Genomic DNA, 72,089 nt, shown 5'->3' with positions numbered 1-72,089 from the left:
CAGCAAGATAGAGAGAAGAAGGGCAAGTTCGAACCAAATTGGCTTGGTCCTTACATCATTACAGCAGCATATGGATCTGGGGCATATCAACTCTCAACTACAGAAGGTCAACCTTTGGAGGATCCTATCAACAACATGCACCTTCGCAAGTTTTACAGATAGCTCTTCAGAGTATCCTAATTCAAAAATACAAAAAAAAAAATTATAAAAACAAAAAAAATCGTTACTTGGTGAAAACCTAGCAAACAGGCGCCTTGTGACATAGAAAACATTGAAAAACCGAAAAAAGTAAAGAGAAATAATTTCGTCCAATGGTGAAAACCACTTCCGTGGCGCCTTGGGCAAGTACCATGGTGAAAACTGGGTCACCGGCGCCATGCGTAGAGACATTGCTCCTCCCTCCTTCAGGATCCACTTTCATCCTTTCACTTTGCACACACTCATGACCAATTGATCCATAATAAACTTACCCATTCCCATCATGGCTTGTTATTGATCTACCCAAGATTGGTTAGCCATTCGTAATAAACCTCCCTTTCCATCCATAATAAATCAAATCCTATCTGTGGCTAAGGCAAATCCTACATCTAGTGATGGGTGTGGAACTGAGAACATCACATGTTTCGAGGAGTATAGTTTCTTCCAGCTTTCTTCAGTCTATTCGCGCACAATCTGCAATAAAGCAACATTTGTATCATAGATCCGCAATAAAGTTTCATCTTCTCCACAATAAAGTATCAGTTTCATGGATTCAGTCAATTTTAGATGAGACACAACAACAACAATGGGCTTCAACAAATCAAATCTTTCAACAGACTTAGACAACATTATGGTTCAGTGCTATCTATCCTTTTGTGAAAGTAAACATTGTGACCACAATCAAATAAGACTTATACAAGTGATAAGAGACACTAAACTTGAGGGCTATAGTGGATGTTGGTGTCAAGTCTTGGTTTTCTTTTGATTTCATCTTTTTTTGGTGACATGTCTTTTATCTTTTCCGAGATGTCTCTGACTAGAGATTCTATCTCCAGGATGTCTTTGACTAGAAAGGCGAGGATGGGGTATCATCACCTATTTGTATTTGTTGTCTGTGAATTGTCTTTTAGTAATGCTATGACTTGTCCAAGGATATGAGGACACTGTGAGTCTAGTGTGAACTGGGGCATTCCTTGTTTGTGACTGTCTTATCTCCATGCAAATATGTACAATGACTTTTTGGGTCAAACATATGCCTCAATTGTCATAACCTACTTTCCATAATAAAGCTCAATGATGATAACACACAAGAAGCTCTTTCACGTTCATATCTTCTATCTTTCATCCCCCTTTCTTGATTGACTTCCATCGTCCTTCTTGAGTCCGCGTAGCCTGCTATCACATGACTGAGTATAATGACACACCAATAACATTTGCATTTCATGTAGTTTGCACCTGCATTACCACATATAAGCATTTCATACATACATATAGATATCACAATTGCATCACATCCTGCACACAACCCCTGTTAGCACAATTTACATTTGCATTATCATATTCATCTGCATTACATACATTCACATTTGCATCATGCATACACATATAAAACATAACAGAACAAAAAAATATATTGCATTGCATCATATACATATTTGTATCCATATCATAAGCATCACATAGAAACATACATCACATAGGTATGCATGCATATAGCTTCTGCAAAGATGAATCATCTCATATATATATATATATATATATATATATATATATATATATATATATATATATATATATATATAAAGTGTCATGATACAATGATGTCAAAATCATATGGCTACAATCACCTGGAGGTGTCTACATCATCATACAAAATGGTACAATATTGATACATAGGGAGCCCTCTATGGCTATGATGAACTCTCTTCCTTAGAGCCGGCTAGCCTCGACGGAGTCTGAGCCCTAGAAGGACCCACCCCAAGATCATCCCTTGTGGCCCCTGCGTCCTCTGCAGCCACCCCTCGTGTCACCCTATCCAAACAGAGGAACCCACTGATCACTCCTGCCAATACTACTGGTAGTGCTAATCTTGTTTGTGTCATCGTGTCCCATGCCACATGTCCCACCCTCATCTCTAGTCCCGGATCCCAGAACACTTGTCTTAGGGCCTCCTGGTCTCCATCTTGATCATAGGGAATCAGCTCCCCATCGATCGATATCCTCAGGATCCGGTATACATCCTCCAGGGTGACTGTCATCTCACCCATCGGCAAATGAAATGTGAAAGTCTCGGAGTGCCACCTCTCCGCCAATGCAGTTAGCAATCCCATGTTCACCCAAAACTCAAGCACATACAAAATATGTCTCAATCCCATAGCCTCAATCGCAGCTCGGTCCTCGACTGTCAACTCAAGTCGCAACCTCTGAGTCGACGGGAATCTCTCCCGTGACTCCAGCATAGGCAAATACTCTTGCAGTCAAGCAGATCAATCATGTCAGTCATCGTGGCATTCAATGTTCATCACAAAATGCTACTTTTTATCTAAGTGCATCTGGCTATCTATCCTAGTGACACTCACTGTTCATCACAAAGTGTTGCTATCTATCCTCATGACACTCACTATTCATCACAAAGTGTTGCTTTTTATCCTAGTAGTACTCCCCGTTCATCACAAAGTACTACGTGTGTGACACTCATTGTTCATCAAAAAGTGTTGCTCACATTTGCACTCACTATTCATCACAAAGTGTTGCTCATATTTTAGTACTCCCTGTTCATCACAAAGTACTATATCTTGGTGTAGACACTCAAAATTGTCATGTCTAATTAAATAAATATTTTATTTATTTAATTATCTAAGCCTAATTCTTCTATTAATTAAATAAATTTTTATTTATTTAATTAATTCATTTATCCTCTTCTAGCCTTATTTCTCATTTAAATAAATACATTTATTTATTTAAATTATCCCTTTCCTAAATTAAATAAATATTTTATTTATTTAATTATCCCACTTCTATTAATTAAATAAATCTTTATTTATTTAATTAATTCATTATCTTTTTCTACACATGACACATGTCATTCATCTCTTAATTCATACACTACCTACCTCTTTCATTATTTTGGTATTTCTTTTACCTACCCTCTAATCCTAGCCGACCTCTCTTTTTACACCTCTCAATCTTAACCCTCCATTTCTTATTATGTCTTCTATTTAAGGAGATGCTTTCTTCATTGTCAAACCCTAATGATCATTTTGACTACATTACGATCCTACTTGCAACCACATTCCGTTCTTTGTTGAGCTCTTGTGCATACAAAAATCTGAGAGCAAATATATCAAGCAAGATCAATGGAGATAGGAAGAATGGAGATCAAAACCCTATTGGACATGTAATGGTATAATCTTTGTGATTTTGAGTTATTTGCATTGTCTTAGGTAATCTTCATATGTTATGGTGGATCTTTGTTCATTGTTAGGCTAGGGTTTACTGGTTGAATTCATGTAGCCTTTCAATATTGTTATTATTGTTATCCATTTTCACCATATACATTTTGGCACGCCCGGTGGGACTCTTGTCCCTTTGCATTTAACATTTTTGTTGCAGATTTTGCATTTTTGAAGTTGCAGATCGGACAATTTTCGATGACATTTTAGGTTTTTCCGCGTCTGTGAGTGCTCGGATCGCGTTTGTGTGTTTCAGAAGCGTCTGCAATTTCGGGAATCGCGTCTGTGTTTTTGGCTTTCTTTATTTTGCAGGTTTCCGAAAGGTGCGTCTGTGATTCCGAACCGCGTCTGCGCTGCATCATATCGCGTCTGTGTCCTTTAATAGCATCTGTGTGTTTTGAACGCATCTGTGCATCACAGAACGACATCTGTGTAATACAGACGCGTCTGTGTCTGGTATAGCAGCGTCTGTGCTTTCTGTTTTGCAATTTTGCAATTTTCTTTGATTCGGGTTTTCGGACTTCGTGCTTAGAATTTCAGATCTGGTTTATTTTCGGCTAACCCTTGCAGATCTAGCTAACCTAGTTTGTGCAGCTTGCTTTGGAGGCAAAAACGTTTTTGTTGAAGGCCCCTTTTCACAAAGTCTTTTGGGTTTTCTAAAATTTACCTAACTTGTGTGCTTGCAGGAAGGGGTTATCATTTGAAACAACCCAAACTACTAACAATTTTGTTGCAGGGCCTTAGCTAGGGTTTTGTAATTTTGTTGTGTGCCTTGTTTTCATAGATTAGCAAACACTTCAATTAGTGCACTAAAATTGAATCATTGTCTTTTGTGTCTTGAGCAATAGGCTCTTTTTGTTTAATCTTTAGAGGGCCTGTCTTCCCGTGTGGTCATTAGGACTACTAGTGAGAAGAGAACGACCCAAGTGGTAGTAAAAGAAAAGCCATCTTCTTCCAAGCCACTATAAACAAATATATTCATGGTGAAAACTATGAATAATGTGTGCTGATTAGTTCATACCGACACTATGTCTCCCCATAAACCCGTTTGATCAAATTTATTTGATCATTTGTAGGGCGTAACCCCTACCGGCTGGGAGCCTTCTGTATTTACAGAGCTGAAAGTGCCGCATGTATGGCCACACGAGCGGATGCCCTTACTAGCACCTTTTTGTTTTAGATGCCCAAATCCTTCTAGTTGTTGAGGCAGGAGGTCGGACCTCTGGTAGCGGCCCACACACATACGGTTCTTAGTAGAGATACAAAGTTCGCCATGGGGAGTTTTCATGGGGACTGATGCTTGGCTGACCCGAGAAGTGAGTGCCGAGGGTGGAGCCAGTGAGGTCAAGCATCTAAGTATCCACTTTGAATAGCGTAGCCTCGGGGGTAAAACCCTATGTGGGATCAACAACTATTGTCTTGGCCAGCCCTAAGATTTGTGCTTGTCTTATGCTAAACACTCAAACATTCAAGACAAAACAACAAAACATTGTGTCTTTTGTGTCTTCAAGTGTATGCAAAACTTTTTACATCAAACAACACACTTTTGGAGTCTAAACAGTTTGCAAACATTGAGTCATCAACATTGTGTCCTCTTGTCACGAAAAGCAGTCAAACAGTCAGATTTGGTCACAACAAAACAACTTTACAGAACAGAAAAATTGCACTAAGGTTACAGAAACGTGTCTGTGTCTGTTCAAACCGCGTCTGCATCATATAATCGCGTCTGTAAAGGGCAGAATAGCGTCTGTGTTTTTAATAGCGTCTGTGTCAAACAGAGAAGCGTCTGTGTCTGGGAATCACGTCTGTGAAGTATACAAAGGCGTCTGTGTCAGGAATTGAAAACTTTAACAGTCAAGCAAACAAAAGAAATCAGTTTCAGAATACTTAAGCTTCTTAGGTTGTCTCTTCAGGTTTCATTTAGCATTCAGCCTGTTCTAAGGTTTCATACAGTCCATCATTGCTTCACATCTTATTTTACATTCATACTTGTCAAAAACTTGAGTCAAAAAGGTCACTTGCTTGTCCTCACTATACTTTTTCAACACACTACATACTACTACACTTTGCTAAGTGGTCCCTCATCAAGGTTTCTTACCTTTGGGTCTCATTTGGTCTTACTTAGAGTCAAGGTCAGCTTACCTCATCAAGAGAAACGATCCTCTCTTTGGAAGTCACACCTACTCTACTACTTACATACTTGGTCTTACACTTTGGACATTGCAAGTACACCCCAAGATTCATTTACACTCCATACAACTCTTGGTCTTCCACACTCTTTTCATTTCTCATCTAGTCTCTCACATATTGGTCAAACACCTAGTTCATGGTTGAAACCCGCCTTCAAAAATCTAGGAGAATAGCTAAAGAAGCTCAAGAATCTGCAAACATGAGTTCTTATGAGTATGACAATGACTTATTCTACAATCCTGAACACACTACATTACCAGACATGAATGTTTATAGAAACAATCCAAATGTGGAAAGCGCAAATGCTATAAACAACAATGCTACACACAATGACAACGTGGACAACTCTTCAATACTATCAGCAGACATAGAAGAATCCATACTGAATCCTCATTTCAATAGATTGGTTGAAGAGATAATGAGGAGAGATCGACAATACTTTTTACACATGATGGCACAAAGTGGAGCTAAAATACCGCATGATTTTGACTTATCTCAACTTATGGAAAGTCGACCCTCACAACAAACTCAATCCAACATGGATCAAAGGAGACCAAATAGTGGAGGAAATAGAGGACCGAATATGATGCCTGAGTCACCATCAGTTTTGCTTCAAAAACCAGCAATCCCACATACACAAGCTCAAACATATGATACTTACACTCAAAGACCATCATGGAGGCCTTATGCTCAAACACATGCTCAAGGTATGGATCAATCAAAACAAGTAGATACTCAAAGGCATCCTCAAAATTTTGACACAAGGAGACCTCATGTCAAAATTGGGGGCAACACAATGGAAAATGAAAGGCCTATTGAATATGGTATATATGCACAAAATAGATATGGGGTCCCTCAACAAGAAGTTATGCCAAGTGCTCCATATATGTCGCAACAATATAGACCTCCATATGGACATGTCTACGATCAGTATCATCCATACATGCAACAAGTTCCTCCTCAAATGGGTGTTTCAAACATGGGGTATGCTACAAGAAATCAATCTCCTCCCAAAAATAATTTGGAGCAACAAATTAGAGATCTACAAAAGAAAGTGGAGGACATGAGTACATCAAAACCTACATACACTATGAGAGATATATGCCCTTATCCCTTCGATAAGAGCATTCCAATGCCTCCATTTCCTCCACACTTTGTGACACCAAAATTTGACAAATATAGAGGGAGAGGAGACCCCAAGGCACATATAAGACAATTCTTCACAGCTTGCATTGAGGTAGCGGCAGAAGAAACATACTTGATGAGGTTGTTCCCACAGAGCTTAGGCGATCAAGCTATGGAATGGTTTTCTCAATTACCTCCTGGTATTAAGTCATGGGGTGACTTAGCAGAGGCATTCATTCAGCATTTCTCTTACAACATTGAAACAGATGTCTCAGTTACTACCTTGTGCAATACGAAACAAAAGGAAGGAGAATCTTTCGCAACATTTTTACAAAGATGGAGAAACTTGGCTAGCAGATGTTCTTGCGAAATCCCGCAGAAACAGATGGTAGAAATGTTCACACAAAATGTTAACAAGGCTATTGGCTATGATCTCAGAAAAGCTTGTTTGTCTACATTCAAGGATGTCATTGAAAAAGGCCTAGCAACAGAAAAGGTCTTAATTGAACAAGGAGTTATTAAGCTATTCAAAGAAAACAAAGAGGACTTCAAAGGAAAGGACAAACCAAAATTTTGGAACAAGAACAAGAATACAGTTAATGATGGTGTTGTTGATGCCAACACAGTGAGACCAAAGTTCGTCTTTTCTGGATCAAGTTCTACAAACAATCAAGTGAACAATCAAACAACTTCTAAACCATGAAGGAAGTACACTCCATTGGGAGAACCACTTGAATCAGTATTCAAAAAGCTTGTAGCAAACAAAGTGATCACAGTTCCAGACTTTCCTCCATATGAACCAAAGGTCAAACCAAATTGGTGGAATGATGATGAGTATTGCGAGTTCCATAAGAGCAAGGGTCATAAGACAAGTAATTGCCATCGATTGAAAAACATTGTGCAAGATCTCATTGACAGAGGTGATATTGAGATTGAGGGACATTCATCTAACCAAGAGCATGAGGTGTTTAAGGAACCATTCCCAAAACATGACAAAGGAAAAGGCAAAGTCACAGATGATCAAGCCAATTACACTAGAGCACCTTACAATTATGATTCTACTATCAATCACATCTCGATGGACAATCATATCTCTACTATTACTATCAAAAACAAAAATCCTGAGAATCCTCCTCAGCGACCTAAGATTGTCCTAAAGGGTGTGGGATCTTCTTCCGAATCTACCTCTGAATGTCATGTTACAACCCGTCGAGGTAAGATTACATTGCCAGGTGCCTCCACTAAGAATACCAATCCTTCATCAATCAAGCCTGAGTACGACCTTGTAGAACAATTAGGGAAGACACCCGCGCTCATCTCCATTCTTGAGCTCTTACGTATATCCCCTACACATAAAGCCATCCTTGACAAAATCTTGAGAGACACTACTGTCCCTACTGATCTAAACATGGACTAGTTTCAAGCCATGGTGGGATACCTATCCGTTCCACACTCCCTCACATTCACAGAAGCCGATGACGCCTCCATAAGTCAGCCTCATAATGCACCTTTACACGTTGAAGCCTTCATACATAAACATCGAATAAAGCGAGTCCTGATAGATGGAGGAGCAGGTCTAAACATTTGTACCTTGAGTACCATTAGACAATTGGGATATTCTGACAAGGCTGTGAATTCTACAAACCAAATCACCATCAAGGCCTATGATGATGAAGAGCGCTCGTCTAAGGGCACAGTCACCTTACCGCTAAGAATAGGGCCAGTCACAAAGGATGTGGTTTGTCAAGTCCTAGATCTAGATCTCACGTATAACATATTGCTAGGACGTCCATGGATTCATGAAATGAGGGCAGTCCCATCAACATATCATCAATGCATTAAGTTTCCTCATAATGGAGTCGAGGTAACGGTCAATGGTGATCCAAATCCATTCATATATTGCAATAACTTGAGATCACATACTGAGACTATCATTCCCAGTAACCGTGAGGCTACTCCTTCTTCGGCATACATTGACCCTGAGTCATTAAAACCCTTGACATCCAAACAAGGTGAACTTAGAGGAAAGTTTCAAGACAAAGGCATGGGAGAATATACTTTGAATCAAACAATGTTTTTACGACAAGTCATGAGCTCTCCAAAAGAATATGGGAGGCCACATCCTAACAAGCAAATCTCCATCATGATACTCAAATGGGATCCTACTATCTTTCAAAGATGGGGTGAACTAGAAGAAGAAAATTTATATAAAATGCTCTATAAAGACATTGAAGAGAACACACAAGATCAAATTATTATACCCTGTGAGAACTATGGCAAAGGTTTCAAAATTCTGCAAAGATTCGGGTATGATGGAAAAAGCCATCTCGGGTTACGCAAAGAAGGTGTCATGGAGCCCTTACAACCTGAGCTAACTACAAGAAGGGAACGCTCAAAGGGACTTGGTTTTCTGAATTCCAAGATTCACAATAAAAGAACAGAAAGAACCTCACAAATCAAAGTTGTTGAAGTTCAACAAGAGGATGACTATTCTACAGATTCCAACGAATGGGAATGGGGTTCAGACAAATCCTCCAGTGACTATGAGCTCACCGAGACATTCAAAGAGCTAGATGAACCTATAGAGGAGGAAGAATTTTACAAAAAATTCAGAGTTGGTCAAGAACCAACCCATAAGGATCCCACACATTCTTCGTTTCAAGGCCCTAGGTTGAAATCACATAGGATGAGGACACCTGTCCCAGAAGGTGCTACTAGTGATGACAATTTGGATTCGCTCACGATCGAAACTGATGAGGAGAGTGCCATCGATGACCTTGACGATTACCTTGACATACCTGAATATAACCACATCTTCACTCTTCGTCCAGCAAATTCTGAAAACATTAAAGACCTTCCCCTTGTCCACCCCCAACTCATTGACTGGGATCATGAAGGACCAGCACAATTTGATACATTTCAAAATGATGAAGCTATTATCGACTATCTTGGCATACGAGATGATCTTCCCCCTGGAGACCACAAAGTAGGATACGCCATAGAGCTCAACAACATGGCATACTTTGGTGAGGGTGTCGGGCCTTCTAGTCGCAAAAATGTGAAAATAAAAACAAAACAAGGGTCTTATGGCGAAAACCACATTGTGGCGCTATCTGACTCCAAAAAAGTAAAAAGAAAGGATGTATCTGAGGGCGAAAACCTCTCTGAGGCACCCGAAGATGGAAGGCTCGACATTCTCCTAGCATCATATGAGGAAAAATCATCCATGTTGGTAGAGGAGACTATAAAGACAAACATTGGTACAGAAGAGGTTCCACAACATATTTTTGGCTCAATCATTGACAGAGGCCAAGAGAGCAAAATTCATAAGCTTCTTTAAGGAACGACAAATCAACTTTGCATGGTCATACGCTGATATGCCTGGATTGGATCCGGATCTGGTAATGCATCATTTGACAGTCAAACCGGGGGCAAAGCCAGTAAAGCAGAAATTAAGGAAAATGCATCCACAAGTGGCATTACTAGTCAAGGCAGAACTGGAGAAATTATTGGATGTCGGATTCATACGCCCAATTGATTATCCCGAATGGATTTCCAATTTAGTAACTGTCAGCAAACCCGATCGCAGCATCCGAATATGTACAGACTTCAGAGATATCAACAAGGCTTGTCCAAAGGATGATTTCCCATTACCAAACATTGACTTGATTGTTGATCTCACAACAGGCCATGAAATGTTATCTTTAATGGACGAATTTTCTGGATATAATCAAATCAGGATCGCACCTAAAGATCAACATAAAACATCATTCACTTGTCCATGGGGAACTTTCTGTTGGAATGTTATGCCCTTTGGGCTAAAAAATGCAGGTGCCACGTATCAAAGAGCGATGACTACTATCTTTCATGATCTCATGCACATAACCGTGGAAGATTATGTTGACGATCTTTTGGGGAAATCAATAGACAGAGACACACACTTGGACATACTTTCAGTTGTCTTTGATCGGCTGGAAAAATACAAGGTAAGGTTAAATCCTAAGAAATGTGTCTTTGGAGTAACCTCCGGGAAGCTCCTAGGATTCATTGTGTCTAAAAGAGGAATAGAAGCCGATCTAGCAAAGGTCAAGGCTATCTTGGACATGTCGCCACCCAAGAATATCAGTCAACTTTGATCTTTATAAGGGAGACTCCAGTCCATACGAAGATTCATAGCACAACTCGCAGATAAGTGTAATCCTTTCCAGCACCTGCTACACAAAAACATCAAGTTCAAATGGGATGAGAACTATCAACAGGCTTTTCAGGCACTCAAAGACTATCTTCTAAATCCGCCAGTTTTGATGCCACCAATTCCAGATCAACCGTTGTTACTTTACATATCAGCTACTCCAACAGCACTAGGGGCACTCCTAGCACAACAAGTTGATGACGGCAAGGAAAAGGCAATATACTATATCAGTCGCACATTGGTAGGATATGAGCTAAATTATACACCAATCGAGCGTGCATGTCTTGTTGTGGTCTTTGCTTCACAAAAATTATGACATTATATGCTTACTCACAAGACTAAGTTGATTGCTAGAATTGATCCACTAAAATATCTTCTCAACAAAGCTACACTTACTGGACGACTGGCCAAGTGGGTAATGATTTTGAGTGAATTCGACATTGAATATGTAGATAGAAAAGTAATCAAAGGACAAGCAATTGCAGATCAACTAGCAGATGCTCCCATGATGGATGATGTTCCTCTACAGTCAGATTTTCCAAATGAGTCCATTCTAACGATATCACATGCAAAGCCATGGCAACTATATTTTGACGGCTCATATACACAGCATGGGGCAGGAGCGGGTATACTCTTTATAACTCCTCAGGGCGATTCTATACCAAAATCATACCGCTTATTATTTCCTTGTACCAACAATATAACGGAATATGAGGCATTAACAACTAGATTAAGAATTGCAGTTCAGTGGAAGATCCAAGAACTTCATGTTTTTGGGGATTCTCAACTTGTCATCCGTCAAGAAACTGATGATTATCAAACAAAAGATGAAAAACTAATGCCTTACAAACAATTGGTCGATGATTTAAAACAGCACTTCACAAAGATAGAGTTTGAGCAGATACCAAGAGAACAGAATTGTGCTGCAGATGCCATGGCTACAATTGCTTCGCTCATTGATCTACCACAAAATGAGACCTGCTATGAGTTCCTGGTAGACAACTTGCTGATTCCTTCATACGAGATCACTCCTACGGAAATGATATGTGTTGTTGGTCCTGAATCCCAGTTATATGGTTCCATATTCACATACCTTCGCGACAATATCTTACCTCCCGATCTATCAAACAATCAACGCCGCACTTTCATTTGCCAATCCTCTCGATACGTCATTTTAGCTGATATCCTATACCGACGAGGTCTAGATGGCACCCTTCTTAGATGCTTAGAGAGTGACGAAGCTCAGATTGCGTTATGAGAAGTGCATGAAGGGATATGTGGTCCGCATACTAGTGGTCCTACCTTGGCCAAGAAACTCATCAGGACTGGATACTACTGGCCTACTATGGAAAAAGACTCATATCAGTTTGTCAAGAAGTGTAAGCAGTGTCAAATTCATGGAGACCTCATACATGCACCAGCATAGGAACTACAACCACTTGCATCTCCTTAGCCCTTTTGTCAGTGGGGACTCGATCTCATAGGCAAGATTCACCCTCCTTCTTCCAATGGTCATAAATTCATTATCACAGCCACTGAGTATTTCACAAAATGGATTGAAGCTGTGCCTCTCACACAAGTTACTGGGAAACAAATCGCTACCTTCATCTTGAACTACATCATTTGCCGATACGGGATTCCTACTTCCATTATTACTGATAACGGGCGTCCCTTCAAAAATCAGGATGTTCGTGAACTCTGTGAGCGCTTCCATATCTCTCATCGTTTCTCCACACCATATTACCCTCAAGGTAATGGCCAAGCTGAGGCGTCTAACAAAACAATTCTTAAAATCCTTAAAAAGACAGTCGACGACGCTGGCCGTAACTGGCATATCCAACTCAATCCTGCACTTTGGGCCTACCGCACAAGTGTCCGCACACCTACAGGAGCTACACCCTACTCACTTGTCTACGGCGCTGAAGCCATCTTGCCTATTGAGGTCGAGTTACCTTCTTTACGGGTCTCTTTAAGAAACATAATCAACGATGAAGACTACAGGGTCTCTCACTTACAAGAACTAGAACTGCTGGAGGAATGAAGACACACTACTTTTAATCATCTCAAGGCTTACCAACAAAGAATGAGTCGCAGCTACAATCACAAGGTCAAGCCTCGCACATTTGAGATAGGTGACTTAGTCCTCAGAGAGAACCCCAAGAATCAGCAAGACAGAGATAAGAAGGGCAAGTTCGAACCAAACTGGCTTGGTCCTTACATCATCATAGCGGTATATGGATCTGGGGCATATCAGCTCTCAACTATAGAAGGTGAACCCTTGGAGGATCCTATCAAACAGCATGCACCTTCGCAGGTTCTACACATAAGCTCTTCGGAACATCCTAATTCAAAAATACAAAAAAATTATAAAACAAAAAAATCGTTACTTGGTGAAAACTTGGCAAACAGGCGCCTTGTGACAACAAAAAAATTGAAAAATCGAAAAAAAGTAAAGAAAAATAATTTCATCCAATGTTGAAAACCACTTCGGTGGTGCCCTGGGCAAGTACCATGGTGAAAACTGGGTCACCAGCGCCATGTGTAGAGACTTTGCTCCTCTCTCTTTCAGGATTCTCTTTCATCTTTCACTTTGCACACACTCACAACCTATTCACTCACAATAAACTTACCCATTCCCATCATGGCTTGTTATTGATCTACCTAAGATTGGTTAGCCATCCATAACCCTCCCTTTTCACTCCCTTTCCATCCATAATAAATCAGATCCTATCTGTGGCTAAGGCAAATCCTACGTCTAGTGATGGGTGTGGAACTGAGAACATCACATGTTTCGAGGAGTACAGTTTCTTCCAGCTTCCTTCAAGTCTATCCGCGCACAATCCGCAATAAAGCAACATCTGCACCGCCAGTCCACAATAAAGTCCCATCTTCTCCACAATAAAGTATCAGTTTCATGGATTCAGTCAGTTTCAAATGAGACACAGCAGCAACAATGAGCTTCAACAAAATTAAATCTTTCAACAGACTCAGACAACATATGGTTCAGTGCTATCTATCCTTTTTGTGAAAGTGAACATTGTGACCACAATCGAATAAGACTTAAACAAGTGACAAGAGACACTAAACTTGAGGACTACAGTGGATGTTGGTGTCGAGTCTTGGTTTTCTTTTTATTTTATCTTTTTGGTGACATGTCTTTTACCTTTTCCAGGATGTCTTTGACTAGAGATTCTATCTCCAGGATGTCTTTGACTAGAAAGGCGAGGATGGGGTATCGTCACCTATTTGCATTTGCTATCTGTGGATTGTCTTTTAGTAATGTTATGACTTGTCCAAGGATATGAGGACACTATGAGTCTAGTATGAACTGGGGCATTCCTTGTTTGTGACTGTCTTATCTCCATGCAAACAGGTACAATGACTTTCTGGGCCGAACAAATGCCTCGATTGTCATAACCTATTTTTCCATAATAAAGCTCAATGATGATAACGCACAAGAAGCTCTTTCACGTTCATATCTTCTGTCTTCCATCCCCCTTTCTTGATTGAATTCCATTGTCCTTCTCGAGTCCGCGTAGCCCGCTATCACATGACTGAGTATAATGACACACCAAAAACATTTGCATTTCATATAGTTACACCTCCATTACCACATATAAGCATTTCATAAATACATATAGATATCACAATTGCATCACATCCTGCATACAACACATGTTAGCACATCTCACATTTTCATTATGTAAATAATCATTTGCATTATCATATTCATTTGCATTACATACATTCACATTTGCATCATGCATCACATATACAACATAAAAGAACAAAAATATATTGCATTGCATCATATAAGCATCCATATCATAAAACATGTATCACATAAGAACATTTCATCACATAAGGTACACATGCATATAGCTGTCGCAAAAATGGATCATCTCTCATATATAATCAAAATGTGTCATGATACAATGATGTCAAGAATCATATGGCTACAAAATCACTTGCAGGTGTCTACAATACAAAAATGGTACATATACTGATACAAAGGGGAGCCCTCTATGGCTATGATGAACTCCCTCCCTCGGAGCCGCCTGGCCTCGATGGACGCTGAGCTGTAGATGGACCTGCTCCGGGATCACCCTGCCTGTCTGGTGGTGGTGGAGGACCTATGACCCCACCGCTGGATGCTTGCCTCCTACGACTCCCTCCCGTAGCCGTCGCTGTACGCGATGGTCTATGGAAGCTCCTCACCCGCTGATCCGCTGGCACTGCACCATAGTATAGGTCCCTCCAATAACCAATCTCCTCTCCGGCTCGCAGCACATATGCATAGCCTACCCCTGCATCCTTTGCTGCCTGCCTCCCTACCCTCAGAGCTGTCTCGGCCTCAGTATATCACTGGATGGCCTGGTCCCTCTCTCGCTCTGTATCTCGGAGCCTGATCCTGAGACGATCCCTCTCCCGCTCCAACTCCGCAATCTCATCTGCCTGGCCCTAGCAGATCTCTCTCAGGTCTAGCAGCTCATCCTCCTCAGGATCACCACCCTCAGCCTCTGCCTGTGGCTCCTCCTCTGCAAGTGCCTGCACCTGTGCCTCCCCCTGTACCTGTCTAGGTGCCTGAACTGGTGCCTGTCTCTGTACATGACGGGGAACCTGTACCTGTCTCTGCACCTGCTCCTGTCCCTATCCCTGCACCTGTCTAGGTCCCTATGCTCTAGGACCCTGTGCTGCTGGTACCTGTAGGGGCAATCCACCTCGACCCCTCACTACCTGGGCTGCTCCCTCCTGTCCTCCCTCCCTCCGAGGTGCTACCCGCCTCTCCCCCACTACTCCCCTCCGCCTCCGTCGGCCCCTACCTCCATCCCCTCCACCATCATCATCATCATCCCCTCCAACCTCTCCCTCCAACAGCTCTCCCGGATCTGTCAACCTCGAAAACGGATGCTCTGCCCAATATGCAGAGTACTCTGCATCCATCCCTGCATCCTCTACCTCCGGCCACATATCCCAGGGTAGTGGCATCATCTCTGTCATCTGTGTGACGGCCTGATCATATGATAGCAAGGGCCCGAACTGTGCCTGATCCCTGACTGTATGGGCATACATGCCCGAGCCTCGCGGCATCCTCCAATAACAGCTGGTAACGCTAAACCTGTCGCGGTCATGGTATCCCATGCCACGTGACCTGCTCTCATCTCCAATCCGGGATCCTGGAATACCCGTCTCAGTGCCTCCCTATCTCCATCTCGATCATATGGAATCAGCTCTCCATCGATCGGTATATGTAGAATCCTATAGACATCCTCCAGCGTCACTGTCATCTCCCCCATAGGCAAGTGAAACGTGCAAGTCTCGGAGTGCCATCTCTCCGCTAGTGCAGTCAGCAAACCCATGTTTGCCCGAAACTCAGGCACATACAGAATGTGTCCCAACCCCATATCTTCAATAGCAATCCTGTCCTGAATCGACAACTCTGGTCGCAATCTCTGTGTAGATGGGAATCTCTCCCGTGACTCCAACATAGGCAGATACTCCTACAGTCAACCAATCAATCATGTCAGTTATCGTGGCATTCACTGTTTATCACAAAATGCTACTTGCTATCTAAATGCATCTGGTTATCTATCCTAGTGACACTCACTGTTCATCACAAAGTGTTGCTATCTACCCTAGTAGTGCTCCCTGTTCATCACAAAGTACTACGTGTGTGACATTCCCTATTCATCACAAAGTGTTACTCACATTCGCACTCTCTGTTCATCACAAAGTGCTACCTATCTTGGTGCTCCCTGTTCATCACAAAGTGCCTTGACCTATTCTAGTCTTCCTAGAGGACCTGCTTGAGTGTATCCTCTCAGCAGCTTATCCAATCGACAACGTATGTTCATCACAGAATTGTCGATTTGACCTCGAAGACCAAAACCATGCATTTTTGACACACAAACGCGCTTTAAACTCATAAACGCGCTTATAGACTGCACAAACGCGCTTCTGTAACATAGACGCGCTTTCTGAACACAAACGTGCCTAAATCCTTCACAAACGCGGGTAGGGAACATAAACGCCCCTAAAGGACACAAACGCGTCTGGAATTCGCAAATGCGTCCGCATTCATCACAAATGCGGTCCCAGGCATAGACGCGCCTGGACCCAACACAGACGCGCCTGTTGGACACAGACGCGCCTGGCACAGACATAGACGCGGTTGCGCATTTTTGCATTTTTTTAACTGCCCTATTCCTAGCGCATTTATTGCTACCTATTGAACATTAATGACAAAAATTGAAATGCGTGAAAGTACAAGGAGGTTTTCGGGTACTTACCGGCTCTCCTGCATCTGCTGGTCGCTGGAATCGGCGAACACGGTTGAATTTGTGAATGAAGGCCATCACTGCTGACTGCTGCTGCTCTTTTCTCGCTCTGCACTGTGATCTTGTAAGGGTGTGGATGACAATGAGGATGTCTTTTGCCCATGGTCTATCTTATAGCCTACCCTAGCCCTCACCCTCATTTCCTGAGTCTGTATTCTTCGTCCTGTGACTTTGTCACTTTATCTGATTAGTCCATTCTATCCCGTCTTTCTTATCGAGAGATTGTCTGCAATCTTTTCAGATATTTTCATCCAATCTCTCAAGGGGGCATATTATTCCCATCTTGGGGCAACTCTATATCAATTCATCTTATCTTCTTTGAAACAACGCGACAAGCCGCATTGTCTCAAAGAGGGGCAAAATGTAGACACTCAAAATTGTCATGTCTAATTAAATAAATATTTTATTTATTTAATTATCTAAGTCTAATTCTTCTATTAATTAAATAAATTTTTATTTATTTAATTAATTCATTTATCCTCTTCTAGCCTTATTTCTCATTTAAATAAATACATTTATTTATTTAAATTATCCCTTTCCTAAATTAAATAAATATTTTATTTATTTAATTATCCCACTTCTTCTATTAATTAAATAAATCTTTATTTATTTAATTAATTCATTATCTTTTTCTACACATGACACATGTCATTCATCTCTTAATTCATACACTACCTACCTCTTTCATTATTTTGGTATTTCTTTTACCTACCCTCTAATCCTAGCCGACCTCTCTTTTTACACCTATCAATCTTAACCCTCCATTTCTTATTATGTCTTCTATTTAAGGAGATGCTTTCTTCATTGTCAAACCCTAATGATCATTTTGACTACATTACGATCCTACTTGCAACCACATTCCGTTCTTTGTTGAGCTCTTGTGCATACAAAAATCTGAGAGCAAATATATCAAGCAAGATCAATGGAGATAGGAAGAATGGAGATCAAAACCCTATTGGACATGTGATGGTATAATCTTTGTGATTTTGAGTTATTTGCATTGTCTTAGGTAATCTTCATATGTTATGGTGGATCTTTGTTCATTGTTAGGCTAGGGTTTAGTGGTTGAATTCATGTAGCCTTTCAATATTGTTATTATTGTTATCCATTTTCACCATATACACTTGGTACTCACTGTTCATCACAAAGTGCCTTGATCTATCCTATCCTAGGGCCTCTGCTTGAGTGAATCCTCTTGACTAGTTTCCAAATTGGCAATGTATGTTCTATCACAAAATTGTCAATCCTAGCCCTATTTGCTATCCTAGTCTTCCCTAGAGGACCTGCTTGAGTGTATCCTCTCAGTAGCTTATCCAATCAACAGTGTATGTTCATCACAGAACTGTCGATTTGACCTAGAAGACACAAATTCACATTTTTTGGACACAAACGCGTTTTCCTGACACAAACATGCATTTATTACATTACCTAGCATGCATTAATGACAACAATAAATGCATCAAAGTACAAGGAGGTTTTGTGGTACTTACTGGCTCTCCTACCTCTGCTGGCCTCTGGAATCGGCAAACGCGATCGAATCTATGAACCAATGCCATCGTTGCTGACTGTTGCTGCTTTATTCTCTCTCTGCACTCTAATCTCTTGGAGGTGTAGATGATAATGAGGATGTATTTCCCTCGTGGTCTATCTTATAGACTACCCTAGCCCTAGTCTCTTGTGTCAATCTTCATTATCCTGTGACTTTGCCACTTTATCTGGTCAGTCCATTCTAGCCTCTCTTTCTTATCGAGAGATTGTCTGCAGTCTTTTCACACATTTTCATCCAATCTCTCGAGGGGGCATATCATTCCCATCTTGGGGCAACTCTGTATCAGTTCATATTATCTTCTTTGAAACAACGCGACAAGTCGCATTGTCTCAAAGAGGGGAAAAATGTAGACACCCAAAATTGTCATGTCTAATTAAATAAATATTTTATTTATTTAATTATCTAAGCCTAATTCTTCTATTAATTAAATAAATCTTTATTTATTTAATTAATTAATTTATCCTCTTCTAGCCTTATTTCTCATTTGAATAAATACATTTATTTATTTAAATTGTCCTTTTCCTAAATTAAATAAATATTTATTTATTTAATTGATCTCATTTTTTCTATTAATTAAATAAATCTTTATTTATTTAATTAATTCATTAGCCTTTTTCTACCCATGACACATGTCATTCATCTCTTAATTCCTACACTACCTACCTCTTTTATTATTTTATTATTTCTTCTACCTACCCTCTAATCATAGCCGACCTCCTTTTACACCTCTCAATCTTATCCCTCCATTTCATATTTGTGTCTTCTATATAAGGAGATGCTTCCTTCATTATCAAACCCTAATCAACCTAGCTAATCATTTTATGCACTTGACTACACTATGATCCTACTTGCAACCACATTCGGTTCTTTGTTGAGCTCTTGTGCACATAAAATCTAAGAGCAAATATATCAACCAAGATCAATGGAGATAGGAAGAATGGAGATCAAAACCCTATTGGACATGTACTGGTATAATCTTTGTGATTTCATTTGATTTTTATTGTCTTAGGTAATCTCCATATGTTATGGTGGATCTTTGTTGTTGTTAGGCTAGGGTTTGGTGGTTGAATTCATTTAGCCTTTCAATTTTGTTATTATTGTTATCCATTTTCACCATAAACAGAAGCTATATAAACAGCCCTCTTCCTAGTGGGCATCTATTTTGTCTACAAAATATTTGAAAAACTGTTCTAGGGAGGCCATTTTTATTACTTCTTCGCTCCCTAAAGGGTTTGTAATCTGGAATTTCATGGTTGAGTGCAGACCTATCATTTTTCCAAGGTTGTCCTAGCTTATTCATAATGGTCGAAAAGCTATATTTTGGGAGGAAGTCTGGAATGCTTTACCTGCACTTTTTAGCCTTAGGGATTGGTCACCTCTTATGTCTTCCCTAAAATCTTCTTGGAGTATATTTATGGCTGATTATTTTTATGTGGATTCCTCGGGCCTCTTACCTGTAGCTAGATGGAAATAAATTGATTCTCTTCTAGTGGACCAAGATATTAAGTCCTCTTTTGTGGATGAGCTAAAGAAATGCCCATTTCTCTTTTCAGAGGAGGAAGATGAGCTTATTTGGACCTATTCAAAATCAGGAGAATATTCAGTTAAAGAAGGGTATAATTATCTGTCTGCAGGTATTAAGGGAGAGGATTTGCCATATAAGTTATTTTGGCATGTTGTCTATCTTTTGAAAGTAGGGGCTTTTGCTTGGCTGGCCATTCAGGATAGAATTCTAATTGGCATGAGATTGGATAGGCTTGGCATTACTGTTTTCTTTCCTTGTGTTATGTGCAGAGGGTCTCTTGAATCAGTCGATCATCTCTTTCTTCATTGCCCCTTTGCTTCTCATTATTGGTATTGGCTATCTAATAAGTTAAATTGGAGTTCTACTCAAGGCACTGACCTTAGGTCTCATTTCATGAGTTGGCCTATGTTATATCCATCTTCATTCTATGCTTGTCTTTGGATAATTGCTCCTTCTATTTTGATCTAGAATATTTGTCTTGAGAGGAATAATAGGATTTTTAGGAAACACTCTTCCACTTTGCAAGATGTGCTCTTCTGTATTGAAAAATTGATCTCTAAGACTATCTTGGCCTTCATTTACAAGGGCATTAGTCTGCACAATACTTTTACACCATGGGACAATTGGATTACCAAGCATTGACCATCTTTACAATCACTCCCTTTGGTTGGGGCCATTTCTAAAACAAGGTCTTCATTAATGAATAGGAAAGAGGTGGTCTAGCTGTCTCCCCCAGCTTCTAAGTACAAATTAAACTTTGATGGAGCATCCCATGGTAACCCTAGGAAATCTGCCATTGTTATTGTGGTTTCTGATAATAGGGCTTGTATTATTAAAGCATAATGTCAATGTATTGCTAGCGGGACTAATAATGTGGCTGAGCTTCATGCTCTTTCTACTAGGCTTGATTTTCTCCTTTCATTGCACCTGTTAGATATCGTTATAGAAGGTGACTCTCAGGTTGTGTTTTATATGATCACTAATCGCTCATCGCATTCTTGGCATCTCAAATATTGGTTGGATAAGATACTTGCTCAACTTGAGTTTTTTAATTCCTTCTCTATAGTCCATTGCTACAGGGAAGCCAACAAAGTGGCGGACTTCTTGGCCAATAAAGCATTAGATGAAGATATCCACTCTTTGGTTGATGTGGATTCTAGTGTTTTACCCCCTCATCCAGTTTAATCGATCCTAACCTATTGGCTGAGTAACGATCTCGTATCTTGTTGGTGATTATATTCAGGTATGCATTTTAATTTGGTGGTGTTTGTGGCCTTCTTGGTCTTTAATATCTCCTCATTAAGTCTGCATTGTTGTTTGTAATTCCAGCCAGGGTACAGGTTGGGGTTGTTCTTTTAATAGGTTGGGATTTTTTGGTTCGAGGATGCCTTGCAATCTTGCTTTTCATAGTATCATGTGCATGTTGTCTGGGTTTTTTTTTTGGTTTGAAGTATGATTTCTTGTACAACTTTCACGTGGTTTTAATCATGATTATCTTTGAATCTTTGTAGTTATTGTCTGAGTGTCTCTCTTGAAGTTTTATTCATTACTTCCTTTGCGGTGGCAAGCTTGGAATTACTTCTTTTGCATTTGGGGGATCTCATTCATGTGATAATCTTGTATTATTATTTGTTACGATTGTGTGTATTTATGGTCATTCTTTTTGAGAAGAAGTTATCATCATTCTTTGTTGAGGTGGGGGTCTATGGTTGTTTCTTCGCACGTTTGTCGTGGGCTTGCTTGTGCCGAAATATTTGTCATGTCCTTTGGTGGCTGAGCTTGTTCTTCTATGATGGCATTTTCTATCTTTATAATCCTGATTTCTCTTTTTTTTTGCATTATCTCTTTTATGGAGTCTGTGGAATATAGAGTATTGATGCCTATTAAGAAGCATGACTTCCAGGACTCTCATGATTTTGATGATGAAAAGCTTGGTCGTCTGTTTCAAATTTTTTCTCTGGATTTCTCTCTGGCTTTTCACAAGGTTTTGGGCAAACGATGGCTGGTGGAAAATGCAAGTTGTTTTCTTGTTGAGTTTGCATCTTGTTTTTTAACTATCTATATGGACTTTCTCTTGGATTCTTCTATGGTCAGGGCACTTTTTGATGCATACTTCCATCCCTATTTCTATTCTACTGCTGATTTGGATAATTCATTGTCTCTCTATCATTTTGAATTTGGCAATTTTGCTTATGGTGGTTTCCTACCTCATTCTCAATTACTATCTTCTGGCTGGCACGGGGAACTTCTTTCAATTATAAGAAATGGCTTGATTTCTAACCTTTATGGTGATACTATGTTTGCCTTGGTAGCTTTGTTAGATTATGTCTCGCCAAATTTTTTGGCTGTAGCTGTCAATATATTTTCAGGTATTCACTTTCTTCTGGACTCGATGAAAGCGGTAATGTCTTCTTCAACTTTAGTTTTGCCTCTTCAAATGGTGCCTCCTACAACTCTCAATGATGATGGTATCCCCCCTTCTTCTCCTCCATTGGAACGCACTAGTTCTTGGTTTCTGCATTCTTAATGTAATTCTCTCATTCAAAGAAATTTTGTACTCATTCTAGGGGGCTGGGTTTTTTGTTACCCATTATGGCGATTGTGTAATCTTTGGGTTGGCCTCTTATTTGGTTTTATTATGTATGAGAAAGACCGGAGGTTTTCTTTACTTGGTTCTTTTCTACCGGTTCTCTTTGAACTAGGCTATAAAAATTAGAAAAAATTAATAAAATTTAGTGGTTCTCCAACTTTATCAAAAAAATAAATAAATTAACAATTCAACTAACTAATTGATTTAATAATTCATTGAATTAGTTTGAATTGATTTGATTAATTGATTTGATGAATTGATTGAATTGAATTGACTTGATAATTTGATTAATTGATTTGAATCACTTTTTGATTTCAATTGATTTGATTAATTTAATAATTAAATCAACAATAAAACTAATTAATTGATTTAATAATTCAATTTATTAAATCAACAATTCAATTAACTAAATATCAAGATTTATCATCTAAAATAACATGATCAATTCTATGTAACTTGAACTAATTATAAAAATATAACATAGACACATAGACACGTGTAATAAACAAACAATTAATCTCACCAAACAAGTTTGTCCAATACATATATAATGTCATCAAACATGTACAATTGTCTGATATGTACAAGTGTCAGATACATAAACAAACATGTACAAGTGTCGGATATGTATATAATCTCATCAAACAAGTGTTAGATACATATATGAAGAAAAAAAGTATAGGCACTACATACATATAATTTCATCAAATGATGACAATGTATAAACTAAGTTAGTAGACCCTCCACTGATACATGTCCTGAATGTTGTCCCTACACAAGAAAGTACACATAAGAACACATATATATAAGCACATGCAAATATTATCTAACTATAAGTATGCAAAATTTACTTCAACATAAGCACATGAAAATTTTACCTAGTCTGATCCATCATCTGCACCACCAGAGTGTGCATGGGCCATAGGTATCCGAGATGAAGAACTCAAATGTGGTCCATGAACTTGGATCATATATAATTCAAAATTAAAATTGTGTTAACTAAACATTTTGAATTTGAAATCTACTATTTAAAATTAAATAAATAATATGACCTTACAAAAAAAAAGAAATGTGTACCTGACTGTAACCATGTACAGAAGCAGAAGGATGTTGCAAATCTCCTAATGTCTCCAATGTAATAGGAAATTGCATATAATTTAAAATTAAGATTGTGTCAATAATTTTGAAGTTGAAATCTACTTTTTAAAATCAAATAAATAATATGACCTTACAGAAAAAACAATGTGTACCTCACGAGACTTGAAGGCTCTCCTAATCCTGCTGACCTCAAATGAATGGAAGGACACATGGTCAATGTCTATATCCAATGATGCATCCTCTAAAACATCAATAAGTAGACTGGTATAGTGACCGTAAGGTCGAGCAAGAGGTGTAAAAGTAATAGGCGGTAGCGATGTAGGACGTGGTAGCTCAAGTATCAGATCGCCTGGTGTAGGCTGAGGATGAGATGTGGGATAAAATAATGTATGTGATGGAGGGACTGTAGGATACACTAAAATTCCCTCCTCTCTCCCCATATCACACATAGATGTTCTACCTTTGTGTACATGTTGTATCACCTGTGCTGGTACATACTCAAGTGGGATCCCAAGAATCGAAGAAAGAAGTGTATACGAATCCAACAAATCACAAGACAACAATGTTCTCATCCACTGCAATGGATCAATCTCTGTCAAATGTGCAGTTTCAAGTGGAGATGGTATGTCTACACGGTCATAAGGATTAGTGTCACTGCTAGATGTTGCATTTGTAGCTTGTGTAATGATACCCTGTGATCGCAAAAAATATCTCTAAACATGATCAAATTTCATCTAATTGACCTGAGTGGCAATTTGTGCAATGTTAGAGTAGATATGTCGCATGGCATCATCAATTGTTGCATCTGTTGCCTATGATAACACCAAACATTCTGATAGAACCAAAAGGTCATCTAAATTTATCACCAAGCCTCCCTTTCCCCTTGTCTAGCATTCATTAGTATATATGTATAATCAACGTCTAAGCCCATATGAAGCTCTACAAACAATTATTTGCAGAAATAAAGTGGCAACTCATCCTTATGTGGCCACATATGATGAGTTGCCAACCATCTGGGATATAAGAATGGTTCCACAAGTGGATTAGTGCATCTCATAACTAAATATCTTCTAATATTATGTGGTCTTAGACCCTGATAATGGGGGAACATAGTATGGACCTATGTAGAAGTGACATCCCTACTCATGGTTTCCCATTTCACCATGCTAGTGACACTCCGAGAAAGGGAGATATAGAAAGAATCTACGGACATATTATCATAAGGATTATATGTCTGAATAGTTTCAATCATATGTAGTAACTCATCCCTAATAGTCTCTTCCCTTTCCTTATTAGGTCAGGCAGTGGCAGAATCTAATGTGGATGCAAGATGGTCTAGAGAATATTGTAGGGCCTGAGTTGTTGGTATTGTATTGTTATTGATGTCAACCAGTATGTAGGCAAGTAAGGCATATTACCGGTATGCAGATAGAAGTATTATCTACCAGTAAGCAAGCAAGGAACAACAGAAAGGAACATGATCACTGGTATGTATGTCAACCAGGATGCATGAGGAGATTGATGTATAAAAGTTGGAGACAGTCGAAGACTACAAACTACTGGTATGCAAGCAAAAGCAGTGTCAACCAGTAAACAGGGCTACCAGTATGCAACAAGGTGCAAAAGAGATGGAAACAATGACTTGCCTTGGTTACTCAGTGTGGGTTGGCAAGTTTGATGACTAAGCTAATGTGATCCAACCGATAGAATTGAGAAAAATCTAGTACAAAGGTTAACCGCGTAAAGCATCACCATCAGGGTAAGATAACTAGTAGTGTAAGGGATACACCGGTTGCATGAATGGTCAGTGACTAAGTCTGAATTGACATAGTTAGCTGAGTTGGATACCGATGGAGAACAAGTGGACTCTAGGTGGCAAACGTGAAGTTGCAAATGAACCATGCATTTTCGGTGAGGTAGTTGGTCATTGGTTAAACATTTAATGTTGACTATGAGAATCACGGGTAGGGTGCAAGGGTTTGCGGCTTGAAGAAAACCTAATGGCAAAGATCTGTGATGCAATGATCATTACAGGTTCTCCAGGTGTAGATCAGATTTGGTGAGGGGGACCACAAATTCATTTATGGTGATTGATCAAAAAGAAAAGTCGACATATAGGTCATATGTTGCTAAGTATAGAAAACATGTTCTAGAAGGAATGAAAATGGTTGTGAGACTTGATTTTTTGCAGGTTGTCAAATCTTGGAGAGGAGATTTGATGTGATCTAATACAATTTGTGGTTGGTAGAAGAAGCCCTAGCGCGCTAGGTTTGAATTCATGGTTTGGCGGGAGAACTTAAATATAAATATTTAGATTGAAGACCTACAAGAGTGATGCCAGTTGCTAGAGAGGAGTGTGCTTGAGCAAATAGAGTGCTGATCAGACTGTGAAGAGTGTTGGAACTAAGTATCTGAAGGAGAACCAGTAGCAAAGGTGTAATCAGTAAGAGGGTTTAGCAGAGGTTCAACTGGTAAGGTTCAAGTAGCCAGTAAGTTGCAAAAGAGTATAACAGTGTGTGAACCAGCAAGGGAGAAATGCTAAGAAGATAGTAGAGAGTCAAGGAGAGAAGGGTGAGTACTGATGGGGATTGGGCAAGGCAGAAGTAGAGAAAAAGGAGAATAAAAAAGAAAGAGTAAGCAGAGAAACCGGTAGAAAAGAGAGCAGAGGTGAACCGGTAGAGAATAATTGAACTGGTAGAGTGATTTGATTACAGGTGTTACAAAACTCAATTGTAACAAGGTGCCTTGATTGTAATAAGTTTTATTTCACTGAGTTGGTGCTTGATGTAGGGGTTGGTTCTCCTTGGGTTGGTGCCTTAAATCAGTAGGGGTTGGTGCCCTAAGTCTTTGTAATAAAATTGTTTTCATTGTGAGGCTAGATTGGAGCAGTAGACTCTAGCAACATTTCTCACTGAGGTTTTTCCCATATTGGGTTTTCCTTGTATAACCGATGTTGTGCGGTGTGCCTTATGTGTATGCTTGCATTTTTCTCTTCTCTTGATCTTGCTAGTATATTCACTTAGTGTTTGATCTTCTAATTGCTACACCCATTTAGGAATAAAAGGTCTAATATTGGAATTCACTTATTCATGCCACCCCCTCTCAGTGACACATTGTGTTCAACATGAGTGGTTTCGTTAATAAGTCAAGCTCTAACTTCACTATCACTAGAATACATTTGACTAGACTATCTAGATATCTGGTCAGTGCCCTCACGATGAACACTACCATCTGATGCCTGATCAAGCTTGTGGAAAATATTTGTATGTACATAATTATAAAAGCAAATAATTTTAAATATTATTATTCAAAACTATTTTAAACAATTCAAACTAATTCCGAAAACTATTTTAAACTAATTCAAACATATTTCAAAATGATATACAATTGTAATTTAAAGTGTAATTCAAAGTAATTGAAACATTTGATACAAATTACTTTAATGAAACATCAAAATTAAATACATATGTACATACACATACACATACACATACACATACACATACACATACACGTACACATACACATACACATACACACAGACACATACACATACACATACACATACACATGCACATGCACATGCACATGCACATGCACATACACATACACATACACACATACACATACACACATGCATGTGCATACACACACATATTGTACCTACATACATACATACACACATGCAGACATAAGCACACATATGTATATACCTATATACATGTACACACATACACATACACACATACACATATACACACATACACATATATACATGCATGCATGAATACATACACATACACACATACATGCACATGTACACACCCATACACACATACATACACCCGTACATGTATGCATGTTGGTGTGTATGTATGTGTGTAAATATGTGTATGCGTGTGTATATGGGTGTATGTGTGTTTATGTGTGTATGTGGGTGTATGTGTGTTTTTGTGTGTATGTGGGTGTATGTGGGTGTGTTTGTGTGTATGTATGTATGTATATATGTATATGTATGTGTGTTTTTGTGTGTGTGTGTATGTATGTATATATGTATATGTATGTGTGTTTATGTGTATATGTATATGAATGTGTGTGTGTATTTGTGTGTGTGTGTATGTATGTATGTGTATATGTATATATATGCATCTTTATGAGAAAATGATTTTTTTTAAAATTATTTAATAGGTATATGTGCATATTTTTTTAATAGTTTTCTATTGAACTTTTTAAATTTTGCTAGGTTTAATTTTTTTTAATAATTTTCTAATATTTTTATTCTAAAAATTTTGAAAAAAATGATAAACTATTCAATAAAAATAATTATATTAATAAATATATAATGTTTTTAAATTACAAATACAAAACAACAAAAAAGTGAAAAAATAAACCTACCTAAAAAATTGGGGGCTGGAAATAAGCTCCTTGTGAGTCCCGCCGAACTCCCAAAGTTCCTTAGGGTGCAAATGGGGGTTGGTGGGGAAAAATTCGGTTTATATAACCGATAGTCTAGCTGGACCAGGTCCGGCCAGAACAAGTCCAACCAGACTCCTGGCACCATTTCAACACCACATAAGCACTACGCGACATCATGTGGCCCGCTTGTAGTTCGACCAGACTACCCATAGTTGGTTGAAAGTGTGACATAGGTTCATGCATTCACCCTATAGTAATATAAATTTATTCTAGTTATTATATAATAACCACTTTTGCTAACTACTAAATTATTTAATTATTTTTAATCAATTTCATTACACCTACAATACCCTATTAATTTACAAGCAACTTATTTCCAATAATATGTGCTACCTTCATAACCTTACTCAATCATAACAAGGATAGTCACTGTTTACCACAAATGCATAATCTTGCAACACAATTGAAAGAATGGGAAATCATAACCAATACCCAAACCCTTGTGCATTCCACAAGGTTTCATTTCAAATGGTCATGCTTATGTATCCCTTTTGAGGAATCATATAGGCACCATAATTGACATACCAAAATAGAAAGAGTTCACCCATATATCTAAGATGAGATCTATAACCTCTTTTCTTAACCCATAATAATTATTCAAGCTTATTCTTCTAATTTGATCCAAATTAATTAATAGGAGATACAATGCATTCTATTCAAATGTTAGCTCAATGTCAACATCAATATATAAACATGCACATAAAACTACTTTAGCATCATAAATTGTATTTGTCTAATCATGTAGTTCAATTTCACACTCTCCTGACACTCATTTTAGTATTTCCCATTCCTCCATGCATTATAGGACCTTTTATTGCTTTAAATTAATATTTAAATTAATATTATAAGTCATTTTTCTCTTTATTACATTAACACTATATTATTTGGTCCCTTATCTTAATTGCACCCTTTAATATCTTATTTTATTTTATGCTTATGTGAAACCTATATCATCACAAAGTACAATGCACTTTTTCCCACACTTGAACATAATAACTTTTCATATAAATTACATTTATGGTACCAGGACCCTATTATCTCATGATGCTAAAAATCTAGGTCTATTTTCTTGGGTCAATTCTACCTAGCATCATTAATCGATGCTTTTTGGCTAAAATGTTGAGAGGATAAAGTGTTGGCCTTGCAATTTCTAGAACCATCCCCAATGCCAAAAATAAAAATTAAGCTAGCCAATAGGTTATTTTACTTTGAGATCGCTATATAAGGCAAAACTCTTAATTCATTTCATCATCTCCTATTATCTCATTGTTTTATTCCAAGACCAATTATTATTCTCCAAAAGTAGATATGACTCTAACATCAACAAGTTATAACAAGGCATCTTCTATTATGTTTTCATGATTACTTTATGATGGATTTTATGATGATTTTCATGTTATTTCATCAACGAATGGAGGACTTATCCCAAGAGTATTGCATTATCAATTAAATTTATAATCATTTGAATCAAGAATTTCCATTAAGATATTTAATTTTAGATTTCTATTTCCTATTCATCATTGTTGTATGTTTGAGTCCCAACTTGGGATTTGACTAAAGAAAACCCATATATAGCTCCACACACCATTTCTCCTTTTATGTATAGATATAGGATCAAAAATAAGTTACATTTTAGAGTACATAAAAGTACAATTTAGACTGAGACAGGGTCAAATAGACTCAATTTAGCAGAAAAAGATAGGTCAATGGTTCCTAGTGCAACTATCCCCTAGGATAAGGGTGCCTAGCATCACTATCCAAGTGTTTTAGTCTAAAATGTAACTAGGTAGAAGATGAGGAGCTCCTAAAATTCATTTAATACTTGTTCTACATATAGACAACTATTTGGAAAAGGGAACCTAGCATCAGTGACCACTCAAAGTTTGGTGACAAACTCCTCTCTACATCTCCTTTTCAGATCTAGGTTTGTTCTCTGATTATCTATTTTTTATTTTGTCTACTTATGTTACTAATTGTCAATTTTGCACCTTCTAGCCTAGTTCTTTACATTCATCTCATCTAATTCAATTCAAATCAAATCAATAAAAGATAAATTTAATCAAGTGCTTAGCTCTCACCAATAGGTCTAAAGTTGAGGCCTAATTGGTTTTTCTCTAATGTAATTGGTGGAATTGGGTTTGATTCCTAGTTTGCATGTTTCCACTAGTGAACCCCATTTCCCTACATTGCTTTTTGGTAAACCCAATTTTTTTTACACTTGGAATATTTTTTATTTTCAATTATATATCTCATTTTTGGCATGCACTGATCAGATTTAGATGCATTCATTCATTTCTTATGTACTTACATGAGGTAAAACATCATAAAAATTGCATATTATTATCTATTTATCATGCATTTTGCATATATTATCCTTTGAGAAAATAAATAGTTGTGTTTTTATTTAGTTTGTTTCATGATGGATGTATTTCATAGATGTGATAGTAGATTTATTGAGCACTACCAGTTGTTGAGAGGGTGGGTGAATTAACATATACAAAAAGAAACAAAATTAACCTTTTTACTTGTCATTCATTCCATATACTCTATGCATGAAATCAAATAAATCAAACCACAAAATAAAACACCCAATGACACATCGTTTGCATCATATACTTAACATAGAGAGCTCTAAAAGTTTGATCTTCTCACCTATTCCTTCTTGCACTAGTGTTGTTTGCGATGAATGTTGCAGAGGGGGGCCTCTTCAGACTTCCCAGTCTCTGGGGACTTGAAATCACAAGTCACTTGTTTGTCCTATGCGTTCTATTGACCCCCTAGTGGTGGAATATTTCAGGTGCCCTCCTTCACCTTAGTACTTCTTTGACTCCCTTTTTGTAGATGTGGAACCTTCCACATTCGTTGACAAGCTCTGCAGTGGGAATCCTGATCAAATGGGGAAAGTGTCTAACATTCCTGTATCCTAGACAAAATGTATGGTCAAAGAATACCAAGTAGAGATACCTAATGTGTTGTTGAATTCGACGATAGTAGAGTTGAGGCTTTCTCTGGTCGGTAAGTTCCTTGCATTTTTCCCTTCCTTGGATCAAGTAAGAAAGTGGGTAGTAGCTAAATGGAAACTGAAAGGAAGCATTTCTATTAATGCTATATCAAATAGACTTTTCCTTTTTAGTTTTATTAATCAAGAGGATTGGGCTTGCATCCTTACAAATGGGCCCTAGGCTTATGGAAGCAACAAATTCCTTTCCTTGTGCAAATGGAAACCAAATATTGACCCATGGAAGGATTTAGGAGATATGGCTCCAACATGGATTCATCTACTTGGTCTTTCCCTAGAGTTTTGGAACTTGGGAGTTTTTAAGGGAATTGCCAACTCATTTGATAAATTCCTTTCTATTGACTTCATCACTCAAACTAAATCTAGATTGTTGTTTTCTATAATATGTATGAATATAGCTATTGACTCTGTGCTACCGACCAAGGTAACTCTCCTTTCTATATTGGGCTCTTAGATCCAACCGATTGAGTATGACAATGCTAAGGATTTTTGTCAAAACTTTAATAGATATGGGTACCTTAGAACAACCTATAACAAAATTTTAGAGATGAAATAATAACCCCGTAGGGTCATGGATAAGTCGGAGGAAGAGCTAGGTTTGACCCCTAATGGTGACCAGATGTAGTGTTTGCCTACTAGTTAGGGCCTCTCTAATATGGAGATTGGGAAAATTTTGGCTTAAGAGAAGAAAAATAAAATTGATGACCTCACAACCTATTCATCAAATAGCACCAAGTAGGGTGGCGAGATTCCATTTCCAACAAATAAAAATCCTTGAAGACCAAATGCAAAATACTACCCCAAAGGTAGGTGAGATGGTGATTGATCTGAGTCCGAACCTAGTTCAATGGAAGATTGCAACTAGAGAAGATGAGCCGAAGACAAAAAAGAAAAGCGAGTCAAAGGAATATACCCATGATAAGGAAAATATAAATTTAGAAAACTAGATGAAGACCTCAAAGAAGAAAAGAAATGGAGGTTTTGTGAACCTTAAGGAAAACTTGCAGATCTTGAGACTCTCTTCAACCCCTCCGACTACCAAGTCAAAATTTTGGCTTATAGATGATGAGAGTGATGACAAAGAATGGACCTAGGTTACAACTAAGAATAAAAAGAAGAAAAAAGAGGATGTGGGTGGAGAGGATAAATTAGGGAGACCTTTAGAGAAGGATTCTAGGATGAAGGATGCGGCCTGAGAAGTTGCAAAGGGAAGATAGAGAACCTTGGATGGTTCCTCTTAGAATAAAAATAAGAAAAATCAACCTATCCTGCAGTTGGGATACTACTTCTACTCAGGTGAGTAGAGATCTTTATGTTGTGTTCAAATGAATATTTTATCATGGAATGTGAGGGGCTTGAATAGTCCCCTAAAACAACATATGCTTAGATGTACATGGATGAAACAAAAAGTGGATATTCTTTTGATTTAGGAGATCAAAATGAAAGTGAACATTTTCAAGAAGGCTATTAACTCCTTTTGGGCCTTTGCTACTTTCCTTTCCAATGATGCAGAGGGTGCATCTAGAGGCATTGCTACTCTTTGGAACCCATCTTTCATTAAAGGCAGTCTAATTCATTCCAAAAAAAAATTCCTAATAGATAAGAAGCAAGACTTGAGAACTCAGCTTCAATGGCTCCTAATTAATGTCTATGCTCCCAATGCGAGATCTCCACGTGTTTCCCTTTGGTCATGTCTATCCAAACTTATTCTAAATTGGGTGATTGATCTTTGGATGGTGGTTGGAGATTTCAACTCACCACTTTATCCCACAGAAAAATTAGGAGGCATAGAGGACTACTTTGAGAGTATGAAGTTGATTTAGTTCATTTTATTTTGACTATGGGTCTAATGGACATCATCCTCAGTGGTTTCATATTCACTTGGTCAAATAGAAGGCAAGGATAGAATATGATCCAAGTTAGTTTAGATAGGTTCTTGGTATCTAGTAACTAGGAAAACTTTGATTCCTTCTCACTTTGCTCCTTCCCAAGAATTGGATCTGATCACAATGTGATTCATTTATCCACTGAAGATTCCAGGGAGAAAAAATGTTACCCCTTCAAATATGAGATTATGTGGTCACATCACCCTGACTTCAAATATCTAGTTGAATAATAGTGGAATGTTCCTGTCAATGGTACCCCTATGTACTAAGTTGCTCAAAAACTCAAAATCCTACAAGAAAAAGTCAAAGGATGGAATTGGTACTCATTTGGGAATATCTTTGAACAAAAAAAGGATATCATTTCAAACCTTGAGAAGCTACAAAAAAAGGTGGAAGAAAGAAGAGACTCAAAGGAAGAAAAAAGGGAGGAAATTGAATTAAGAGATCAATGTGTCAAGCTAAGTAAGAAAGATGAGGTGGTTTGGAAACAAAAATCAAGAATATAATGGCTCAACGAGGGGGATAGAGACACCAAATTATTGCATTGGTCAACCTTGAAACATAGAAGCGGGAATAGAATAAGAAAGCTAACTAAGAAGGATGGCTCCTCTATTGAGAATGAGGAAGAGACAACTGAGATGTTTATTAAATTCCTTAGTCTAAATAACCCAAATAACTAGGACAACTTTCAAGACCCTAATAGCCTGCTTGATGTGATCCTAGAAGTCATTACTGATGAAAACCTATCTCATTTGATTGAGAAGGTGACATTCCAAGAGGTAAAGGATCCTATGTTTTCATTTGGAATCTTTAAATCCCTAGGCCTTGATGATTTTCCCTCGGCCTTCATTCAAGATCATTGGGAAATTGTGGGAGAGGACATATACCATGCATTGAAAAACTTCTTCAAGTCAGGTAAAATTATTAATCAAATCAATGCCACTTTCATTGTGTTGGTTCCTAAGAAAGACATTGTCATTTCCACTAAAGATTTTAGGCCAATCAACTTATGTAATACTTTGTATAAGATCCTCTCTAAATTTATGGTCAATAGATTAAAACTGATGCTAGATAAGATGATTTATGTTAATAAAAAAGGATTTGTCAAAGGTAGACATATTTTAGATGTTGTAATAGTTTCTCATGAACTTGTCCACTCAATGGAAAACAACAAAAACTATTTTTGGCCTTTAAATTAAACATTTCTAAAGCCTATGACAAAAACTTCCTCTTTGAGGTCCTAAAAAAGTGTGGCATAAAGGGTAAATTTATAAACATGATTGAGAAATGTGTTACTACTCCAAAAAATTTAGTTCTTTTAAATGGATCACCAAGGGGTTATTTTTCCAATGAAAAAAGGCTTTGATAGGGTGGCCCTCTCTCTCCCTACCTGTTCATCATAGTTGCTAAAGTGTTAGGGAGAAATATTGAGAAACTCAAAAGAAGAGGAAGGCTAAAAGGGGTTAGAGATGCTTCCATGCTTGATCCTATCTCTCATCAACAATTAATCGATGACACCATCATTTTTGGAGAAGCTTATGTCTCAGAAGTGAGGTATTGGAAGAGGAGGCTGGATAATTATGCTAAGATATCAGGGCAACATATTAATTACAAGAAAAGTAAGATTTTCTTTATGAGTGCCCATTACATCCTTAAATAAAAAATCACTAATGCCCTAGCTTGCTAGACTACTAATCTTCCTAATTATTATTTGGGGTTACCTCTCATGTTTTAATCCCTCACTTTGACCTTCTGGAACAAGTTTATTGAGAGGTTATAGAAGAAATTGGATGGATGGAAAGGTAAGTTGCTCAATATGGATGGGAAAATTTAGTTGGTTAAATCTTGTCTCTAGAGCATTCCCATTTATTACCTCTCCCTCTTCGACATATTGGGGAAGGTGGAAGAGAAGAATAAGAAAATCCAAAAAAATATTTTTATGGACTGGCACTAAGGGAAAAAAATAGATTGTCCTTACTCACCTAGGATAGGGTTTGCTGCTCCATCAAATCGGGGGACCTTGGGATTAAAAAAATCAAATCTTTCAACAAACCACTATTATCTAAAGTTGGATGGCAATTAACTGAAGGTAAAAAGGAATAGGTGGGCATATTGAAAGCCAAATACCTCAGCAATGAAAAACACAACAAATTCCTAAATCATTCTAAGTTATCTTTTGGGCCCTTCAACTAGAATAATGTGGCAAAAACTAAGACTTTCATTAAAAAGAATAGAATAATGACAATAGGGAATGAAAAAAAAAATCTTTTGAGATGATGTTTGGATTCATGGACAAGCCCTTTCAAATCTACCTCAATTCAGGAAAGTGAGACCAATCTTAATCAGGAGATGTAGGAAGTTGGTTCAGGATTACATAGTTTGGCAAAGAGAAAAGGTCTAGTGGAAGAATCTTGAAGAGGTGGTGATTCAACAAGATGATAACCCGACCCATCTTCAAGATTAATTTTTTAGGGAAGATGAATCTCTCTCCTCTCTCTTACCTGATTTTTCCTTCCCTCCCCTCATTTAGGATGAGTGGATATGAAAACATAACTCCTTGAGTAAATTCTCAGTCAAATCTGCCTATCATAGTTTGGAGGAGGAACTGGTGGAGGATTTCAACTAGGAAAACATATGGATAAAGGGCCTAATCCTGAAAAATTAATTGCTTCTGGTGGGCAACAGCACATGGTAGAATTCTTGCAGGTGATAATCTTAAAAAAATAGGATTCTCCTTAGTTAATAGATGTGTGTTATGTTACAAAGAAATGGAGAGTATCGATCATTAATTGTTCTTGCATTGCCAATATACCAAGGAAGTTTGGGGTGCACAGTTAGAAGACTTGAAAATCTATTAGATCCTCCCAGATAAAATGAAATATTTCATGAGGTAATGGCCCTTAACCCCATATTGTCACCTTATTTTTAAAAACTTCTAGCCTCAAACTCTCCCAGTATTGGCATGGAATATATATAGAAAGAGAAAAATAACAATGTTTAGGGATGAAGCTAGGAGCAACAACGTGTTGTTTAATATTATAAAACAACAAATTAAATAAAGCATCAATGCAGGGAAGTCAAGTACTTCTAAAGTTATTCCTTTCTTGCTAGACCTTAGACTAAAATCAAAATGAGGGATTGATCATAATCTCCTAAGGATAAATTAGCATACTATGATTCTAAGGAAGAGTTGTATTTGGATCCTGCCTAAGGAGGGCTGGCTCAAGTGCAAATTTGATAGCTATTCAAATAGGAACCCAAGAGCTTCAAGAGCTGGAGGTCTAATAAGATATTGTAGAGGTTATTTGATAGAAGGTTTTTGTGCTAATTTGGGAAGAGGCAGGAACAATAAAGTTGAAGCTATGGCGGCTATGATGGGACTTACTCGGCTATATCATCATAAAGGAAGAAATGTGATCCTAGAGGGTGACTCAAAACTTATTGTAGATTATCTGAATGATATTATCAATTCTCTTTGGGAGATAAGAGGAAATATCTAAAAATGTAAAAATTTATTTAAGGATTTTAACAAAATAAAAGTTTAACACTAGTACAGGGAAGGTAATGCAGCTACAGATTATATTGCAACTCAAGCGTTAATGAAGATAAGATGGTATTATTTTAATTTTGATGAGAGCTCAAGGGGATTAAAATAGATTTTAGCCAAGGAAAGGGTAACCCCCTCACGGGATGACATGGAAACTACTCAATGAGGATGGGAGTTGATAGGTTTTTAAATTTTGGATGAGTGCCAAGAATTTTAATATTCAAAATTTCCACCTATTTTCCTACAATTTGCTGAGTAGGATGATGATTAATTGGACACTTGGGATGATGTGTAACTTTTAAAGCTGGTAGAAGGATTATGTGGAGGTCATAAAATCAAAGGATCTCAAGGAATGCATGAGACAATTCTTTCCTTACTTCACGGGGTTTTCGAAACATAATGAAATTATTTGTGGGAAAGGTGGTGGTCTTGATTCTGAATTGCCTTAAATTATAATAATGAGAAAAGAGAGCTCGCATGTGTAGAAAATGAAGCTCATCAAGACAAAAAGGAATTTTTTATAAAGTATTATTTGAGGAAAAAATTGACTTTAGAAAATCTAAACAACTTTATCAATCATTTTTGTATCTGTTTGTTGTGTTCTACAAAGATAGAGATCAATATGGGGGGCCCTCTCAAAAGGATAGAACTGAAAAACTATGTTGGCTTGTAGAATAATGAAGAAATTTGGGAGCTCTTCCTCAATGTGGGTTTAATCCTTATGTTCTTGCTATGAAGGGGTATAACAAAGCTTTTTCTGCGAGATTCTGCAACTCATGGCAAGATTGTGTTGTTATTGTGGGGAGCATTACCTTTGTGGTTTCTCTGAAGTTTAGTGCAGAAGTCACTGGGTTAAAGATGAAGGAAAAAAAGTGGAGAGGTGAAGCAATGGTGACTAAAAATAATATATGAATAAGTTCTTTGAAAAAGGGAGAATGACCAGTTGCAATCCAAAATGGGCATGGTCGCTTTGCACTTCCAAAACCCTACCCAATTGTTAGCTATTTTGTCATGAAATACTTTACATTAGAGGGGCATTACACAACTATACATGGGTACCACTTCCCAATTCTCAATCATATTATGCATGGTGAAAAGGTTAACATTCCATATTTTCTATTTTCATCCTTAGTGCCTTGCATTGCTAATGGAGCCAATCTATTGTTTCACCAAGGCTTAATTTACCTCATATGTAAATTTCCCTTTGACCACTCTATGAATCACAGTTGTTCGCTATCCTTACCTAGAAATGTGGAGAAAAATAAGAAAAAATAGGGGTCCTCTATTAATATTGAATTAATAGAATCCAAACCCCTCTATTCTCTGGATTCTACTCCCCTAGGTAATACCAATGGTAAAAAAACCCTAATGTTGTAGGAAATTGAACCCCTAGAGGTTGACCTTCTAAACACCAACCCAAATAAAAGGAAAATGGAAACTGATAACTCAATGATGAATGAATAGTACCAAACCAGTACTAAGAGGGGGGGGTGAATCAGTACAGGCAAAATACTATTTCTAAAACTGGTTTGTCAGCAAATACACCAAGTGACTGGCAAGCAGTGACACTGGTTGAAATAGAGTGCAACCGATAAGACCCAGAACAACTAAAACAATCATAAACTAGTTACTCACTAAGATTTGCTTTTAGCTTAATACTATAGTACCATTACACCTTCATGCATGAACAGGTAAGCTATCATCAGATCTTCACAATAGTTAGTTCAATATGTTTTATAGATAGGCATAAAACACAGAACCATCATATGCTCAACTAGTAATAACAAAGCATCACAAGATAAAAGCATCACACATGACACACATATTTTTCACGTGGAAACCCAACTGGGAAAAACCACAGTGGGGATGAATACCCACAAGCTGCTTTTTGAACTCTTTAGAAGTCTGCTCTATTAAGAGCCTTGTCCAGTTAAAGATATTACAATAGGTTCTGCTAGGAACCGATCCTATTAGGGATCACCCAGTTAAGGGATGGATATAATACCTGGTTAAGGGTAAAACCTGGTTAGGGTTACCTTGTTAGAGGATTTCAAGAACTCAATAGCTCAAGGATCTCTAGAGCTCTATAGCTTCCCATAACTCAATAACTTTGAGTTACCCTGTTAAAGGATTTGAATCAAGCTGATTAAGGCTACACTGTTAAGGGATTTCACAACTATTGAAGTGGTTAAAGATCAATAGGAATTACAATGATCTGGTAACATCACTCGATGCTAATGCAGATTCATTTTGGCTCCTCTCCACCTTCTGCACATTCACTTTGTAGGTATCTCTTCCCTCCTTTGGTTTGGCAAGAATTACATATCACTTCCCTACGATACACACATACAACTTTTTCCAACAACTTTGGAAAGAAACACAACATCGACCTTATAGGAAACAAATAGGTCAGTAGCAAAAACCCTAAACCCTAAACCTGTTAGGTTAAGCAATTCAAACGGTTCAATCTTGACCATTGAATCATACTACATTAAATGCAACAATCTTGAATTGATCTCAAGACATTCTCCATCATCCATTATCCACCAATTTCATGGCGGCTGATAACCCATCACGCCTTATCACCGTTTGACAAACTTCGCACATTCCCAAGGTGGATAGGGATAGTCTTCTTCATGCAAGATCCTTCACGTGCACAGGGCTTATGTGGCAACATGATCTACTTTCCATTATACTGCTAACTCATCACACAAAGATCACCGATTGAGTCACACAAGCTTAAGGTACTCCAACCGGAAATCCTGAAGTGGAAACTACCTACCAACCGGTAGTCATACAATGCTTCCATGTGCTGGTTCCCATAACTACATGTTAGTTCACCTTGACATGCCGGTTCATCTTGAACAAATATACCACTTCACTTTGGCATATATATTGGTTCATACATATGTCGGTTCTCTCTTGTCACATATCACATGTGCCAGTTCAGATCATGTCACATATTGACATCAATGACAACATACAATATCATGATGTCTTCATACTGGTTCACATAATGCCAACAATCTCCCCCTTTGGCATTGATGGTAATATACAAAGATATCTCTCCGCTTCACATCTTCTCCCCCTTTGACAATAATGCCAAAGTGGAGGCATAAGCATCCTTGTTCCATTATACTGCTCCCCCTAAGGAGTAACATCCTTCAACACATCAATCAATAAAAAATTGACTATGCAATACCTGACTAATGTGGAACAAATACTTTTAGTTCACCTCCTTAAGGGGCAGTACCCCCAATTCACCTCTTAAATGCACAAATGTAGTCTTTGGGAGACGCTTGGTGAATATGTCTACTAATTGCTCCTTACTGGAAACATGTTCTAGTGCAATCTCTTTATTTTGAACCTTTTCAGTCAAGAAATGATACTTAAGCTCAAAATGCTTGGTTCTAGAATGTAAAACCAAGTTCTTTGAAATATTGATAGCACTTGTCTTATCACAGAATATACTTACTGGTTTAGATATAGGGATTTTGAAGCCATTTAAAACATGCTTCATCCAGATTGTCTGAGTGCAGTTCATGAAGGTTGCAACATACTCTGCTTCCACTATAGACTGAGAGATACAACTCTGCTTTTTACTCATCCATGAGACCAGTCTACAGCCGAGAAAGAATGCACCACCAGTTGTGCTTTTCTGGTCATCCACATTACCTGCCCAATCAACATCTATGAATACTTTCAAAATGAAATCATTGTTGTATGGGTACCACAATCCATAGTCAACTGTTCCCTTCAGATACCTAAGAATCTACTTGACTACAACCAAGTGGGATTCTCTTGGACTTTTCTGGAGCCTTGCGGTAATGCCAACTACATGTGCAATATCCGGTCTGCTATGCACTACATAATGCAACTTACCAACCATTGATCGGTATTCTTTCTCATCAACCAGTACGGAATCATCCTCTTTTGACAATTTGCAACCGGTCACCATCGATGTACCAACCGGTTTTCTATCTTCCATGCCAAAGGTCTTCAGCACCTCTTTGACATATTTGGACTGAGTGATAAAGATTCCATCTTTCATCTGTTGGATCTGCAGTCCAATGAAGAACTTAATCTCCCCTATGAGTGACATCTCAAACTCTTTCTTCATCTCATCAACAAACTCATGACTCATCTTGTCATCTCCACCAAAGATAATGTCATCAACAAAAACCTCATAGATCAGGATCTGATCTCTTTCAGACTTCAAGTAGATATTACTATCTTCACTTGTTCTCTCAAATCCAATTATCACAAGATGGGAATGTAGACATTCATTCCATGCTCTAGGTGCCTGCTTTAGACCATATAAGGCTTTATGTACCCTGCACACCATATCACTATCTTCAGATAGGGAAAACCCATCTGGTTGCTCTATATACACCTCCTCTTCAAGTACACCATTTAGGAATGCAGATTTTACATCCATTTGATATACCTTGAATCCTTTAAAAGTTGCATATGCAAGAAGCATACAAACTCCTTCCAATCTGGCTACAGGAGCAAAGGTTTCTCCATAGTCTTCTCCTTCTTCTTGAGCATATCCTTTGCACACCAATCTGGCTTTATTCCTAATCATCGTGCCATCCTCATTTAGCCTATTTTTGAACACCAATTTGGTGCCAATGACATTTTTATGCTTCGGTTTGGGTACCAAGGACCATGTACCATTTTTTTCTATCTGATCAAGTTCCTCTTCCATTGCCTTGATCCAGTCTTCATTTTTATGAGCCTCTTTGAATGATTTAGGCTCAAATTCAGAGATCATACATGAGTTTTCTCTGATATTTCTTCTTGTGAGGATTCTTGCATCCTTATCTCCTATGATCTACTTAGGATCATGATTCAACTTGACATACCGAGGAATGGTCTTGACTGGTTCTTCTCACTTTTCCTCTTCATCCTCATCTTCATCAGTATCAGCATTCACCGGTTCAGGAACACTGTTACTAGTACTTGGTTGACTGACAACTAGTTCCCAGAAGGTTGCAACCGGTTCATTTACAGCTTGTGCACTACCAGTTTCCTTAGTTTTCTTGAGGATTCATCAACTCTTACATTGATACTTTCCATAATTCTCTAGTCCTATTGTTGTAGCACTTGAGAGCTTTACTCTTGGTGGAATATCTTAAGAATATTCCCTCATCACATTTAGCTTCAAATTTGCCTTGATGTTCACTCCTCTTGATGTAACATTTGCTACCAAATACCCTAAAGTAGCTAACCACATGTGTCTTACCGGTCCAATACTCATAAGGAGTTTTGTCCTTACCTTTCTTGATGAGTACCCAGTTCATTGTGTAGACTGCAGTGCTCACTGCTTCTCTCCAAAAGGTGTGAGCTACCTTTCCTTGAATCAACATGGTTCTACCTGCTTCAACCACAGTACGGTTATTCCTTTCTACTAAGCCATTCTGTTGTGGAGTCTTGGGGGAAGACAATTGCCTCTTGATGCTAAATTCTTCACAATACTTGTTGAATTCATCGGAAGTGAATTCCCCTCCTTGATCAGTTCTGAGACACTTGATCCTTTTACCACTTTCCTTCTCCACTAATACTCTGAAAGCTTTGAATTTCACAAAGGCTTCAGACTTGTCTTTCAAGAATGTGACCCACATCATTCTTGAGTAGTCATCAGTGAGAATCATGAAGTACCTATCACCCTGCACACTTCTAGTTTTCATAGGACTGCACAAATTAGTATGCACAAGATCAAGCAAGTCGTCAGCAGTGAAAGATTTACATTTAAAGGTCGAGGAAGACATTTTCCCCAATTGACACTCTCTGCACAAGGTATTGTCCAGTTTGCTTAGCACTGGCAACCCTCTAACTACCTTGATCTTACTAGCCTTCACAATGTTATCAATGTTTACATGGCAGAGTGTCCTATGCCATATCCAGCTATCCTCAAACTTGGCCATAAGACATGTACTTTATTTGCATTCAGATGAAATAGGTTACCTTTGGTCTGCATGTCGGTGACCACCAATTCACCATCTTTTCCTTTGATTCTATAGACTCCATTCTTGAATTCTAGAGTGAGGCCACTATCATTCAGCTGGGCAACACTCAGAAGGTTATGTCTGAGACCATCAACCCAGTACACATTGTCAGCACTACTCTTTCCATTCAGAGAGATGGACCCTTTTCCTTTGACCATGCATGGTGCATCATTGCCAAAGTGAACCACACCACCATCATACTCCTCCAAGGATAGAAACTTGCTCCGGTCACCTATCATATGGTGAGAACAACCACTGTCAATGATCCACTCATTGGAATTATCAAACCGGGAGACAAGAGCTTCCTTTTCTAACACATCTTCTTTCACAGCAACAAACACAATATCTTCCTTTTCTTCATCCTCTGATTCTTCATCTATGACACCTTCATCAACTGCCACAAAACAATTTCTCTGATTTCCTCCTTTGAATTTCCCGAACCTTTCTGGTTTGTCCTTGTTATCCCCATTAGGACAGTTTATAGCAGTATGTCCTGTCTGGTTACAAGAAAAGAATTTCAAAGGTAGCTTACCTTTGTATTTACCAGTTCCTTTAGGAAGCTTCCTGGCAAGGAGAGCTTCAAATGCCATCAGAATCTCCTCATCATTCATTTCTGCTCTATCTAGGTTCACCACTAGTGCTAGCTTCTTTTCCTTTTCTAGATGGTATAGCAGAGGCTTTAAATGCTGATTCAGTCTTTTGAACACTACCATCAAAACTATTTAGCTCATAAGCTATCAACTTGGCTATGATGGAGTCCAAGGATACCTTAGTCTTGTCTATTGATCTCAGAACCTGAATAGCAGCAACCCTTATTGCATAGACCGGCAACAGGAATCTCAGGACTTTGCTTACCACAATGGAATCTTCTAATTTACCACCTGCACTCTTGATTTCTCCAACAACTATTTTGATTCTTATTCCATACTGCTGAATGGTCTCACCTTCAACCATCTGCATATCTTCAAACTTCCCTCTCAGGCTTTCTTCCTTAGCCTGTTTTACATGTTCATCACCACCATAGATATTTTCAAGAGCATCCCATACCTCTTTGGGATTTACCTTGTCCTGGACATCAATAAACTCAATGTCAGATAGACTACTAATAAGGCTTCCATGACTTGCCCATTTTCTTGTATCTCTCTCTTTTGGTCATCGGTGAGAGCACCGGTAGGGACAACATAGACATTCTCAACATAACTCCAGTCTTGAGCACCCATGCTTCTGATGAATATCTTCATCCTATCTTTCCATATACCGAAATTTTCCCTATTAAACTTTGGACCTTCCCTCTTCATCATTTGACTGGGATCTTTACCTCAAGCGATTAAGCTTAAAACACAGAGGACCTGGAGGATGCTCTGATACCAATTGATAACTCAATGATGAATGAATAGTACCAAACCGGTACTGAGAGGGGGGGTGAATCAGTATAGGCAAAATACTATTTCTAAAACCAGTTTGTCAGCAAATACTCCAAGTGACTGGCAAGAAGTGACACTGGTTGAAATAGAGTGCAACCGGTAAGACCCAGAACAACTAAAACAATCATAAACCGGTTACTCACTAAACTTTCCTTTTGGCTCAATACTATAGTACCATTACACCCTCATGCATGAACAGGTAAACTATCATCAGATCTTCACAATAGTTAGTTCAATATGTTTTATAGACAGGCATAAAACACAGAACCATCATATGGTCAATAGGTAATAACAAAGCATCACAAGATAAAAGCATCACACATGACACACATATTTTTCATGTGGAAACCCAACTGGGAAAAACCACGGTGGGGATGAATACCCACAAGCTGCTTTTTGAACTCTTTAGAAGTCCACTTTGTTAGGAGCCTTGTCCGGTTAAAGACATTACAATAGGTTCTGCTATGAACCGATCCTGTTAGGGATCACCTAGTTAAGGGATGGCTATAATACCTAGTTAAGGCACTAATACATTTGGACTAGATTTCCGACTGAGGTTTCTGACAGAGAAGGTATATTGTGGCCAAATTTGATTTTTTTTTGAAAAAATACCCGCATTCGTCGTAATTCTGATGGCAATTACCCATTTGGTTTCGACAAAGAAGGCATTAGCAATGAGAATTTTCTTTTTTTCAAAAAAGTACTCGAGTTCATCGTAATTTCGACGACAGTAGCCATTACAAAATTAAAAAAGAGGTGGGGAATTCATTTGTGAATTGCAATCCTGCGTAGGCGTCCGGGGTGACTTCAACCCCCAAGAACATCAAACCCACATCGAAGGCAATCCCACGCAGGAGGTAGATTCAAATTGCCCTAGTTTTTAATTTCATGTTGCAAAAAATATACATGTGGTGGTTAATTGTCCTAGTTTAATCTCGTAAAACCATAGAACTGTGATTGAGGAGTGAGTTTTCAATTTTGTATCAGCAATCCCTTCCTCTTGTATATGCGTGTGTTGATTGTTCACATGAGATCACATCTCTTTGTGGCATTGTATCAAACAATTCACGAGCCTTGTCCATGTTTCCACATGTTGCATTCATGTCAAGAAGGGCATTTGCAAGTACAACACCTAACAAAATTCCTCCATCCATTATGCTTTGGTGGATGTCCATACCCTGTTCCAAAGCTCCCATTTTTGCATAGGCAGGGAGGATGCTGGCAAAGGTTGTGGAATTTGGCTTTATGCCTTCCAATTTCATTTGCTTGAAAGTGTCTAAAGCCTTTTTGACAAATCCATTTTGTGCATATCCAGCAATCGTTGTAGTCCACAAGACAACATTTCTTTCAAGCATTCAAGCATTCTATCAAATAGTTCACGTGCCTTGTCTATGCTTCCACATTTTGCATACATGTCTACCAAGGCAGTTACAACTACAACATCTGACAAAATTTCTCTATCCTTTATGCTTCGATGAATGTCCATACCCTATTCCAAATTTCCCATTTTGGCACAGGCAAGGAGGATAGTAGTAATGGTCATGGAATTTGGCTTTACCCTTGCCGATTGCATTTGCTTGAAAGTTTCTAAAGCCTTCTCAACAAATCCATTTTGTGCAGTTGCAACTACATCTGACAAAATTCCCCTATCTTTTATGCTTTGATGGATGTCCATACCCTGTTCCAAAGCTCCCATTTTGGCACAGGCTGGGAGTAGGCTGGCAAACATAACTAAAGAAATGCAATGATCAGCTCCAAAGACATCAAACCACTACTAACAAAAACTGAGAGTCTAAAATATGATAGGGTAATAGTGTGAGCTGTCTTGAAATAAAATATTTTATTTTCAATTTCAACTAAAACATAATTACTCAGCCATTTCATGTTATTAATAAGTGTTTAATTTATGAAAGAGATAAATGGTTGGCCACAAGTACATGAGTTACTAAATGTACACAAATAAGTGAATTTGATATTCAAAACTATCTACGATGAATTCAATTCTTGTCCATTAGTCATTAATGTTTGAAATAAGCATCTTTCTTTGTTTTTCTTAATCTTTATTCATAGTTATGTGCATATTTCACATTCTATAATTAGGATATCAATTGCTATGGCTGAACACTAGCATGATGTTTGTGTTGTGGTATAGATGCGTGGAAACATAATTATGGGATTTTTATATTATAGAGATCATAAATCTAGATATCACATATTAGTTATAGCTCTTCTTTGATTGAGTCGAAAGTTGACATACAGTCATAAAGCCATTATTAGCAGATCTATCCATTTCTAGTAAAGACAATTGAGAAAGTCATTTTGATATTGAGAGTTTCTTATCTGTTTACCTATTGATCATTATTAAGCCATAATATTTAGGTCTATTTATCTCTCTTGCAAAACCTCTGTAAGTGTCCTAGATTGTCCCTACTACTCAGTCTTCAATTCGAAAAAATGGAGTTCTAAAGATTTGTTGCACAAGATGGTGTTGAATGTATCAACAAGGCTAGCATGGAAGGCATGTTCAAGCTTCCACTTGTACAACTTACAACAAATGATTTGTTGATAGAATAAATTCTTGAAATAGGGATACAATCGAAAGACAAGTAAGTACATACAAACCTCCTTAGTTGAAAGTAAAATTTGTGTATAAAAAGAGTACATTGAATCCCAATCCATAAACACAATAGAGATACCGATGGAGACTTAATTGGATGTAGCATGTCACACCAAAGTTGTTAGAGTATGCTAAGCTAGTAGATAATGTTTTGTAAAGCCACATTAGTATTTTACCCAAATCATTATCTACCAAAACTAACTATAGTAATCCTTTTGAGGATTAATTTCATGGTGCTAGATCTTCATTTAGTTCCACTTCTTGTTGGAGAAAAGAACAGTTATTTCTTGAGGTAGATGAATATCCCATCAACAAAGGACAAGACCCTTTCTAGAATTTAACAAATTCTACTCCAACAAAAGATCATGGGGGTTTCACTAGAGACATTGAATAAGAGATAGACTTCTACTGCTGCATTAAAAGCATTGGCATGTTCTTCATTTATTGATGTAACTCTCTGTGATGCCACCACAACCAACAAAGGTGTAAAAAGTTGTTTGCAATGCATGGATTTTTAGGATTGTCCTTTGAGAAAATAGAATTAAAGTATGGAAGCAGGATCTGCCAGCTCCTAAGGGAAAGACCATGTTAGATAATAATTTCTATTTTCTTGCCTGTGAAGAAAGACCATGCCAGACAATATCAATGAACAACAAAATAAGGAGACAATTGCTAGATTGTGGTCTAACTTGAAAAGAAAAGGTGATGGAAAATGTTATTGTCCGTGCAAAATTTGTAAGGGGTTAAAGACTAGAAGACTTCTAATCAAAATAGTGAAGAAACATTGTAGGCTGCATGGTCACATTGAAGGTGGACATGATTATCATCCATTGGTAATTTTTTAATTATATCATTTTGACAATTTATATACATAATAAATCATGTGATGATGAGATCATGATCACGGTTTATTTATGTATATCAATTTTATATAGGTCAAGCACCCCGGAGCACATGGTATGGATCAACACAACCTTGAGAATATGGTTTTCAAAGTGGATGAACATGGAGGTGTGAATATCAAAGCTGAAGATAATGATCCCATGGAAGATGACAATCATGAGCCAGAAAACACAAAGATGATGGTACAAATACATTGATCCATGACTCATTTAGTACTCGTGTAGCTGATCATGATGATGAAGATGACCTTGATGTTGTTCATGATGTCCCTCTACTTGAGAAGGCATCTGAGGCCCTTTATGAAGGCTCGCAGGCAACTCTTCTCTCTGTTGTATTGTTGTTGGTGAACTTGAAGGTTATGAATGGTTTATCCAACATAACAATGTCACGTATGTTAAGGCATGTCATATATGTCATAATAAATTGTGAATCATGTTGTACCATTAATATTCTTTATTATAACAAATTATATTTTGTTGTTGTAGATTGATAGGTGAGTTTTTGTTACCACCATCAAATATTCTACCTCGCTCATACCGAGAATTATCTGCTGTTATGAAAGATATTGGAATGGAGTATCAAGCAATAGATGCTTGTCCCAATGATCATATTATATATCACAAACAACATGAATTTCAAACTGAATGCCTTGAATGTCATATCAGTAGATATCGAACAGATCAAATAACAAAAAGGGTTCCTCGCAAGGTTCTTCGCTATATTCCCATTATTCCATGTATACAACAATTATTCAAGTGCACTAGCTTGGCACAATTTATGGATTACCATGCACACAATAGAAGTCGAGATGACATTATTTGAATGCCTATGGATGGTTCAACATTTATGGACATAGAGGGAAAGTGGCCACACTTTAAAGAAGAACCTCGTAATCTCAAGCTTTCATTGGCAGTGGACGGTGTCAATCCATTTGGAGAGATGAGATCTGTTTACTCAGTGTGGCCTATTTTTGTTATGAACAATAACATTCCTCCATGGATGTCAATAAAGAGGCAGCACATAGTGTTGGCAATGATTGTTCCAAGTATTTTATCATTTAAATATAGTCGTCTAAATTTAATTATAAATATTGCAATAAAATGGTCATAATAATTATGTAATGTTTTTGTTCATTCGATTAGGTAAGTACCAAGTTAAAGATATGAATGTATATATCAAGCCTCTTATCAACAAGTTGTTGGAGTTATGGAATGGTGTCACTATGTATGACGTCTCTAGACCAATAGGACAAAGACAATTTCAATTCCGTGCGATGCTTCTATGGACAATACACGATGCCCTGGGGCTAACACATTTTTGTGGTATGTTATAGTGTTTAAGTTGTGCATGAACATTATAATTCAAATAATTTATTTAATCCAATTATACATTATCTTGTAGGTCTTCAAACAAAGGGAAAATTTGCATGTCCTATTTGTGGTCCAAAGATGAAATCTCGTCATTCAAAAAGTTTAGGAAAGCAGGTGTTTGATGAGTATAGGCACTTTCTCCACAAAAATCATAAGTATTGAAATACTGAAAAACATCTTTTCAAAGGGAAAGAAGAGAATACATCAAAGCCACAAAGAATGACACCTCACCTGTGGAAGTTGGAATATAATAGAATTAATCATCAAGGTAATGCCACTCCATCTATTGGTTTGTCATAAAACATCTTTTCTATTTTGTTTTGTTTACTGATGATGTGATTGATGATCATGAAGGTTGTGAAGGCATAAATGACCACCTTCCTAAGGAATAAAAAGTTATCCCTGACAATTTAGTAGGTTGCCCTACTACGAGCAGTTACAAATTGTTCATTTGTTTGATAGAATGCATATTGGAAAGAATATAACAGAGACATTATGGAAAATATTGGATGGAAGGCGTGACAAAGAAAAAATTGTCAAAATATGTAGTGACATTCAGGATTCCAATCATGCAATGATAAATGTCATTCAATCAAATAGCCATGGAGACTAGATTAATATAAGTGAGCTTCCTTGGTTATTAACAGAACATCAAAGCAATGCTATAAAAGAAGTCATACGAAAAATTTGATTTCCCACAGGATTTGCTGCGAACATAAACAATCTCATATCAAAGAAAAGTGAATTTGGGCCAGGGACGAAAATGCATGATTGGCATACCTTCATTAAGGTAATTCATGTTCTTGTGTTTTTAGTATGTATTTAAGTACTAAGCGTACGTGTACTTTTCATTATGTTACAAAAAAATGAAAATATAATTTTATAATTGTTGCAGTACGTTCTACCTCTATCTCTCCTAGACGACTTCGACAATAATGTCAAGCAAGTCATATATGATCTTGGAAAATACATAAGGTAAGTAGTGATATTTGTTTAGTTCGTTGTATAGATATTATATTTGCAATTTGTTTTGCTTCTTATGTAATATATTTTTTTGCGTCTTGAATACCTTGTAGGTGGTTGTCATGTAAAGAAATCCATAAAGACGATATAAAATATTGGAAGAGAAAAATTCCTCATTTAATGTGTGAAATGCAAAAGTGTCTACCTCCAGCTTTTTTCAATGCACAAGAACACTACCTCATACACCAAGTTGAGGAGATTGAATTGTGTGGACTTGTACACACTAGGTCAATGTGGATGGTTGAGAGGCACTTGAAATTTTTGAAGGCTTTGGTTCGACAAAGAGAACATCCTGAGGGTTCTATGGTGGAGGGATATATGGTATACCAGACTATGGTGTACATTTCTGAATATCTTCCTAAGTTTGCAGCAAAGATCCACGTGGATCGCATTTGGGATCCTAACACCATTAACAAATTCGAAGGGGAGTACTTGACGGGGAAAGGTAGATTAAGGAAAGTGAGAGGTAATTATAAGATGTTATTGTAGTTAATTAATTCTTAATCTTCAAAATAAATCGATTGTAAGACGTCTATTTATTTTTTGTACAGTTGGTCGAGAGTGGGATGTACTACATTTGTATATTGCAAACAATCTTGATTGGATGATGGTATGGATTGAATGTTTTCAACATTCTGGACGCATGTTAACATGGGAAGGTGTGGCTTCATCAGTTAAAGAAGCACATCGTAATGGAGATTCCAATGTTATGCAAAGGGAAATTGATTTAGCATATGGTTTAAGAGATAAACAGGTACGTATAAATTTATTAATCACCCATATGTTTATGAACTCACAATGCAATAAATTTTACATGTTTGACATATCGCAGGTCAAACACCACAACGCTATGTGCTGCAATGGTCATAAATTTCACATAAAAAAGTTGGATGACACAGAAAACTTGTGATTCTGGCATCACTACAGTCTTTTAGGTGACAAATATTTCATCGAGAAATGATATTCATCCTCAATAGTCTCGAAGAAGAAGAAGAAGAAGAAGAAGAAGAAGAAGAAGAAGAAGAAGAAGAAGAAGAAGAAGAAGAAGAGATGATGGCGATGATGACCTTGATGTTCATGATGATGAGGAATGAAATGTATGAGGAATGCGATTAGTATATTATCTATTGAATATTGACTTCTTGATAGAATTTTTTTTACATAATTAATTCATTCTGTTTTGAATTCTAATGCCATTACATAATTAATTCATGATACACCTTTTAATATGGAGATGGAGATAGGGGGTGTGACTATTTATGTGACAATTTTTAAACTGTGTTTATTTATGGAAATTGGATTGTTTATTACCTATGTGACTATTTATGTGCCCATTTAGTTGAGGATCTTCCATAGTCTACATAAATTAAAGGTAAGGAATTACAACATTTACAATGATTTTGATGACAACATCTTTTTATTATTTAATACTCTTTTTGTCTACAAAGTTCATGTTGTTCATGTTGTGTATGATGTAATTTCACTAACATTTTTTATATTTTTTCTTTGTCACAGGCTGACATGGATCCATCACATATCACAGATAGAGATGTACCTTGCGACACTTCTACCAAGCAGGTAAACCTCATTAATTGTACAAATTAGGTAGAAGTAAACTGTTACATTATTATTTTCTTTTTTTTAGTGATTTATACTAATTTTGTAATTGTTAATGATATTCTTGACACAGACGGATGTTCGGGGAAAGGGAAAGGGAGTTGCAGTACCTGAGCACCTTTCTATGGATGTGGAATCATTAGGGTGAAGCAATGATGACCCTAAAGATCCCACAGACCTTGTGAAATTATTTAAAATGCCTCTTATAAAAATTAGAAAAGAGATTGTTGCTTTGGCAGCCATGCATCCTACCATTGATGAGATACGATAGAGGGTGGAATTATTGTATAAGACATCAGAAAACTTGTAAGTAAGAAGTAATGAAAGCTTTAATTATAACAAAAGTTCAATAATGGTTTATATTTTATTCTCTTTTTTATGTCATTAACTAAAATATGTACGTTTTTTTTTTACAACAATTTATCCGCCCTCATGAAAGTCGTTCCTACGATTAGGGTGTTGCAGGATCAAGTGATGACGATTTTCTTGTATTATCACTTGCTTTGCTTATCACTCTGAGTACCCAAAACACATCATACTTGATACTATCAATTTTCAAAATAAAGGTTCATCTTTGTTTACAATTCTTGCACTTTTCATATATTCAATGTTTGATATATTTAATGTATTATTCTTTAGGTGTTGTCAATGTTACTGTCCAAATGTCGATGCCGCCTCATCAGAGCTCACCCTCACCTATATTGCTAACTACAATGCTAGCAACACGTAGCATGCAGACATCCTCTAGTGCACGTCATATTGGCCCACCCACTATTGGTAGATCCCTCTTTTACTCTATCTTTTGTCATGTGTTTATTTCCCTTCAAGCGTTCTTTCTTGAATTCTAATGCCATTTCATAGTGGATTAATTTTTTGCAGGAGGAGATGCACGTGAGGATGTGCCAAAGGTGACTACTGCTGATAACATAGCATCGTTTCCTGGATCTTCTCGTATTGGTAGTAGGGGAACATTGCAGGCCACATTCGTGGTGAGTGACGAAGAAATGCTTCCCTTAAAGATACAAAAGGTTCCAGGTACTTTAAAATTATTATTATATATACTCTAATTGTAATTTACTTTATGATCACTCGTTTTGGACTAATATTGATCCCATGAATTTTTTGCAGGCAATGATATTTTCTATAAACATCTTAGTGACATTGCATTGTAGATATTTGGGCCCACCATACGTAAAAGGTGGTACATCATATGTGAACTAACCCTTATCCACTTTTGATTTCATATCATTGCTAGAATACTTTTCCTTTGATCCATTTCTTGAAGTGTAATAAATGTAGCTTCAGTTCATTTCTGAATCTAACAGGTTTGTTTTTGCCTTAAAAGGTGGAATGACCAAGAAAAAAGGTTGAAAGATGAATTAACAAACCAAATGGTTGAGTGGTTTGGAAATGACACCTTTGACAAAACCAAACTCCTTGAAAAAGCTGGCACATATCTAAAGTATGTGAGGACCAATATAGGACCCATTTGGAGAGGAACCTAAAGTACGAGCTTCCCCCCATGATTCCAGAGAGGGAGTGGAAGGACCTGATTTTGGATGCCAAGGAGAGAATTGAAAGGAAAAAAGGAAATACACCAGTAGATGCCAGAAGAAGGTACGAGATACTATTAAGAATGTAATTATGTACTAATTAATTACTCTTTATATTTATATGATCTAACATATTTCAAACTTTTTATAGACCGAGTGACACGTCAAAGGCAACCAAGGCAAGGCAAGAAAAGCACGGGCAACACAAATTGAGCTCTGGTGGTTACATGAAACTTGCTGCATGAATTATAAGTATCTCATGTAAACTCCCATATTGTCTCAAAATATTAATAAATTGCAAACATTTTTTTTTTATCAAATAATGCAAGCAAAATTCAAGGTACCAAGCAAAAATGCAGGGCTCTGAATTTAATAGAGCACCCATAGAAGATGAAGAGAGAATTTCCTACCAGCAAGGCTATTCAGCCGTGGCTGATCAGCTACGAGAATTGAGTGGGCATACATAACATTCGAGTGCATCCGTCACAAAGGTAAATATGGTAAATGGAAGTTGTTTCAAATTGAATACTTTACCAATAATCCAATTGATGTTGAGTTCCAACATAAAGTGACTATATTTGTTTTAAATAAGCAAGCAATGATAACAATGTGCATGTCATTGGAATGCAGCCTGCTAATTGTGAAACAACACCTGCACATGAAGGTCTGGATGTGCATCCCAGTAGTGGAGGTATTCATTTGCTATTCAAATTTATTTATTTAGCTATTAATACAATTAAACATCTTAATTTGTAATTAGAGTAGTAATTAATGTAACCTTTCTTGTTAATATTTTAGAGCATGTAGTCAGTGGTGAGCAAGTGGAGCATGATCTAGGTACACAACCTGAAGAACATGATGTTCCCCACTCAGGTGAAGAGGACCGTGGTGTTCAACATGTTGAGGTTGAGGCTACAAAAAATGATGTGGCCCCATTAGGTAAAGATCACAATAATTATGTTATCTAAATTAATGAAATACTTGTAACAATAATATTTTTTTTGTTTTGAATTTAACCCATTTCTTTGCTATTGCAGAGGACCCCCCTTCGCTTCAGTGTCCTCATCCTTAGTATAGGACTAGGCATACATTGAGATCACGAGCAGTCGGCGGAACATCTGCAGAGGGGGGAAATGATGAAGACACCGATGTTCCACTTAGTCTTTTCATAGCTTCAAAGAAAAAACAAAGAAATAAATGATTGTAATCTAACTTATTTGGTAATGACTAATTTTTATGTGTTAGTGAATGTAATTATGTGCTAATTAATGGTTATGGATGATATGTGTTAATTAATATTGATGAATGTTGTGTGTTAATTAATGTTAATCAATGTTATGTGTTAATGAACATTATGTTATATTAATGAATGAATGTTATAAGATGTTAACGGGGAATTTAGAGTGATGTTAGGGGGGGGGAGGGGCCAAATGAGCTTCCACCTTCATGTGGTTGGCCCTGTTAAGTAGAGAATATTAAGCTATTCTCAAAACCAAGCAAAGCTCAACAAGGTAACACACTTTTCAATATTTCATTATGTTGCATAGTTAATCTTATTGAATAATGTATATTGAATCTTAATTGCAGGGTCCAATAGAGCCAACATGAACAACAACACCACGAGTTGTTGGGTATAATGAACTCCCATATTGTCTTGTCTGTACACGAACAATATGAGTTGCTTCTGGTGTTGATATCCAAGGTGGGACTGCAAAAGTTATGAATATGCCTCATCCTTGTAAGTTTTTTTATTACAACTCCTAATTCTTGAGACTAAACTTTTTGTTCTTGATGTTTTTCACTAGTTGTCATAACCTCTGACTTTGATGCTTCTGCCTTAATAGAACTAGATGTTTCTTGTATGCATACTTGGTCAAGGATTGCATTATGATGCTATAGGGCTACAAACTAAGATTATTTATTGTATTGAGTTGCACATTTGACATGACTTGCCCTATGACTGCTATGCGCATTTATGTATATACACTATTTCTAGTCTATATATTGATATTAATTTTGAGAAAATATTACTAAACTCAGAGTATTCTTCATAAGACTAGAAAAAAGCTCAGATAAATTTCTGCAGCGTTTTCTTACAATTACTTGCGATCATTTTTTTAGGAGTCCTGGTATCCATTTATAATAGTATGGATGCATACAAGCTTTGGACCCTTCAAAAGAAAGTTTGTTACAAACAACCGGTCATTTTCAAGAAGCGGTTATAAGTCCTTTTTCGCATCTGCAGCTTCCTCTGCTTGTTGTTCTATTGCAACCTCCTATAACTACTCCCGAGCATCTTCTTTCTATCCCATATACTTATCTTTCCACTCCTGATACACATCATCACTAGGCCAAGTAAAACTAGAAATCTTCTGTTTCATATCTTCTAGGCACTTCCAAGTGACTCGTACATGCCCAATCTCTGTTTCTATGAAACCATAATGAGATTTCACTTTTTCAATTTCCTCAATTGTTTGGACAAATAAGGATGTGTCATCAGTACTAATAATCTGATTGATCCTTAGGGACAAATTGTGGTCCACCTCCTTTAACCGAGTCTTCTCTTCCTTTAGCTGGACAGGACCAATGAAACCTCTTGGAAACATTTCAAATTTATGATTTGAATATTCTTTCCTATAAAGTTGGGCTTTTCTTTCTATACCTGCTCCTTCCACTGAAAGAATATTCATCTCTTTTATAAACTCACATGTGGACCTTAGATTGTCATTCTCTTCTGCATCTGCATGGGAAGAACACATGAGCTCTAACTCTTTACCTCTAGGCACCCACTTATTCAGGACTAGTTCCAAAGTGGCTTCTTCTTCTCTCAATTTGATCAAAATATCAAGAATCCTCTTCATATTTATGTATACATTGGAGGTTTTGACCGAGTCAGCAAACTTCAAGATGGTTGCTTTCACCTTCTCCTCATATTTGTTTGCATACAATGTCCGAGCTTGTTTCAATTTTCCAACTCATGTTCAACATTTTCAGGTAATTGGGAACTAGAAGGCATAGGAGAAGGGGGATATTCAATGATGAGACTAGTAGGAGGGGGTCTTGCTGGAGAGGAGGCTATCATGAGTGTAGAAGATTCACTGGGATGATATTGACCTGCCAGTTGACTCTGGAGTCTAGCAATTATGTTGTCTCTGTTGGCTATTCCTTCTTTAGCATCATTGTAAGCTTTCAAAATAGTCTCCAACTTCAATTGGAGATTAGCCTTTTCTTGTGCCTCTTTCTCTGCCACCGCAACACTGAATTTTGTAGTCTCTAAGACTGTGCTTGCAGCTTCCACTACCCCTGTGTCTTGGACTCTTTTAACTATCATGCCTCCTAAGAGGCTAGAATCTAATGCATCCTTCCTTCTTTTGTTTTCATCCTTCTTTAAAGACCACATGATAAGAGCAACATTATCTTTGCTGAATGTCACTCCTTCCATAGGCTTTGTTTCTTTCCTCACTGCATCAAGCACTAAGGCATCAGCTATATCCCATTCAAGGAGAATCAACACACCAGCCTTTGCTACCATTTGTCTCCCTAATTGTGAGCAATCTTGATATCCTCTGCAAACTCCTTTGGTCTGAGAAACTCCAAAAGAGCCTTAGGAATTCTAGGGTTTTCTCTGCATAGAAGAATCCTAATTTTAGATGCAAAGCATCTATCAAACTTTAAATAACTTGCATCTTCTCTATCCCAAGATAGAACAGTACTCCACAATTCCACTGGCATCTCCTCTTTATCCTTGACCTTAATCAGGTCCATCTCCTTTCCAAAATAATCAACCCCTTTAAACAGAAACATACGCATTAACATGGAGTACCATCCAAATGGCCTATCCACCTTACCATTTTTGATTCCTACTAGCCCTTTATGAATTGCATCAGCAAGGTATGAGGCATAATCAAATGTTATTGCTAGGGAGGGGTTTAGAATTTGTGCAATCATTAACATATAATGGGTTGGCATATTCTTTTCAGCATCCTCTCCAAAAATCTGGCATAATGCCCAATACATACCCTTAGCTCTTAGAGTGAATAGGTTGAGAGAGAATGGTTCCATTGTGCTGGGGCCTACAACTATTAACCCCCCTATCTTTAGAAAGAATTCTTTCAATGGGACACTTCTAAGATGATCCCTTCATGTGTTGTAAACCTGGGCTAATGACTCAAAGTCAATAGGTTCTAACAAATTGGAGGAGTCACTGAGTTTAAACACTTTCCTGAATTCATCTTCATTTATCTCAATCAAGAATGATCCCTTTATGTTCCTGATGCATCTTGCCACAGAGTCATAATTCTGTGCAATCAGGGCTAACAGATCTACATCTATAAAAACACCTGGGACCACAAGCTTTCCTACATCCTGCTCCCACATGCCATTCAAAGGAGTTGGGGAATTCCTCTGCCCAAAACCGACTTTGAAGAGTCCTAAGCCTGACAATCCTATTTCAGGGTCCATCAACCAATTACCCTTATCATAAAGGCCATCTCCAAATTTTAGACGAGGGTTCTTAGGTACTAGCACTTTGGCCTTAGCCCCAACATTGGTGGACATGGTTAATTGCTCTAAAAAATCATCACCAATATTTCAGTCCTCGTAATTCACTTTGCCTGTAAATTCTCTTCTGGGTGCCATTCTGGTCAAACAATTATACCACTAGAAGCTAGCACAGATCTCTAATGAAGTAATTCACACAGCAGTATTTGAGAACAAACCAAGAGTTATCAAGAAAAGCACAAGAAACCTAATTATTCGCCTGAAGAAAATCGCTTTACAATAATTCACTCTACAACAATTCGCTCTGCAACAAACTTCAATGAAATAATACTTAGCAATCAAGTTGATGCGAACTGAAAAGGGCAAGTTGGCATTTAAGTTTTTAGAAATTAACTCTGCATGCTTCAGCTCTTTTCAGAATTAAATTCACCAAATCGAATTCAAAACTAGCTCCAACGGGTCATAATTTCTCTAAGTCTTTCCTCTGTTTCGCTCTTTCGCTACTTCACAGAACATAAAACCCGTGCTCTTTTCTTTCACGAAACAACGCTGGCTTTTGGATCTCCAGAACTTACATCACCTTTATCTCTGTTTAATCTCTTTGCTTTAGTGTCGGGCCCTACATCCTTTTCACCACTTCACGGAGTTTAATAGTCGTGCACTTTTCCTTCGTGAGGCCACGCCAAGCATTAGATCAAACTCAAATCACCCAGCCTTTAACTCCAATCGGGACCGTCAATCTGTTTAACTAACCGCGCCTCATCTTGATGGCTAATGGTTTTCACCATTTCATTGAGGTTAAGCTGCGGGCATCTTTAGGTCACGAAACAACGAGAAGCGTTGGATCAATCTTGAGATGAATGCCTTTTAAGTGGGCCCTTTATTCGGGAATTACTTACCCCACTTGTTATCTGGTTAATAAATGCCACATGGCAGTTGGCCATTAGCCCTGGAAACTCCTTTTGGTTCCACCCTTAATCTGCCACGTGTTCCCTTTTACTATTCCCACATAACTGCCGGTTACACCTAGGCGAGCCCTCAACCACTTTTTAAAACCACGTGTCATGTCACTCCTCCGTGTGATTTCCACCTGTCTTTCATGACTTCGTGAACATTATTCTTTGTTTGGCTTGTAGCTACGAAACCACGAGAACCGTTAGATCAAAATAGACCTGATCTGCTTTTAACTTCATGCCATGCCTGTCCCTTGGGCCCATTGGCCTTTTTGCTACTTTGCAATGACTAACTTGCTAGCATCTTATCTTTGCAAATTCATGCGAGCCGTTAGATCTCAAGAACTTGCTCGTTGTTTACTGTTTTTATGACAACCTTGCCCGGACCCACTGCATACCGCCAACTCAGTGCCTTGTCACTGCCATGTCATCGCCAACTGGGGTTACCATATTTACTACCACTCTTAGTGGGACCCTCCACCTTTTCGCTATTTCACTGAAGGTATAGCTCATGCATCTCCTAGCCATGAAACAACGAGAAGCCATTCATCTTTTTCCAAGCTCTACAAAAAGCGGCACCTGTTATGCCATGTCACTCCTCCATGTGATTTCCACCTGTCTTTCGCGACTTCACGAACATTATTCTTTGTTTGGCTTGCAACCACAAAACCATGAAAACTGTTAGATCAAAATAGACCTGATCTGCTTTTAACTTCATGTCATGCCTGTCCCTTGGGCCCATTGGCCTTTTTGCTACTTCGCAATGACTAACTTGCTAGCATCTTATCTTCATGAATTCACGCGAGCCGTTAGATCTCAAGAACTTGCTCATTGTTTACTCTTTTTATGACAACCTTGCCCGGACCCACTGCATACCGCCAACTTAGTGCCTTGTCACCGCCATGTCATCACCAACTAGGGTTACCACATTTACTACCACTCTTAGTGGGACCCTCCACCTTTTTGCTATTTCGCTGAAGGTATAGCTCATGCATCTCCCGACCATGAAACAATGAGAAGCCATTGATCTTTTTCCAACCCGATCATTCTTTAACCAAAGAAAACCGCTTATCTCTGGGACCCGCCAAACCCTTTCACCACTTCGTGAAGGTTAAAACACGTTCAGCTTGATCTCACGAAACCACGCTGTCCGTCGGATCAGATGAAACTTGATCGGTGTTTAGCTTTGGTCCAAACCTATATGCCGGGTCCACCTTCACCTTTCGCTACTTCGTGGAAACTAAGTTTTGAGCACCTTTTGGTCACGAATCAACGCAGGTCGTCAGATCAATAGAAAATTGCATGATACTTATAAGGCCCGACGGACATTAGAAAAGGTAGATTAAAAGCGAACAAGAATAAAATATTTAAAGGGACTGACTAGGTAAATGACAAGGGGAGAACACTTTTATGATAAATGGTCCTATCGCTTAAGTGAATAAAGTAACGCCAAATTAGAAATCAAAAGGGCTTTTCTTAGGTATTGAAGCGACTTAAAACCTAAACCCTCAACCCCTTAGGATTTAAAACAAATTGAAAGAACGAACTTCCTTCGATGACTCTTATATATTTTTTTTTTTAATAAAAATGATCATCATTGGAATTACGACGAATACCAAGCTTTTGACCGATGACTTCTTTGACCGTCGGTAGAGTCCATTGGATTGTCGAATTTCCGACGGGCATGGCATTGTCGACCAATCCGACATCGAGTTTTCGATGGTGGATTTTGTCAACACTCCGATGAAAATTTGTCGAAAATCCGACAAATGGTCGTCGAAAATCAGCTTCGAATGTACTAGTGAGGGTAAAACCCGGTTAGGGTTACCTTGTTAGAGGATTTCAAGAACACAATAGCTAAAGGATCTCCAGAGCTCTATAGCTTCCCAGAACTCAATAACTTCGAGTTACCCTGTTAAAGGATTTGAATCAAGCCGATTAAGGCTACCCTGTTAAGGGATTTCACAACTATTGAAGTGGTTAAAGATCAACAGGAATTACAATGATCTGGTAACAACACTCAATGCTAATGCAGATCCATTTTGGCTCCTCTTCACCTTCTGCACATTCACTTTATAGGTATCTCTTCTCTCCTTTGGTCTTGCAAGAACTACGTATCACTTCCCTAGGATACACACATACAACTTTTGCCAACAACTTTGGAAAGAAACACAACATCGACCTTATAGGAAACAGACAGGTTAGTAGCAAAAACCCTAAACCCTAAACCTGTTAGGTTAAGAAATTCAAACGATTCAATCCTAACCGTTGAATCATACTACATTAAATGTAACAATCTTGAATCGATCTCAAGACATTCTCCATCGTCCATTATCCATCAATTTCATGGCGGCTGATAACTCATCACACATTATCACCATTTGACAAACTTCGCACATTCCCAAGGTGGATAGGGATAGTCTTCTTCATGCAAGATCCTTCACGCGCACAGGGCTTACATGGCAACATGATCTGCTTTCTGTTATACTGTTAACTCATCACACAAAGATCACCGATTGAGTCACACAAGCTTAATGTACTCCAACCGGAAATCCTGAAGTGGAAACTACCTACCAATTGGTAGTCATACAATGCTTCGATTTTCTGGTTCCCATATCTACATGTCGGTTCATCTTGAACAAATATACCACTTCACTTTGGCATATATACCGGTTCATACATATGTCGGTTCTCTCTTCTCACATATCACATGTGCCGGTTCACATCATGTCACATATTGACATCAATGACAACATATAATATCATTATGTCTTCATATTGGTTCACATAATGCCAACAAAAACCCCTAAGAACAGCCTAATGAAAGCCAAAAAGATAGAAAAATATTCAATGAGGAAGAATATTACAATTAATGTGGACCTACACGACTTTGATAATGATGAGGAAAAGGAATTGGAGAAAGAAAGAAAAGATGGGAGTTCGGGATAGAGAAGATCGACTAGGCTCCATGTAAAGGAGAAGAAAAGAAAGACTAAAACTAAAGAGATGGTGACAAACATTGAGAAGCATTTAATTTCGAAGAGACTGAGGAGATATCCATTGATAATTTGAGGGATAAAGATTTTCAAGCTGAAGAAGAAGACCAAGAGGAACAGTTTAAGAAAGAAATGGAGGACAATAGTGAAATGGAGGAAGACTTTGAAGACTCTGACCAGAGCCCACTACCCCCAAAAAACATAGAAGAAGATGATATGGTCCCATGTTCTCAGGAAATACCATTGGATACAAAAAACAACAATAATGTAGAGGATGAGATAAAATAGCTGAAAGTATGGGTTCTCACCTAGGAAGAAAAAAATGAAGGTTATAGACAAAAAATTGATAATATATGTGAGGCTTTTATCTCTCTCTATGAAATTACTAACGAGGTGATCAACAAGGTGGTTAGGGGAGTGGTGTCTGGACAAGGAAAAATAAAGAAGAAAAATATGAAGTTGACTAAGTAGGGGAAGAAAGAGGAGGATGCAGAAGGCTAGGAAGACTTGCAGGAGGACACACGTGCAATTTAGGTCAACAGGCTTAAGCGCAGCTGGAACTTGATTAATAATGATTAGGTGTCCCACTCTTTTTTTTGTTAAGTGGTTTACTTGGTATAGGAGGTTAGCGTTTTTTATTATGTTTACAAGATGCTAGGCCTGCATTGCCTCTCAATTTAGATGTTATTTTGATGATGACTACTACAACTATGTTTAATTTTGATGATACTCATAATACTGTTATTATGATAGGCAGATGGTGGGTAGTTAGAATTGGCAGGTTTAGTTAGAGGGACATGTTAATATTTGACTATTTTTGAAGGTTGACTATGGCTCTTTGTGAGTGGTTGTTTTTTGCTAGGGTTTTGTTGCTATTCTGTGATTTTGTTGTTTCATAGGTTCAGGGCCTTCTCCCTACTAACATAATAAAAAAAACACAATGACACAAAGATTTTTATGTGGAAAACTCAAATTGGGAAAAACCACGATGAGAAGTATCTCACTATATGAACAACTAAGTTACAATGATAAGGGCTAGAGGCCAAGGAATTCATTATTTTATTCATTTAATTTATGAACATTTTAGTTAAACTTATTTATATATCACACTTATTATATCTAGATTAATTAACATTGATTGTTCATTTATTATCTTGGCCTAGAGTTATTTAAAAAAATTAAAGATTATTTTTTACTCATTTTTTCAATTGCAAGACCTTTAAATTTATGGGAATATCTTATAAATAAAAAACACAAATAAGGACAATAATTATGAGTTACAAATATTCACTTCAAAATTTGATATAGATTACATTTTTTAATTTCATCATAATGTAATATATTGTAAATAAAAATAAAGACTTTCATTGAAAACCATTATCTAAATCAATTAACTAGTCTGGATATCTTCCAAATAATAAAACGTCAATTTTATATTATTTTATTTACTTTAGAATTCTTTTACTTATTATAAGATTATTTTATTTTATCTATAAATCAAATGCTTAATTTGTTTAATAATAAATACAATTAGGGGATGACCCTGCAACACAGTGGTTAGCTAGGAGTCTCCTACATGAGAGGTCTTGGGTTCGAGTCTACTTGATTGATTCTTAACTCCAAGAAAAGGCTAAAAAGTATCACTTTAACTGTAACTTATCAAAAAAAAAAAAAATTAATATTAAAAAATAATAATAATAAATACAATTAAAAAAATAAATATTTATTTACATTTTTTAAAAACAAAACAATAAAAAATAAATTTAAAATTTAAATATCATATGTTTCTTTTAGAGATTTATGATTTAAAAAAACTATCTTCCTCTTCCAAACCCTATGCTCCTCTTTGATAAATATCCTCTTTAAAAATTGTTGACCAAATTAAATAAATCCCCATCAAATTTCTATCTCGGCACCCATGCCTTTGTACTAATTGATAGTTATGGAAATCACTAATTAAAGTTCTAACTCCTTATAAATTATTACATTTCATATTAAAAAATAATTTCATTATCATTTGCACATATGTAGTTAAGAGATTAAGATAAATAGTTAATTTATTTTCATTATAGGAATGTAAAAATTACTATTAGATATTAATTAATAACAAAATAAAGTTGTCCATTACAAAATATTTATTAGAGCTAAAAATATTAGTTACAAAATAGCTAGATTGACAATGGAGTCGTAATCTCCTCTTATATATATTAGAGCCTAATATATCAAATTCTTCGTTTTGCTTGCTAGACTACAAGGTGAATTCACATAATACTAGTTTCCCTATTTAGTATACCTTTCTCTATTTATTAAATGCAATTTTTAATTTAATGTGATTCAAAATTGTGTAGTTGGCAAGAATCAAGCAAACTCTACTATTTTCCTAAGAAGTTTCTAGATTCTTATGCTACATTTTGTCAAAATAGTTTGTCTATTTTCTCTTTGTTTTAATATTATGCATGTTGGTTCTCCACGTTTCTTATTGAATCTTCTTTCTATTCTCTTTGCTCTTTGGGTTTGGTTGTTTTGGCTATCTTGATCTAGTTTTGGGCTCTTGGGATCTTTTTAGCTAGGATAGCCAAAATTTTGTGGTCCTCCAGTTATGTTAGGGGTGTTTTGTCTTTTTGAAGGTTTCTCTTCAATTTCTATGTCATCTGCTACTCTCTATATATTTTGTCAAAATTTATGCGTTTATTTTAAAATAATAGATGTTGGCCTTTCCAATTATTTAATTATCAAAAATAAATAAAATTTTACGCATGTTGATATTTATATCTATGAGTCGTTATGTCAAATAGTTAATTGAACCATTTTTTCCTTATATACTAAGCGAAATGAAATTTATTGTTTTTAAAATCTCTCTTAAGAAGACAAATTGTCAATAGAACTATTGACAACAAAATTATTTTTCTAATTATCGATATGCCAAATAATCTCTTACCAAGCACTTGAGGCCACATATCCATTCTTTGCAAACTCCCAATGGATGCATATATTCAAGGGTGAATTATTTATCCTCTTCTACTTGAATAAAATTAGAAGCGTTACAAATTGAAAATGGGTAAATTAATTGACAATGTTTAAAACTCTAGATATTGCTATCTCTATGTCTACTTACACAAAGGAAATAAATCTCCTATTATTTTTCTCTAGTCAATGAATTGTGTAACAAAGAGCATTAATGTATGTCTTTGCATATGTATTTTATCCTAACTAAGTCTAGATTAATATAAATATCTTAATAAATGATAATACTGAACACAACCCACTATGCATGTTCAAGAAAGGTAAGGCAACTTCAATTTTTTTAAATGTATTTTCAAATTTATGCTTTGTGTGTTTTTATAGAAAAGAATTTGATTTCATTTGTATTAAGTAATAGGAAAGGCTTGAGATTATACAAAGCAATTTTTTCCTATTCAGTTATAATATTTGAAGAACCTCAATGTACTTTGGAATGATTAAAGGAGATGTATGAAACATGATTTTAAATTAACAAAAAAATTGATATTTATATGGTTTGGTTGAGTAAATTTAATTATTTTGGTGTAAAATTGAGTACAATATTTTTTGTATTACATATATTATGATTTATGATATTATTTTTTATTAGAGTAAAACAAATTTTGCAGGGATCCAAAACCCAAACAAAAAATAATAGTCAACAAAGGCAAAGAAGACGTCAAGCCGCAATGGGCGAGTAGCAACAAAACAACAAAAAATAGGGTCTAGCATCCCAGAGATAATATAATAGTGTTCAACATTTGAACAGTCTTAATTTTTTTATCAATAAAAATCCTATTAATCTTATCACTTCATATCATTGGATTTGACATGCTTACCTTTATCCTTGTTGCGTGTGCAAACCCATGGTTCTTGATTGGTCTCGGTATCACCTTCCAGAATGGACACCTTCTCCTTGCCCTTGCCACGGATTGAGATGGAGGGGGAAGCATGAGTAACCGAGGGGAAGATATTGAGGGATTGGGCTTTTTTATTAAGTCTTTGAAGACCCTTTGTGCTATTAGTCATGGTTGTTCTTCCAATTGTAATAACAACTCTTAGCTTCTCATTGACCTTATCAAAAGCCACCTCCAAGTTCATAATTTTTTCCTCATGATCATTCTTCATGGCATTAACATCCATTACTAACTTCTTGTTGAGGTCAAGAAGGTTGTTCATATTGTCCGAGGATGGGGTGTTCAAAGTGCTATGTCCAGCAATAAGGTCATTGATCTTGCATTTTAACCATGAGATCTGTGTAACCACCCAATGGAAGAAACTACTTTGTCCATCCATGACAGGCTTCACCACTTTCTCTCCAGCCCCTATATCCATAGTTGCATATATCTCTACCCATAGGGGTAGTCTTATCCACTTCAACTAGGGATTTTATATGGAAGTATGGATTCTATTGATCTTCATCAAGCCTGTGAGGAATACAGTTGGGTAATTGCACCAAGATGGTGTGCAAAAAGGGGGGTATAAGTGGACACTTTTTTCTAAAATCAGGTAAACCTGAACTTGGAGGAGAAAGTTGAGAGTCATCCACTCGAGATATGAAGATACTCAAAGAACAAAGATTGTAGTACTCTGAACCTAGTTTCGAAACTCCTAATTTGTTTTAAAATTGGATAAGATTAAGTGGGTCAAATCCTTCATGCACGAAAAACAAGCCCTGATTTTTTTTTTCTGAAAATCATAACATAGTGTCTGATGTGCGCATCAAAAAAGTCATAGTTAGATTTAGTATTTTGACAAATCCTTTGGTAGAAAGACATTTAAGAGTGAGAAATAGAAGTTGTGTATTGTTTTGTAATTTTTTGTTGAGTATTTTTTTTTATGATTTTTCCAATCGAGCACATCTTGAAAATCAAGTACTTGTTTGTGTGCAAAGAATAACTTGTACCAAAACAATAAAAAATGCAAAAAAAATTCTTTAAAACTATAAAGAATCAAGTGCACTACAATAATATATAATATTTTTTAATTTTCGATAAGTAGATCAAAATTTATTAAAAAAATGGTACACGTATGTCTCTGAGAACTATGGAGACATTGGTAAAACAAATTCAATAATAATGTTATTGTTGTTCAAATTTTTTAAAAATTATATGGCTAGAAATCTTAGAAGATGGGTGAAAATATGGTGGCAATTTTAGAAATACACACTTGATGAAGTGTAAACTTGATGATGACAAAGTCAAGAAACCAAGTTCATAAAACAAAACATGTCAAAAAAGAGGGAAATGGAGGGAAATCAAATTTCCAAACCACAAATTTGTCATCCAAGTCTATTCACAAGCCTAAACAGACAAGAGCGTGTAAGGGATTTCTTTTGAATAAGAACCACGTATGGGCTTCTTTTTGAATAAGAACAGTGTATGGGATTTCTTTTGAATAAACACCGTGTATGCGATTCTAAGGAGAAAATACTTGTGTTGTTCTTCCTGTTATACTCTAACATAAAGAAATTAATGTGTATCTTTAAAATGTGTGTGTGTGCATACATATATGTAGATGTTATATGTATATATGTATATATAATATGTGTATATATATACACACATATGTATGTATATGTATATAATATGTGTATAATGTATTTATACATATATGTATGTTTATAATATATACATGTATAATATATATATAATATGTATGTGTGTGTATTATCTTTTGATATTTTATGTGTATTATATATATGTGTATGTACATGTACATGTATATTGTCTTTTGATATCTTATTTTACATTGTATTCCTCTCTCTCTCTCTCTCTCTCTCTCTCTCTCTCTCTCTCTCTCTCTCTCTCTCTCTCAGGATCCCACATAACACCTAATGACATCATGTAAGTTCCTTTAGCACACATATGACCCCTTAAGACCATATGATGTCCTAAGGGGTCATATGATGTTCTAAGACATGTGCATCCCCATTATGACCCTACATGGCCGCTAATGATGCCATATGACCCCTTTGAAACATGTATGATATCTTAAGGAGTCATATGGTGTCTTAAGGGGTCATATGGTGTTGTAACACGTGTGTAGCTTAATTAGGACCCCATGTGACCCCTAACGATAGACATCTATTCATCTTCCCCCATCTCCCTCTCTCCCTTTTTTATTCCTCTCTCTCTCTCTCTCTCTCTCTCTCCCTTAGGACCCCACATAACACCACATGACCCTTTAGGAGCATATGATGTCCTAAGGGGTGATATGGTGTCTTAAGGTGGCAAGATGAACCATTATTATAATATAAAAAGCAATGCCAATATTGCTTACAAAATTTGACACCTAAGGTTCCATATGGTGTCCTGAGGTATCATAGGACACCATATGACCCCTTAGAATACCATATGGCCCATAATGACACCATATAATGTCGTAAGAGGTCATATGGTGTCTTAAGGGGCTGTAGGACATAATATGACCCCTAAGGACACATTATGCCCCATAATGACACCTAAGGGGTTATAGTACATTGTATGACCCCTTAGGACACAATATGACCTGTAACGGAACCTAGGGTCAAGATGGCAAGATGAAATTATGATGTCGTAAGGTCGAAAGGTGAACCATTATTACAATATAAAAATCATTACAAATACCACTTACTAGAATAACAAACCAGCATGCTCCCCCTATCTCCCTTCCTCCATACCCCATCCCTCTTTCTCTCTTCTTCTCTCCCTCCCCAGTCTTTCTATCTCCCTACCCCCTTTATCTCCCTTATGTTCCTCTCTCTCTCTCTCTCTCTCTCTCTCTCTCTCTCTCTCTCTCTCTCTCTCTCTCTCTCTCTCTCTTTCATAACACCTAATGACATCATGTGACCCCTTAGCACACCACATGACCCTTTAGGAGCATATGATGTCCTAAGGGGTCATATGGTGTCATAAGGTGGCAAGATGAACCATTATTACAATATAAAAAGCAGTACCAATACTGCTTACAAAAAGAGAAAACTAGCATGCTCCCCCTCTCTCCCTTCATCCATACCCCATCCATACACAAATTCAACTTGGTAAAAAACTTCTTTATCTAAAAATTGGCTACAAGCCTCGCAAGTTGTTTATAATTAGCAAAAATTTCATTATCACCCACTTTTATTGTGTAGAGAAAATTCAGAAACTCTTTCAAGCTTTCTCCTCCTACCTCCTCCACTATCACTTCTACTCTTTTGTTCTCCATGAAACTTGCAACCTGAAACACAATAGTTTCTTCTCCCACCTCTTTCATCACTATATTTTGTTTACCCATCTCATTATATATCACTTAGAGTTCATAATACTCTTTTCTCCCACCTCCTTTATCACAATCACTCCTTTCTTTGGAACCATCAAATCCCCTTCAAACATGGCCTAAAAAACATCTGACATGTTCACCTGCCATATATTATAAAATAAGAGACAATAGAATGTCCTCTCTCTCTCTCTCTCTCTTTCTCTCTCTCTCCATCTCCCTCCTTCTCCCTCTCCCTTTTCCTTCACATTTTCATTACTATAAGTGACATGTATGGGGGTTTTGATAAGTTAAAAGCACGTAGGGGGTACTGGTAATATGGATGTTGGTCTACTGAGCATTTTTAGGGACTAAAAGTGCGCACGAGGTTACTGAATATATCGTGTACATGGTTCTTTTAGTTGCCCAACAACCTCAACGACCTCAAAAGAAGTTTATGAGGTCGTTGAAGACCCCACTGCAACTATTATTGTTCTTTTGTGATAGTTTTATATGTAGAAGTAAGTGAAATTTTTGTTTTGCATGATTTCAAATGATTGGATTGTTGTTCTTATTAGTTTGGTCAATGTTATTGTGATTGTTTAATAGTTTTGATTTTAAAAAATAATCATAATGCTCAATTTTATGGTTATTTGATTGTTTATGAGCTTTTGTTTACATATATATGTAATATGATTCAATTTAGGAGAACCAGTATTAATGACAGGAAAGAACAAGCAAGGAACAGTGGAACAATGAGAGGTTGAAAAGGAAAGACAAAGGCAATGTATGAAAAACTTACGTCACATAAGAACAATAGGACAAGAGGTACATCATCCTCAACAACTCAATTTGATTTACCAAATGAACATAATGCAATTGAAGAAGAGATCACAATGAATAATCAAACAAACGATGAAGATGCACTAACAACATTTAATTTATCATATAAACCTAATGCAATTGAATCAGAGACCACATTGAATATTTGGTTAAATGATGAACATAGACCAGCTCTATTTGATGAGATGAATGTACCTAATGCATGCAATGCACCGATGTTAACACCTCCTAGAATCATTTGTAGAAAACCAAAGTATCTAATTGACATTGATGAGAATATTTTGAAGCCAATTCGCGATAAAATGAATGAACAAACTTGTAGGAGATGATTAAAATAATATGGCAAAACTATTTTGAAAACTTAAATCAAATTGCAAGATGCCAATTAATTGTTGAAATGATTAAAAATTTGAATTTTAGAGAGAATGAAAATTATAGGCCTAAGATCATCCGAAAGTAATAGCAAAAGAACTATTGTGAGAAATCTATTTGATGCATATCAAGCTATTGGTTCAAAATCATGTACTAAAGATTCCAATATTACTTGATGTGTTATTACATCAACCATAATGAGAAAGAAAATAATTAAAAGATTGTTTGATAAGGAAAACAAGCAAGTCATTAAACATAAGTAGAACAACATTACGTAAAGCATGAGATAGGTGGGAGAAAATAGAGGATCCTAACAATAATTCTCTTTGGGCATTCTTGGGTAGACTACCACGCAAATACAAGGTTGTTGTTGATGCACTAAGAACATTAATTGAAACTTTTTGACATGACAACACAAGGGTTTTGCCTAACCAAAGAGATGTTGTTAGAAGGCAAATTGGATCTAGAAATCGTGAGCCACATGCCAAAAACTATTTGGATATGAGTCAAACAAAATTTTATGAAAGGTTCCTTCAGAAGTTTCCTCAAATAAGAATTAGTCAAAGATTTTTTGAAATGGAAAAACCTTTCTATGTTAAGATTAATCATGTATGCACCATGTGTTGTTGTAGGATTCATATTGAATTTTTCATGCACTATGATATTTATCATCATATATGTTGTACTTTGCACACTAATGATGTTTTGCAGGAATGCAATATACAACCACCTCCTAAGTCACCAAGAAAAATTATTTCAAGTGTGTTATGTAAAAGAGATGATGGTTGTATTTATTATAAAATGATGCATTTGAAAGTCTTGTATGCTACATGTGGTGGTTTGCAACATTTGCCAAGATGTCTACATTTGGATAACACACATGAAATTGGTAAGAAACTAGTATTTTTTGGAAAGTACAAGATAGTGACATATGGGGTTAAAAATGGAAAATAATTGAAGAGATGTGAGTTAGTGAAAAATGATATATGTGTAGTTGATTTTATGAGAACGTTTAAAGAGATAATAGTTTATGAGTACATAATGCATACACATAGAGCTCGGTGGTTATATGAGCAATTCAAGTTATGCAAGGACACATTTCCTCTTGGTACCATTGTCTCTATAGTTGATTTTGCTGAAAATTATACACTACAACCTCAAAATGAAGTGCAATCTATGTATTACCATTCTACACAAGTTTCTATTTTTGTACACATAGAATTCATGCATACAGATGATAGCACGGAGGAAGATAGAAAGGTTGTAAGATTGTCTTGCTAGATTTTGTGCAAGGATGCTTTAAATTTTTCTTTGATAGTTTAAGGGAAAGGAACATACGATACAAGCAACAAACAATATGGTCAGATAATTGTACCTCGCAATTCAAAAATGCAAGGATGTTCTATTGGTTGAGTAGAATGCATGTGAGAAGCAGTGTACAACATTTTTGGAATTTCACTGAGGCTGGACATGGAAAGGAAGAGCATGATGGTGCAAGAGTATGCATAAAAAGAGACCTAGCTAGAGAAGAATTGAAGTACGAAGGTTGTGTTGAGTTGACGGGTGCAACAACAATTGTGCGATGGTGTAGCTCTACAATGCGACCAAGTAATGCAGGTACGTCAATGGTTCATAGACATTTTTGGCTGATCACTGAATATAACATTCAAAACTATCAATATAGTTGTACAGTTGCAGGATCTAGTGACATGCACTCATTTTG

This window comes from Cryptomeria japonica, chromosome 9, assembly GCF_030272615.1.
Source record: "Cryptomeria japonica chromosome 9, Sugi_1.0, whole genome shotgun sequence".
Classification (NCBI taxonomy): Eukaryota; Viridiplantae; Streptophyta; class Pinopsida; order Cupressales; family Cupressaceae; genus Cryptomeria; species Cryptomeria japonica.
This window is presented reverse-complemented; position numbering follows the sequence as displayed.